Source organism: Polypterus senegalus, chromosome 10 (assembly GCF_016835505.1).
Source record: "Polypterus senegalus isolate Bchr_013 chromosome 10, ASM1683550v1, whole genome shotgun sequence".
In the NCBI taxonomy this organism is placed as follows: domain Eukaryota; kingdom Metazoa; phylum Chordata; class Cladistia; order Polypteriformes; family Polypteridae; genus Polypterus; species Polypterus senegalus.
The window spans coordinates 165,748,243-165,809,954 of record NC_053163.1 but is presented as its reverse complement, the minus strand read 5'-3'; the positions used below and the strand labels follow the sequence as shown (position 1 = coordinate 165,809,954).

Sequence of the window (61,712 nt, the reverse complement as noted above, 5' to 3'; positions counted from 1 at the left end):
CAAAGCACCGTTCGTTGAAGAGAAAAGTTAAAAATAAAACATTTTAGAGAGATTTTCTTCCAGTCAGCAATGTGCCGTGAGCGGGATTCGAACCGAATCTCCTGCGGTAATTTCTGGTAGATCGTTTCTCAAAAATCGCAGCCATACCTCGACTAATGTGCGCAATCCTCTGGGGTTAGGATTGTGCGTAGGTCGAGTTGCCATCGAGGAATTTAGCACCCACCAGCGTGGTTCGGGAAAATATAGAAAATAATACTAAAATAAAAAAAAAAAAAATCAGCAATTATAGAATGTACTGCTGCGTATTAAAAAGTGGGCAGTTTACACCAGACTGCAACAACGGACCCGGGGTATCTATACAAAGTTGCAAACAAAGATATACTGTAAAGGATAAGAGAGGGGGAAATTGAAGGTTGCATCCATCCATCCATCCATTTTCAAAGTAAACCCGCTGAATCCGAATACAGGGTCACGGGGGTCTGCTGGAGCCAATCCCAGCCAACACAGGGCACAAGGCAGGAACCAATCCTGGGCAGGGTGCCAACCCACCGCAGGACACACACAAACACACCCACACACCAAGCACACACTAGGGCCAATTTAGAATCACCAATCCACCTAACCGGCATGTCTTTGGATTGTCGGAGGAAACCCACGCAGACACGGGGAGAACATGCAAACTCCACGCAGGGAGGACCCGGGAAGCGAACCTACAGGTCTCCTAACTGCGAGGCAGCAGCGCTACCACTGCGCCGCCCTGAAGGTTGCATGTTATTTGTTTTTGTTTGGATTGATTTGTGTGTTTTAGTTATGTTGTCAGCTGTTTTGCGGAGACGTAATATGAATTTCATTGTACTCTGTGCACACGAGTCCGTTTTTTTATATTTAAAGAAGTTGTCGTGGAAAGTCGAAGCATACTTATCAGCTAACAATACAGTAGTCGATAGATCTGCTCGTTATGTCAAAGTGCAGTTTAACGACGGTGTTTCGTGGACTGCCGTTACACGTTGTCACCACGCGAGGTCGCTGTCGGCTCATTTTTCTGAAAGAGTTTCGAGCCAGAAGGGCTGACAGAAACCTGAGTGGCTTCCTCTAGTCATGTTACGCATCCATCCAACCCGCTTTATTCTGAGCAGGGAAGCGGATAAAGGTGAAGCCTAAACCAGCAATCATCAGGAACCACCGCTGGACTGGGCACTAGATAGCGCCTCGTGAACACACATAAACAAACTGGGACTAAAGTAACACCACCAATCCCACTATCTATCTCTATTTCACATCTAGCTATCTATGTTATAGTGCCTTACACTCCTATCTATCTCTATTTTATATAGTGCTTTTCATATCTTATTATATAGTGCCTTTCACAGCCATTCATCCAACTATTATACATTGCCTTTCACACCTATCTGTCTGTGTTATAGCGTCCTATCTAATCTATCTATCTGTTATATAGTGCCTTTCATATCTATCTATATTTTATATAGTGCTTTTCATATATTTTATTATAGTGTCTCTCCTATCTATCTTACAGTAACTTTCACAACCATCTGTGTATATTAATATAGTTCCTTTCACATTTTTCTTTGTATACTTGTTATATAATGCATTTTTTCATTAAAGTAGTGTAGAAAGTGGAATCTTATAGCAAGCGTTATGGAGCGCCTGGCAGAAATCCTTCCTGGACGGGACGTCAGTTCTTCTGATGTTTCGGAAGGAATAGCTAAGTGAAATCAAACCGGGCGCCACCTAATGGAAGACAATTTCAAATATAATGTATTTAAAGTAAGCTGCACCATTTCGCCGCCTAAAAAACACAAATTGCATTAAACACACAGCAGAACTGAACGATTTTAACAGCTCAGTGCACACAACGGTGATTTGAAGACAACGCCCTGCTGGTGTTCTCAGCTGTCGCTGTCCGCAACTGCAAGTGAACGGCGGGGATCAGAAGGGAAATCCCGCAGGAGAGGCGGGGAACGCCGGGCTCGGCCTGCAAAACTCTACAAAGAATCTAAACAGACGTCACGCGATGCTCGCCAAAAGCACCTGCTTTTCCGTTGTGTTCCGCGCACGTTAAGCTCTGGGATTCCCTGCCCCATTGAACTTCTGCTTTCGTGTGGGCGCTGGACGGTGTGGTGTGAGAGAGCAGCTGCGACTTCAGCGAGCGACAGGCAGCCTTTCAGCCATCCATCTACCTGAGCAGAGTCGAAACTGGAGCCCATCCTGGCAGGAGCAGACTCAGTCCGTCACAGGATGGCAGTCAGTCAATCAATCAATCAAATCAATCAGTCTTGACTTTTATGTAGCGCTTTCTACAGGACTCGAGCTCGAAAAGCAAGAAAACAACGAGAGAAAAAATAAAATAAAAATGGAGAGGAAAACACAAGTGGAAAAATAGTGTTTATTAAAATGTTGAGCACATTTCACATTGTTTGGCAATCGAAAACTTAAAAACGGCCCGTCAGAGTCCTGCCTTGTGGTCCGCTGCTGCCAGAGAAGCCCGTTAGAAAAGGGAAGGTGAGGTGATGGATGGGAGGTTCATTAAGGCGGCTCTGTCTGAGTGTTGTGTTGCGCCCTTCACGTCTGTCTGTTCCTGTTTATAGTGCCTTTCATGCCTATCTATCATTTATATAGTCCCTCTCCTATCTGTCAGTATGTTATATAGTGCCTTTCATATCTACCTCTGTTACTTAATGCCTTTCACAACTATCTGTTCATTGTATAGTTTCTTTCACATCTGTCTATCTTTGCCATATACAGTATATAATGCCTTTCACATCTGTTATATAATGATTTTCACATCAGTTTGTTTTATAGCTCCTCTTTTCTGTTTAACATATAGCGCCTTTCATGTCGATCTGTGTTATATAGTGCCTTTCATATCTCTGTCTGGTGTTATATAGTGCCTTTCACATGTCCCTGTATGTGCCTATGTGTTATATAGTGCCTTCCACATGTCTCTGTATGTGCCTATGTGTTATATAGTACCTTTCACATGTGTCTCTATGTGTCATGTTATATAGTGCCTTTCATATCTCTGTCTGGTGTTATATAGTGCCTTTCACGTCTCTCCATCCTTCACGTCTTGTTTCAGGGTCTATTTATCTTCCGCTCTATTTATTGTTTTTTTTCCTGGGTGGAGTCCACTGCCACTGTGCTGGTTTGAGACGTCCACAGTCGTCCATCTCTCTTCTTTCCCTTTGGGCTCATTAGAGACGACTTAACTCGGCTCAGCCGCCTTCTGCTCTCCTCGTCCCCTTCTCACAGACTCATCGCCGCGTACATGCCGGGCGTCCTCGGGAATACAAGCGGTGCCACATTGCTGGGTGCTCTGGTGCCATCTGGCCTCCCCGTGCCACCCCTTTCAATGGTGTCTTTATTGTGCCCGCTTCGCTGACAATGCTCATTCACAAAGGCTGAGCCCGCGTCGAGTGGCACCCTGTGGCGCGGCGTTTCTTTCAGTCTTCACACAATGGACAAAAGGGGGGCGAGCTGCCAGGTTTATTTTATGGTTTTTCTTTTTATAGCTCCGGGCTGACCCCGCAGAAGACCTTTTAAGATGACAGCCACTTGCCCAGAGCAGAAACCCACAGGAAGGCCTTAATGGTCCAACGGAAATGCCGGGGTTCTGGGCTCGCTGGCAGCATCACCTCTAGAGGGACTGTGGGCCACTTAAGGTGGGCTGATAGCCCCCTGTGAGCCTCGACTTCAGCAGCGGGTACAAAATTCCAAGTGCAACAGAGACAAGTGCAGACACACAGATGACAGGGACGAGGATTTCTGCTCGGTAAGGTGGGCTTTTCTGTCCTTCGACTCTGGGCTCTGAAAAACAAGAGCGCAGCATTAATGTAATTATAGCTTAGGACAGGCAGCTTGCCATCGGCCTCCTTTCTGCTCCCGTTAGTTTGACTTCCTGGGAGGTCGGGAGCCTGCCATGTGAGCGGGACAGTCGGACGGGCTAAAGTCATAGGCCCAAAAAAGCCTGCCCTTCGAGTTTGGGGCCAGGCTGCCAGGGGTGATTCCCATTTCTGTGGCAGACTCTGTAAACTCCTGGCCTGGCGTCTGTGGCATTATGAGGCCTGCACCCCCTCTTTGCCAGTTTTTGTGTTGCCATATCACAACTTGTGGCCAAATAAAAACTCGCCCACAGACACGAGGAGAGCATACAGAGCTCACGCCGACAGAGTAGCAGTTCAAAAAATGAAACCCGGCGCTGCCTACTGTACCTACCGACTGTGATGTTGAATGTCTGGACCTCGTACCCCACGTCATTGGTGATGTTCATCTCGTACAGCCCGGTGTCGTCCTCTGTCAGGAAGTACAGCTCGAAGGTGCCGTTGCTGGAGCAGTAGGAGGTGCTGTTCCCCATCTTCTTCAAGGTCATCGTTGGCCGTGGGTAGCCAATGGTGTGGCAGGAGATGGTGATGTTCTCTCCTTCCTCCACCTCGGCGGATGGAAGAACCAGAATAGTCGTGTTTCTGGGTGGGACTGTGAAAAAGGCAACAGAGTGACCATTTAGTGATGGAAGCTGCTCTCGAGTGTGTGGCAAAGGCGCTATATTGGCGGCTACCCGACACAGGCTGACAACAGAGGCACAGGTGAAAGTAAACTAAAAGGTTGATTGTTTGTCTTCTTGGGATCAACAGTACAGAGTAATGAGGAGTGTGAAGAGAGGTGATGAAGAGAGTGCAGAGTGATTTGTGACAGACGGGTACGGGTAGAGTGACAGGGAAGGTCTACAGGACCAGCTATGTGGTATGGAGAGAGACGGTGGCACAGGAGACAGAGCTGGAGGTGGCAGAGTTAAAGATGCTAAGATTGGCATTGGGTGTGACGAGGATGGACAGAATTAGAAATGAGGACATTAGAGAGTCAGCTCAGGTTGGACAGTTGGGAGACAAAGTCAGAGAGGCGAGATTGTGTTGGTTTGGACATGTGCAGAGGGGAGATGATGAATATAATGAGCAACGGGTGCTAAGGACAGAGCTGCCAGGGAAGAGGAGAAGAGGAAGGCCAAAGAGGTTTATGGAGGTGGCGAGAGAGGACATGCAGGTGATGGGTGTGACAGAGCAAGATGACGAGGGCAGGAAGATATGGAAGAAGATGATCTGCTGTGGTGACCCCTAACTGGAGCAGCCGAAAGACGTTCTTCAGCTGTGGGTGTCCCACAAGCCCTACACAGTCCCCAAAACACACACAAAAGAAAACGCCCAAAAACCGCACTCTTCATCCTCCTCCTCCTCCCCGTCCCGACTCTGGCGCCCTCAGTGGTGGCTGCAGCCTCCTATTATAGCCCACCCAGAAGTGCTCCAGGTGGTAATTGGCCTAATCAGGCTGCACTTCTGGGTGTGGCTGCGTCACAGTCTAGATGGGCTCAGGACGCCGTGCAGCTCCCCCTAGTGGTGCCCACGGAGCCCAACAGGGATGAGCTCTGGTGTAACCCAGTTGTGGCCCCGATGCAACCTTTACCACCAAGTGTTCCGGGGGACGTGGTGTGCATCCCATGGCTGCTCCCCCGGATCCAGTGTCAAAGGGGCGTCCACCACAAGTGACAAGTGGGGAATTTAGGAGTCTGGTCTGGTGACTGATGCCAAGGCCACCGTCGCACACGGGGGTCTAGTCCGGCTAATCACACACACTAATAACCTCTTCACCCTCCTTGCAGACCCAATCCTCCTCCTCCTCCTCTTCCTCCCCTTCGACTACAAACCCCACCCGCTGTGCTCTGCACTTCAGTCCTGTTTTGTGACTCGGTCTTTCATGATAACTCGGTGGAGCGTCGCTCATCTTTTCTGTTGTAGTGACACTCGACAACATATGGGGTGGACCCCCACCTTTATCGCTGTTCTTTGCTTTCTTTAAGCCACCCTCATCTCTGTAACCCTCATTCCGGTGTCGGTGAATGTGAGACCACCCAAAGAATAAACTTTTGTAGTGGACTCCATAGAAGGGCACATGGCAAGTGCAGCTTCTTGGAGGAACCCACCACCCCGTTAAATTTATTCTTTTGAAATGCCGCTATAGTCGTTGGAGAACCACAGCGTCCTGAAACGGTGAGCCCGCAGTCTAACCTCTGTGCCACCAGGCCGTCCCCTTTCAGTTCTGAACATTAGACCCCTGCACGGGTCTGCGGCTCTCCTCTCTTGTTTTCTGATTGGCTGTTTCTAGAAGTGCCCCTCCAGTCCTGTGACCTTGTCTTCTACAACATGGCTCTCTTCGTGTTTTTTTATTGAGTTTGGGGTCCGCTCTAAAGTGGCCCCTTTTGAATCCACAAACCTTTCACGCTCTTTGTGCTAAATGAGACCACCACTGCCCACCCTGAACAAGACATTATAGACACTGACCTTGAACAGAAATCTTGATGTCGACGGTGCTATTGCCAAATCTGTTGATGGCTTCACACTCGTAGACCCCCGCGTCTTCCAACTGGACACTTTCCAGTGTATAAGAAGCTGCTTTGGCCGCCAGCGGCTCTCGACCTCCACTTTCTGGTTTTCTCCACAGGCTGATGGCCGCCTTTGGGTTGCTGCGGGTGGCGCAAGTGATGGTCAGCATGTCCCCTTCCTTGAGGATGTGGCTGGGTGAAACGAAGATGGAGGTGTTCTTAGGTGGCACTGCATAACGATGACATGAGAGGGAGGGGAGAGAAGATGGCACAGGTAAGAGCCGAGCGACATGGACAGGGTGGAATGAGAAGGTACAACCTGAAATTAGGACAAACCTTTTTAAAACTTGGAAATCACTAAAGCTTGCAATGGAATGGCACCACATGTGGGGGCATTCCCCTGGTGCGTCCAAGTCCAGTTTCTTATTGTTGTCACCATGAAGTAATGGGGGGTAGTTAGGACCCAGGAGTACCCCCAGTGCCAGGGAAGAGCCTGATGGAAGCACGTCTAGGCCATTGGAAGTTCCAGAAAGTAGGACTTGTGCATCCCTCTGGCTCCCCCTGGTGGCCCCCACAGAATCTAACACGGCTGTTCCCCAGGACCACAAACTCCAGCATGCCTTGCTAACATCCAAATGGGAAACCTAAACCAGGAATGCTGCCACCTGGTGAATTAGGGAAAAAGTTGTCCCGAATGTTTTATCTTCCCAGGTTTGCCAGGTAAGGATCCCAGTTCTAGTCCCTGCGTGCCATCTGTCACTGTGCCTTCCTCTGCTTATTTCTCTGGTTATTAAATCTCTGCAAGTGAACTTCTGACCCAAGTTTTAGTGTTTTCGGTCGGACATCTCCATCTTTCTTTTTAGACCTTTTGATAATAAACGTAGTCTTGTTTATTTATTTATTTTTTTGTGATGCCCTTTTCATCTCCTGATTGCCACCTTCTCCTCCGGGTGCCACAATGCTTGGCTAGTTCAACCAGTGGTGGTTCTTGTTTTTTATGGACTTCTGTTGAAGACCCCGAGTTAGGGGTGCTGATGCTCATGATGAAGACCCCAGGTTAGGGGGGCTGACGCTCATGATGAAGACCCCCAAGTTAGGGGGGCTGATGCTCATGATGAAAACTCCCGAGTTAGGGGGGCTGACGCTCATGATGAAGACCCCCGAGTTAGGGGGTCTGATGCTCATTTTGACTTTTGTTTTTATGTCTCTGGTGTTGACTTTAGTTTTTGCTCTTTGTGTTCTGCATTTTACTCTGCAGTTCACTCATTTTAGTTTTTTTTTCTTTGTATTTCTGTTATTTAGATCTTCAGGCCGTACATCGTCAGATTTGTAATAAATGGACTCAGCGTTTAGTTTGTTTTGGCTCAATAATCTTTTATGAATTTGTTTTTAAGTGTTGGAGAGTTTTCAAGTTTATTAAAGGATCGTGTCCTCCCCATCTGCGCAGAGCACAACAGGAAGGTCGCCAGCCATAGAGGGGGCTTGTGGTCCTCCAATAGGAGCAAAGGCCACCACTGAACTGCAGGGAAGAATAACAGAAGAAATCGCAGGGACCCGACGTTGAATAAAACCGCCAGCTGAAGGTCAGAGTCGCACAGGAAAGAAAAAGTCAAAGAAGTGGGAGCCCCGAACATTTACGGACGGGGGGACGGGGGTAGGGGGTTTGTGGGCGACACAAACTAATGGTAAGCCAAACCACACAAGACGGAAATGTCAGATAAAGATTGTTTCCTGTGGTTGAATGGTGAAGAAACCAAAGGCCCTTTAGAGTATAGCAGTGACTGAGCTGGGCCGGGACTCGCCGGTAAGGCCATACTGGCAACTCTTTGAGTACCCGCACCTCGCTTTAGTGCGGTGGTGAGCACCGGAATCTCTTTGTGAATCTTCACAGGGGAACGCGACCGTCGATTAAATGCTGATGCATCTCGGAGCGCGAAGCGTTACCCCTGCCCCTCCCCTGCTCTTCAATTGACTCTCCCCACCTTGCCTTTCTCATTACCTGTACCTGTTTTCTGTTTTTAGTGTAATGATGAGCACCAGAACCACTTTGTGCATCTTCACTGTGGAAAACTATCATCAGTTCAATGTTGATGTATCCCGAAGTGCAGAACTTCACCTTCCCGCTCTTTGATTGATTTTACTGCCTTGCAACTACCAGCATTTCATGTTGCCTGTACCTGTTTTATGCTTTTAGCGTAATGATGAGCACCGGATCCTCTTTGTGAATCTTCACAGAGGAAAGCGATTATCGATTGAATGCTGATATATATATGTTGGAGCACGAAGCTTCACCTTCCCGCTCTTCAGTTGATTGCATGGCCTTGCAAATACCGATGTTTCACGTTACCCATACCCGTTTTTTGTTTTTAGTATATCGGCGAACACCGGAGCCTCTTTGTGAAGCTTGGTGGGGGAAAACGATCATCAATTCAATGCTGACGTATCCCGAAGCACAGAGCTTCACCTTCCCGCTCTTCAATTGATTGCATGGCCTTGCAAATACCGACGTTTCACGTTACCTGCACCCGTTATCTGTTTTTAGTGTATCGGCGAACACCGGAACCTCTTTGCAGATCTTCACAGGGCAACGCGACCGTCACTTGAATGTCTCTCGGAGCTCGAAGAGTCACCCCCTGCCCCCCTCCCACTCCTCGATTGACTCTCGCCGCCTCGCGTTTCACCGTACTCGCTCCTGCTTTCTGTTTGTAGTGTACCAGTGAGCAACGGACCCTCTACACAATAAAAAGTGGCCATTGAGTTAAAACGTGACCAATGCTGTGCTCTGTTGTTCACCGCCATTTGTGAGATTCGCTGTGGGCCCACTAAAGCAGTTCGCCGTAGACCGTCGCTCGCTGGAAAAAACCCGTGCAATGACTGGCTAATTTGATTGCATTCTTTGCATGCATGAGGATATGGACAATAGGAATTGTGGGTAATGATTTGCATTTAAAGATAATCATTATACCCCCGTTTCATTGAATTCTATAATTAAGCTTTTCAATTTATTTTACTCATTTAAACGACGTGTACTGTATGTGTCACGGTGCGGCTAGAATGTCATCGTCATTGTGAGGCACATGTTTGGCTGGAGGTTTAAGCAGAGAACTACAAGGCTAAAAATTTGAACCTCTGCCACATTATGATTGAGAATGTCGAGGGGATTACGTACAGCAAAGAGATGAAAAATGCACAAAGTGTGACTTCCAGGTATCCAAAAGACCCCCCCACTCCTCTGTCCCCGGGTTTCAGTGCACAGGTCTGGCATTGATGCTTCAACTCAAGCTGAATGGCGTGGCGGGGGTGCCATTTTACAACTTCACCTAGGGCAACAAAACAAATGCTCGAGGTGGCACCCACCGCCAGACCTGAGTGGTCGAGAAGGACCTGACCCCCTCGGTGCCGACCCGCTGCCCACTCTGTAGGCGAGTGTTAAGGTTTTGAACTTCATACTTGGCACTGCAGCGGGGAGCCGAGTGACGTGTGCCCGGCTCGGCTGCTTACGTTTTGAATCGGCGGTTTAAGACAATTTTCAGCTTTGTCGTCTCCAGTTTTGAAATTATCTATAATATGCTTAACGCAGTTACTTCACTAGAAAAGTCCCGCTGCTTGGAGTCTGTGAAACTGACTTCATGTCGGGTGCAGTTGGCCTGCGTCTGGCTGAGGGGCCGACCGATTGGCCCTGCAGTGTTCTCTGTACCCTTGGCAGTTTGTGAGGCCTGTCTGACCTGAACTGTCCGACTAAGTGACGGAGTCTGAAGGTCATCGCCCGTATTAAAATGAGGACCACCTGTTGTTGTTGTTGTTGTTGTTTGGTTTTTTATTTTTTTTGGTAATCGCACATTCCAGCAAAGACTTAGGAGAACTCCAGCGCGGTTTGCCTCCTTGAAGGTAACGACCGTAATTTGAAGAGAAGAGTAAAGTCGGATCAGTATCAGGGATGCCTTGTTGAGGAAGACCTGACGCTGCATCTTGATTCTCACCCACTGCTTGGGGGGACGGAGGGCTTGCTGCGATGTTGCGCTAAATTTGAAAAAGCAGCCAAGGAAGCCTGGGTGAGTCCCGGTTGCTTAGTGCAGAGGACTGATGCTCCCATTTCTTACAGTCCTGCTTTAACTGGGTGGTTTAGTGGTTTGCTGGCTGCTTGGTGGTCGGTGCTGCCATGTGCAGCGTGTTGTCGTCGGTGTCCCCACTGTGTCCCCGTGACTTGTTCTCTTACACCACAAGGTGGTTTGATTCTAAACTTGACGTGTTGTAGATGTACCTGATCAGCGGCTGCTCACGGGGCTCTCGCTTTACTTCACGTTTCAACCTCTGAGGCTGCATTTTGTCAGATGATGGCATTGTCAGAGGGTATCGCGATGAACAGATGCCAGTCGAGACACACCGGGCACCCATTGTCCGATTGATTTATGTGACGTGAAAGGTGTGAGAACTTGGAAAATGGGAACACATACGATGAGTTTGGTACTGTCAGGTCTTATTAACAGTGGAGAGGTCTGCACTTATGGCCCTGTTCAAGTCAAAAATGCCACTGGCTAAAACTGGAATGAACGGGGAAACCTCCAGCATGGCTGCTACTCGCTACTGATGTCACAAAGAGAAGGCACTTACAGGGCACACTTAAAGGAAAGCTGCTGCTGATGCAGTTCTGGGCGTCTTCTCCGTGAAGTCCCTCCATCACCAAAGTGGCCTTGCAAATGAAGCTCCGCTCATCGTCCTCCTCCACCGGCACAACGGTCAGCGAGGACCTCACGGTGCGCACCTCCCCATCGAGGGGCTCCTCGTCCTCCTTCACGACACGCCCTCCTTCCAGCCACTGGATTGTGATGGCGTCGGGGCCGTACACGTCAGTCACCTCACAGGTGAGCTTCACTTCTTGACCCACTGCAAGAGGACCCTCGACTTTAATCTCAGGCTGCTCAGGGAGAGCTGGGGAGGCAGAAAACACAAAGGTCAGCCGGGTGCCAAAGGGGGGAAGAACTGGGAGGGCCGAGGAGGACCAGCTGGGTAGGAAAACCAGTTAAGCACACGTCACTTATTTTAGATCAACGAAAAGAAAGAGACCTCATCTCAAATGTAATAAAGTCACACAGGCCGAGACGTTTTTATCAAAGCACGCCAGGCTCTGTCTGTATAAATTGGGAAAAGCGCACAGTCAGTCAAAACAGCTGCACCAACACGGCCCGCCACGAAGAACGAGAAGGCGTTCAATTCTAGAACTTCATCTCATCGAATAAAATACACAAACCAGCTGACCGGAGGCCCTCACTTTCTGTCTGTATGCTCAACGTCCCTGAAACTTTCTGGAAAGACCCTGACAAACACTGAATAAGGCGAATACTGAAATGACTAATCGTAGACAGACGGACGGGAAAGGCACTATATAACAATATAGATAGATATGAAAAGCACGCTCTGCTGTACTGGATGGGCCGTTATCTATCAGTTATATAGCGCCTTATATATCTATTGTCATTTATACTCTTTAAATACCTAGCTATGAATTATATAGTGCCTTACATATCTCATGTATCTGTTTATCTATTATATACTGTTTAAATACCTATATAGGAATTTTATAGCATCTTCCATATCTATGGTCATATATACTGTTTAAATACCTATATATCAATGATATAGTGCCTTACATATTTTCTTATATACTGTTTTAATATCTATATATGAGTTATATAGTGTCTTATGTATCTATTGTCTTATATACTGTTTTAATATCTATAGTGTTTTATATATCTGTATATTACTGTTTTTAATATTCATTATACAGTGCCTTACATAGCTATTGTCTATGATATACTATTTTTATATATCTATCAATTATATAGTGTCTTAGATATGTATCAATTATATAGTGCCTTCTATATCTATTGTTATAATAATTATATAGTGTCTTACATATCTATTTTTTAAATATACAGTCTTAATACCTATATATCAATTATATCGTTTTTCACATATCCTTTGTCTATTATACATTTTAATATCTATGAATTATATAGTGTCTTACATAGCTGTATATTACTGTTTTTATATCTATTATACAGTACAGTGCCTTACATATCTATTGTCAATGATATACTATTTTAATATCTATATCTATCAATTATATAGTGCCTTACATATCTATGTGTCTATTCTATATTGTTTTAATATCTGTCTGTCAGTTTATATAGTGCCTTGTATATCTATTGTCATATACTGTTTTAATACAGCATCTATCTATTCTATCTATTTTGATAGCAAAACAGAAACCTACTTAGTCATCAGAAACATGATGGGCTCCTGGGGCCCCAGCCCGTGCCAGTTGTGCCCATACGTTATGACGGCCCTGGGAAGTTTGATGAGGATTCGCCCCTTGAGGGCTCGGCGGGTTAAAGCCCTGATATTCAAGCTAAAGTCACGACGATAATGCGGATCGGAGGCTCCGTTTGGAATGACGGGACGGTTGACTTACCGAAGACCACCAGCCTTGTGCTGCCCTGTCTGATGGTGGTCCCGCACTTCACCGTGCACACGTAGATGAAGCCGTCGTTCTCCACCGTCGGCGTGACGGTCACCCGGTTGCTATCCACTTTTCCCGGCAGCGAGTCGTCGCTCACGGTGGACCAGACGTACAGCGGAGAGCTGCAGTCGTGACTGCGGCACTCGAACTCGGTGGGGCGTCCCGCTCTGGTGACGATTTTGTTCGGGATGATCTCCTGTTCGTCACCTGCAAGTAAAATTAGAAAAGAACGGGAAAGTCGCAGAGCTGAGGGGCCACCTGAATTAGAGCAGAAGGCAGCAGAATGTGTGAAAAGATGGAGCTGCACGGACACCTCATGATAAGGTGAGAGAAAGAAATAACGAGCGAGGGCGACAAGCGGCCGAGAGAAGAGAAATGAGGGATAAATCAAATAAATAAAGCGCCTTACCTGCAATTACGTCACACAGCAAAATCACCCAGAGAGAGAACGTCAGTTTAAAAGCCATCTTTAGTAACCGTGAGAGCCCAGTGGAGCTGCCGGCGAAGAGCACGAAAGTCCGAGAAGAATGCGGGCTCTGCAGCTGGAGCGGTTGCCGTTTAATCCTCGTCTGCCTGCGCTTGTGCGTCTGCGACCGGCTGGTTGATGAAACGCCCTTTATAGAGCAAAAGAGGAAAGGAAATACCGACAGAAAACACGGGGACATCTCACACATAAAGTTCTTTGTACATGAAGTGAAATAAAATCCCCCGCTTACTACCTTACCGCATGAGTCACCCTATCGGTCACGGGGGTTATTGCAGTTTCTCCGAAAAGTCGGCGCTTAGAGGAGGCAACAGTTTCAAGTGAAAAGAAAATGAAATGATATGAAAAAAATTATAAAACAAATATCAACCAAGAAGCAGAAACACGACCCTAGACACGCCCGTTTACACATCCCGCGTACTGATTGTCGAAGCGAAACGGAAACTGACATGGCCGGGACGCTGCTGTGGGGAAAGAGACCCTCGCTGACGTCTCGACACTTAACTCGTATTTAGAGCCAGCGATTTGGGATTTAAATAATAATAATAATGTAATTAATGTGTTTCAGTGGTTGTGCAGCTGTCTTGGATCACGGAGGTCGTTGAGTGTAACAGAGTGTTCTCCTCGTGTTCGCGTGGGTTTCCTCTCACAGTCCGAAAGACGTGCTCGGTTGGATTATTTATGAAAAAATGTGTTGGGCAAACGCAAATACTGTACATAAATAAGAAAAAAATGTGTGGTGACATGAAGTGTTGGTATAAATAAATACTTTTATTTTTGTTATGTATGTATGTATTTTAATTATTTATTCATTTATTTATTTTAGTCATACCCCATACGCAACGAAATAAGCCCCGAAATGAAAACTGCCACTTTCACCCGTCGAAGGCGAGCGGTCGGGCTCTAGTGAGTCCTGTGTTTTGATTGGTGAATCGGCGGTAGAGCGGATGTAAACCATCGGGCATCAGGCGCCACGTTCGTAGCTGAAGACACTTCACAGGGACGGATCTGCTATCGGGGCATTCTGGGTGCCTGTGCTCAGGGGTCCATGACAGCGATGTGTCCTTCCCACCCCCACTTGATGAAACGATCGAGAACCTGCGAGTCGAAATGACCCGGGGGCGGGGCAATAAGCCGGTCAAGTCTCACATTGAAATCAAAAGCCCCAAAATCAAGAGTGAGGAATACAGCGCTGCGTTAAATGATCAGGTGTCGGTGCGCTGCATTGTTAACACTGTTAACGAGCTGAGTCACCCCAGGTGGGTCTGTGGGGGTCTTAGTTCAGCCTTGATACTACCTGGGGTGTGTGCAGAGGTGAAGTCAAGCCAAATGCATATGTCCACTCTGCGTATGATTCACCAATTATAACACAGTACTGCCTAGAGCCCGCCCTCTCAATGTTGATGAGTGAAAGTGACAGATTTCATTTCAGGGCCCAGTTCGTTCTGCTGGGAGACTTCAATGCCCACGAGGGCAATGACAGTGAGACCTGGAGGGGCGTGATTGGGAGGAATGGCCCCCCCGATCTGAACCCGAGCGGTGTTTTGTTATTGGACTTCTGTGCTCGTCATGGATTGTCCGTAACGAACACCATGTTCAGGCATTGGGGTGTTCATATGTGCACTTGGCACCAGGACACCCTAGGCCTCAGGTCGATGATCGACTTTGTGGTCGTGTCGTCATGCCTGCGGCCACATGTCTTGGACACTTGGGTGACGAGAGGGGCAGAGCTGTCAACCTGGTGGTGAGTTGGCTTCGATGGTAGGGGAGGATGCCGGTCAGGCCTGGTAGGCCCAAACGTGTTGTGAGGGTCTCCTGGGAACCTCTGGCAGAATCCCCTGTCAGAAGTAGCTTCAACTCCCGCCTCCAGCAGAACTTCAACCACGTCCCGAGGGAGGTGGGGGACATTGAGTCCGAATGGGCCATGTTCCGTGCCTCTATTGTTGAGGCGGCTGACTGGAGCTGTGGCCGTAAGGTGGTCGGTGCCTGTCGTGGCGGCAGTCCCCGAACCCATTGGTGGACACCGGCAGTGAGGGATGCCGTCAAGCTGAAGAAGGAGTCCTACCGGACCCTTTTGTCCTGTGGGACTCTGGAGGTGGCTGATAGGTACCGGCAGGCCAAGCGGAATGCAGCTTTGGTGGTTGCTGAGGCAAAAACTCGGGCATGGGAGGAGTTTGGAGAGGCCATGGAGAACGACTTTCGGACGGCTTCGAGGAGATTCTGGTCCACCGTCCGGCGTCTCAGGAGGGGGAAGCAGTGCAGTGTCAACACCGTATATGGTGGGGATGGTGTGCTGCTGACCTCGACTCGGGACGTTGTGGGTCGGTGGGAGGAGTACTTCGAAGACCTCCTCAATCCCACTAACATGCCTTCCAATGAGGAAGCAGAGCCTGGGGACTCTGAGGTGGGCTCCCCCATCTCTGGGGCTGAGGTCACCGAGGTGGTCAAAAAACTCCTGGGTGGCAGGACCCCGGGGGTTCCTCAAGGATCTGGATGTTGTAGGACTGTCTTGGTTGACGCGCCTCTGACCGTGGTGGCCAAAGACCTTTTGAAATTACCCCGTTGCCGAAGAAGGACTTCGTTTCCGCCATGCTCCTTGCCGATGTGTGACACTTTGCTCCATCTTGCTGGAAGAAAGCTTCCGTTAACTCACGATGATTCTGACATGGCTTAAACGGTTTGCACCGTGAAGACGCGCTGCTCAATACTGTACACCACCATCGTGATGAGAAGTCCAGTGACTGAGTGAAAGGGTATGGATGGTGTGCACCCAGAAGTTGCAAACGGAGGTGAGACGTCACGCCGGCTTTCCGGCGCCCACCTCATCGCTCTGACGCAGGGGCATCCCGGCTTGTTCTCCGCTCCATATACCGAGGAGCACGTTGTCTCGTTCAGATCGCTTCTTCCTAGCGAGAGTTATTACAGAATATCTGGGGTCTCTTTCGAGTGACTCTTGAGCCCTTCTGTCCATTTGCCTCTTGTTAGATCAGATGTGCACACAGTACTGTTCAACTCCCATCTGAGGACATGTTGCTGTGGTGTTTGGGTGCACAAAACACTCCGTAGTGCATCGTCATCAACTGGGATTTATTCCAATGGAGCAATCACAACAAAGGGTTTCTGCTTTTAAGTGTCTGCCAGCTCTCCCAGATTAGCGCTGTATAATTGATGCGAGTAGCCAGCCAAATAACTTCGGCCTCATTGTTGTTTTTTTTCCTTACAGTGTTTCAGATGACGAGTTGGATGCCATTATCTCGAACATTCAGACATGGGATACAAGATGATACTCGGCCATCTAAAGTCGCAAGGAGTACGAGTCCCAGGTATGTGGTAGATAAGACAGCACCCTGTTTGCCAGCTGATCAGAGCTGTAAAGTTGTTTGAAAAACTAGCAGCAAATATGAGCCTGACTTTAGACTCCTAAAACAAGGGGCAAGTATTACAGCTGTGCTTGAAAGTTTGGGAACCCTTTAGAGTTTTCTACATTTCTGCAGAAATATGACCTCAACCATCATCAGATTTCCACTCAAGTCCTAAAAGTAGATAAAGAGAAACCAGTTAAACAAATGAGACACAAATATTTTACTTGGTCATTTATTTATTGAGGAAAATGATCGAATATTACATATTAGTGAGTGGCAGACGTATGTGACCCTTTGCTTTCAGTATCTGCTGTGACCCCCTAAACGTTTCTGGTAACATCTGATCATTCCTGCACACCGGCTTGGAGGAATTTTTGCCTGTTTCTCCGTACAGAACAGCTTCAACTCTGGGATGTTGTTGGGTTTCCTCACATGAACTCCTCTCTTCAGGTCCTTCCACAACATTTCGACTGGATTAAGGTCAGGACTTTGACTTGGCCATTCCAGAACATTCACTTTATTCTTCTTTAACCTTCTTTGGTAGAACGACTTGTGTGCTGAGGGTCGTTGTCTTGCTGCATGACCCACCTTCTCTTGAGATTCAGTTCATGGACAGATGTCCTGACATTTTCCTTTAGAATTCTCTGATATAATTCAGAATTCATTGTTCCATCAGTGAAGGCAAGCCGTCCTGGCCCAGATACAGAAAAACAGGCCCAAACCATGATACTCCCACCACCATGTTTCACAGATGGGATGAGGTTCTTATGCTGGAATGCAGTGTTCTCCTTTCTCCAAACATAACGCTTTTCATTTAAACTAGAAAGTTCTATTTTGGTCTCATCCGTCCACAAAACGTTCTTCCAATAGTCTTCTGCTTTGTCCACGTGATCTTTAGCAAACTGCAGACGAGCAGCAATGTTTTTTTGGAGAGCAGTGGCTTTCTCCTTGCCACCCTGCCATGCACACCATTGTTGTTCAGTGTTCTCCTGATGGTGGACTCATGAACGTGAACATTAGCCAATGTGAGAGAGGCCTTCAGGTGCTTAGAAGTTACCCTGGGGTCCTTTGTGACCTCGCCGACTATTACACGTGTGCCTTGCTCTTGGAGTGATCTTTGTTGGTCGACCACTCCTGGGGAGGGTAACAATGGTCTTGAATTTCCTCCATTTGTACACAATCTGTCTGACTGTGGATTGGTGGAGTCCAAACTCTTCAGAGATGGTTTGGTAACCTTTTCCAGCCTGATGAGCATCAACAACTCTTTTTGTGAGGTCCTCAGAAATCTCCTTTGTTCATGCCATGATACACTTCCACAAACATGTTGTGAAGAGCAGACTTTGATAGATCCTGTTCTTTAATAACACAGGGTGCCCACTCACACCTGACTGGCATCCCATTGATTGACAACGGACTCGAATTTCACCTTCAGACTAACTGATCAACTGAGGTTCACATACGTCTGCCACTCACAGATATGTAATATTCAATCATTTTCCTCAATAAATAAATGACCAAGTATAATATTTGTGTCTCATTTGTTTAACTGGTTTCTCTTTATCTACTTTTAGGACTTGAGTGGAAAATCTGATGATGACGTTTGAGGTCGTATTTATGAGGAAATGTAGAAAATTCTGAAGGGTTCACAAACTTTCAAGCACAACTTCATCACGCTATATATATATAAATATTTAAAATATAAAATTGTGATGTCTGTCTTTTTGATAAAGCAAATAAATAACAGAATATGTGCTAACTTTCAAACCGGTTAACTAAGTCCCACCTGAATATTACACTCTGTGTACATTTCCCAACCTCTTAATATTAGAAACGTCTTGTTTTGACACAATTAAAATATTCGTTTCTGTTTTCGTCCTGCTGGAGTATAGAGATCATTACGCAGACATCACACAGTCGCAGTTCTGTTGCAGGTTTAGAGATTTCAAGATTCAGAATTCGGATTCAGGATGAACAGAGTGGTTTTCGTGGACCAGCTCTTCATCCTTAGCAGAGTCCTGGAGGGTGCATGGGAGTTTGCCCGACCGGTCTACATGTGTTTTGTGGACTTGGAAAAGGCGTTCGACCGTGTCCCTCGGGGAGTCCTGTGGGGGGTGCTCCAGGAGTATGGGGTACCGGACCCCCTGATAAGAGCTGTTCGGTCCCTGTACAACCGGTGTCAGAGCTTGGTCCGCATTGCCGGCAGTAAGTCGAGCCCGTTTCCAGTGAGAGTTGGACTCCACCAGGGCTGCCCTTTGTCACCGATTCTGTTCATAACTTTTATGGACAGAATTTCTAGGCACAGCCAGGGTGTTGAGGGGGTCCGGTTTGGTGGACTCAGGATTGGGTCACTGCTTTTTGCAGATGATGTTGTCCTGTTTGCTTCATCAGGCCGTGATCTTCAGCTCTCTCTGGATCGGTTCGCAGCTGAGAGTAAAGCGGCTGGGATGAGAATCAGCACCTCCAAATCCGAGAGCATGGTCCTCAGCCGGAAAAGGGTGGAGTGCCCTCTCAGGGTTGGGGGAGAGATCCTGCCACAAGTGGAGGAGTTCAAGTATCTCGGGGTCTGGTTGGAGTGTGCAGAGCGTGAGATCGACAGGCGAATCGGTGCGGCGTCCTCAGTGATGCGGGCTCTGCATCGGTCTGTCGTGGTGAAAAACGAGCTGAGCCGTAAGGCAAATCTCTCAATTTACCAGTCGATCTACGCTCCTACCCTCACCTGTGGTCATGAGCTATGGGTAGTGACCGAAAGAACGAGATCACGAATACAAGTGGCTGAAATGAGTTTCCTCCGCAGGGTGTCTGGGCTTTCCCTTAAAGATCGGGTGAGGAGCTCAGAGTAGAGCCGCTGCTCCTCCGCATCGAGAGAAGTCAGGTGAGGTGGCTCGGGCATCGGATCAGGATGCCTCCTGGACGCCTCCCTGGTGAGGTGTGTTCTGGGCACGTCTAACCAGGAGGAGGCCCCGGGGAAGACCCAGGACACGCTGGACAGACTATGTCTCCTGGCTGGCCTGGGAACACCTTGGGATTCTCCCGGAAGAGCTGGAAGAAGTGGCCGGGGAGAGGGAAGTCTGGGCCTCTCTGCTCAAGCTGCTGCCCCCGCGATCCGACCTCGGATAAGCGGAAGAGGATGGATGGATGGATGTTGTGCAGACCACTTTACGACCACAGAGAGTCGATATTTGCATTCCTGTTTATCGGATCTTAATCTTTCTGACTCAGACTCCTCTGTTTGGTTTTCAGTACAAAATCCTGTGCACAGTCCAGTGAAAGGGAACACTGCTGCAAAAATGGCACCACCCTCTGTCAGTCTCTGTGGTCATACAAGATCGCTGGGCATCTTTCATAAAGAGTGTCCTGATGCCCTGCTAAACGGCCCACCACAGCCTGGTCATTCTGGCGTCCTAATCATCCCCTGTCTCTAACTGGCTAACTGTCTCTCACCTCTTCACCACCTAATAGCTAACATGTGGCGAGCTTACTGACGCAAAAATGGCGGCTGCCACGTCGTCCAAGTGGGTGCTGCTCATTGGTGAAGGCTGAAGTGGCTCCCCAGTCTCAATGTAAAGCACTTTACGTATCTTGAAAAGTTCTACATAAGTGCCATGTCTTCTCTTTCTAAAGAGAAGGAAAAAGCAACATTAAAACAAGTCGATATGAAATAAAAATAAAAGAAAGAATGACTAGACCTTCATGAATTAGTATATAACACTGTTATCTATGAAGGGTGCTATATGAAATGAAAAAGACAGAAAGTAAGAAAGAAAGAAACGAGAGTAAAAGTAAATGATGAGGATGAACAACAAAAGGCAAAATTGCTATTGTGCTGCCCTCTTGTGGTCGATGTGTAGAACTGCAGCCCATAAATATTTTCTTTTGATGCGCCTGTCCGTCTCTCTCATTGACTTGGCGTACCAGTGACAGATTTTCGGTATTTTATGTACCTGGTATGGTTGTAGAAATGCAGTGTGGAAAAACTGTCATCTTTATTTCTACTGTTATTGTTTTAACTCAGTTCAAGTAGTGACTTCAACAGTAATTTAAAAAAATAGGCAAAGCAAGACGTCCTTGAAAAACACACTTTTATAGTTTCAGAATGCATAGACGAAGTAGAGTCAACATCAGGAGAAATCAAAAAGAAATTTGAAATAAGAGTTTATAAGTGCGGTGATCTTACTGCTTCCAAAGGGTAGCTAAAAAAAGGTCTGCTTGGTCCCCATACTTGCTGGCGTCCCCAACCAAACTGACGTTAACATCTTTGCCAGTTCAAAGTACTGCGATAAAAGCCGATCCCAGCTTGCATAGGGAACTGGACCATCACAGGGTAAGATGGGGGACCTAAAAGGCGAAACTGAAAAATTTGTGAAAGGACCCCAATTAAGATGCAGGGCCCCGCTTTACAGCTCGTGATCCACTCACCCTCGTCATTAAATAGAAAATAAACCACTCATCCAATATCTCATCAAAAATAACACGTCACAAAGAGTGACAACGCTAAAAGAAGATGGTCCTGGGGGTCCGCGTGAAGTGACTGCATCATCTAAATGGAGATCCGAATTAAGCCGCGCGGAGTCTTTTAGCGACTTTAGCTGAGGTCTGGTGGCGTAGAGGTTAGGGCTTTGACAGAACGAACCCCCGATAAAGAGCCGGCCCGGCAATGGAGCTCGAGTCGAAGGGGGTCCATGAGTATGATGGTAAGCATGACATTACTCCCTCTCTCTCTCTCTCTCTGTTTTATATTTGCAGCGTCAACAGACAGATTGGTTGTTAAAAGTGTGGCAGCTCCAGTGTAACGGGGGTCCAAGGTGCAGCTCTGCGCCAGACCACCAGCCAGGACCGAAGGGGAAGTGGGCTCATCTAGAGAAAAGCTGCTTTATTGGAAGAAAGAACAGACACCAGCTGCGTACTTTTAATATTTAAAAAGAAAACTGCTAGAAGCAAATGCTGACAATTACACAAATGTAATAATAGTAAGAATACATTTTATTTATAGAGTGCCGTTGCCATGCTCAAAGTCAGTGCTGGATTAACCAAGGGTAAAGGGGGCACCACGAAATTTTTTCATGGCCGAATTTATCACATAAATTAATTAAATTTATAGCTATTTTCAAAATGTAATGAAAACTGAATAATACCCCCCTATGCCGTCACTGTTCGTAGATGGCGCCTCACACAGCGCGTTCTGCATGCTGGTGCCATCTACGATGGGGAATTCCCGTCTCATGGTGATTCCCTTAAACGCCATGTTATGTCAAAATGTTGTGAAAATACTTCGATTCAAAACAATATGTTTTTATATTTTTAGATAGTAGTTCATAGTTGATTAAAAATTATTATCACGTAATTGTGTTTCGTGAATTATCTGTTATTTAACTTAAAATAAATTTCTCGTGCGTAGAAAGCGCTATTTTCTATTTTAAACAAACAATCGTCTCAGTTTGAGGAAAAAATATTCTGGTAAGTCTATTTAATTCTATTCTTGGATATTTTTAAATTCATTTACAGTACGTGAAAGTGAAAATCGTACAGCTGATTACTATTGGATACAATTGTTTATAACTTTTTTACTAATAAAGATTTATTAACAAAAGTTTCACAAAATATTTTTCAAATCTTGTACTAAGAATATGTGTAAATAGATTTGCTAAATTGACACAAAAGCCATAAATGAATTAAATAATAAATGGTAAATCTACGGTTTTCATGTCACAATGTTTTGTTTAATTTCGAATTTTCGATAATAAAATTTTATTTTCTAGTTTGTTTTTGTTTTAATATTTTGAATTACTAGTGTAAGGGGCACAAAACTACTTAGTGCTTTAGGGCATCTAAGGGTCTTAATCCGGCCCTGAGCGAAGTACTTTACAAAATAAACAACGTCGATGGGATACAAAACAATATCCACACAAATCATGAATAAAACATAAATATAAGAAACACAAATATGAACAATTCATTAAAGAACGCCCAGCCTACTAGTCCTCGATCAGCTCATTCTTATTTACTAAACTAGGCTGACCCGACTTTTAAGTTGACCACTTCTTAAGGCAATTCAATATGTAGATCAATCTGATATTTTATACAAACTCATTCATTTGGTTATATTGCATTTGAGCGGTATTGCTTTAATACTCGTAGTTTGTTATTTTTGTGATGAAATGTAAACTTTTTTTCCATACTGAGGTCGCCCTTCTGAACCCCCCTGATATTTACTACGCGGTGAGGCATTTGTACTCCATTAACATGAATTATTTCCAGAGACATAATTTTGTCTATTTTTCCAGCGCATCGCGCACAAAAGCAAGGGAACGATGGGAGCACCAGAACTCTGCTCACATCATGTCGCTTCGTACCGCAAGCTGCAAGTAGTAAGTCTGTGATAAGCGGAATACTGCTACGCTTTCCACTCACGGGACGGAAGGACAATCCCGACCGCTTTTATATAGTAAGAAAGAAGAAGAAGATATCGCACAGTCTGGAGTAGAAAATCATCTTTTACCTGGAAAAACGAAACTACAAATCCCATCGTGCATTGCAAAATGGACGGGGCGTGTGAAACTCCGCGCCTGCGTAGCACTCACGGGACGGAAGGACAATCCCGACCGCTTTCATATAGAAGGATTATTTTTATTTACTTCACTCCTTCAACCAAAGCGAGATACAAGGGGCTCATACAGCCTCAAGGATGGGATATCAAGGTGGGGCTCCGAAAGCACGGCACCACATCGGGCGTATTATTAGTCCTTATCTGGCTGACCCCTTTATCCAAGGCGACTTTTACAGACCCCTTTATAAAGCAAAACGCTAGGATTTGAAAATTGTTTACCTCGGTCTGCTGTTGCTGTTCTCTTTACAGGAGCAGACCCCTTGAGTCGTCCGGTGTCGCACATCACTTGGGAGTCGTTAAGGTTAACAAATGTCGGTGAATAGCTCAGGAGGATAAGCGCTCCTTTCTACAGAGAAGACCCGGGTTCAAGAACCAATACCTGCCATATAGGATTTACTTTAAATTGTTTAATTGCCAGTTTACACGCGGTGTCCTCCATCTTCCAATAACATAGGGTGTTCCAGATCTAATTTTCATTACGCTATAACTTATTAGGCTTATTACATTGAAAATCACCCAAAAAATCCCGGACCATCGAGAAGAGTGCGAACTGACGACATGAAGAATCGTCTTCGCGCCGAACTGGAATCGTCCCACCATAAATCAAAGTCATCCAGACGATCTGGGTCTGCATAATTAGATCTGGACCCTCTGTATTAAAGACTTCTTGTACTTCACAGCAGAGCAACAGCTCACCCCGATAAGCAGGCCAATTCAACCACCCGGCGCAATGCGCGCCTGTCCTGTCGCAGTACGAAACTCCTTTATTTATGGGGCCAGCTGGTCTAAAGCGCCACTGGCCGCCAAGGGTGTTAAATCTGCAGCGGTAGACCACTGGTATACAGTAAATCGACCAGTACATGCAATGGGCGAGCTCGAGTCCCGCTGTGAGGAGTTTTGGAATATTTGGTGAGGTTGGCGATTAAAAAAAATAATGTATGGACAACACCGCTAACGGAGCCGGCCACTCCTGTCAAAGGGGCAGACTGAAGGCCATGAGCTCAAGCCCGCTCTCCACCCCATAGGATTCACCTCACTTAACATGTCAAATATCCGTTTTATGTCAGCTCCCTCAATTCTGTCAATGATATGAAGTGGAGGAGTAGCTCATCGAGATAGACGAGCCGATTCAGTCCTCCTAGTTAAGGACAGCGGTGCTGGGTTCGAGCCCTGACCTCTCCAGCCCATTACTTTAAGAGACCCACAGACCCGTCGCTAACATTAAATACGTCTGGTCAGGTAAGCAAACAGGCAGACACGGTAGCTCAACCGGGTGGACCACTCATGTTGCGAAGACGAGCCCGGGTTCGAGTCTGCCACCGAATCATAAGAGCGCCCAAAATTGAAATTAGCCTCTTTATTTGCCGTGGCCGATGACGAATTAACAGTATAAATGATTTCTATACCAGTCTTCAAAAGGGGATCCCCATGGTGGCACAGCGGAACAAACAGACGCCCCTGCAGCCAAAGTCGAGTCGGCCCCGCGATCGAGACCGACCACCGACACGCAAGACCGAGTCGGCCCCAGAACAGAGAGTGGCCGAAGAGCTGTAGGTGGTCCAGATGAATGACGATCTTTCTCTTTTACTTGACATGTCAATGGAGAGACCAGTTGTTAAAAGCGCTAAAGCTCGACGGCACAAAGGATTCAGAAGGTAGCTCAGCAGGATAAAGACTTCCAAACCCACCACCCAACATACAATAGGCGGTGGGTTCGAATCCTCCTCTTACCAGGATCAGAAGAAAACATGACCTGGAAGGGAAAACAGAAATCAATACTCACTTTTAATAATCATAAATAAGCAAATGGAGCATTATGCATTTTTAAAGTGAGGTAAATACTTAGATCTACTAAAATAGAATTACAAGAGTACATTTTAATTATAGTGCGCCTTTCCCATGCTCAAAGAGCATTACAGGAATTCGGAAAAAGCAACAGGGAATATACAATATTGGGTACAAAATCATATCCACATAAAACACTAAATAAAGATAAATACTGGAAAACAAGCCATTAGCTAAACAAACGCGCTTGAGTTGAGTGTTCTCCTCTCGATGTCAACATTTCTTGTTCTTATCTTCTATATAATTAATTAACAAAACAGAAGATCCAGCTCGCTACTTCTCAGTCAGCTCCTCCTTATTTTATTACTCATTACAATTGTTTTTGTAAAACGAACATCAACAGCAGGCCGATTAAAAACATTTTTTCAAATCCTAGCGTTTCACTCTTTTTCGCAAGTGGTTCGGTGGCGGCAGTCCGCGTTTGACGGACAACCAAAAGAGGCGGAGCAGAAACGCAAATTAGTCCAACGTCCAATAGAATGTAGAAGCGGACAAAAAGAAACGCCCACTACTCGAATCTCCAATAGGCTTCGAAGATGGAACTGGTTAGGGGTCTCCAACTACCGGTAGCTCGCCAAAGGGTTAATGAATCCTACATAAATTGGAAAACTTGATTAGACAAATTAGGGGTGGGCGATCTTTCCAAAAAAATCACATCACGTTCCTTTTAACACAAAATCACGATCCAAAATCTTAATTGCAATCTGTCTTTTCAATGTGGCAGAAACTTAGGAGACTATCTGGACTAGACCTAAATAACACTTTATTTTAAATATCAAACAAAGTTGAATTCAGTTGTTCTCTCGTCTGGCTAAGCGGAATTAAGGCACACACCCCAAAGCTGGCGAGTGAGTGAGGCCCCTTCTCTCGGCCCGTTACGTGGATCTCAAATTCACACGAAGAAATCGGTACCGCAAGCGAACTCTGATACACAGCGAAATGGGAGAAGTCGCAAAATCAACCGGAATGTTCAAGCAAATTATAGAAAATCCGTTAAGATGTTCTCTCATGAAAAAGCGGACAGACAGGTAGACATCGGATTTTATAAATTATATATTAGTAAACCTTCAAAATAATATGCAGTTAAAGTCTCAACAGCATTCTCAGCATTTCTGGAGCTTAGCAGAGCCAGATAACTAGAAGAATCTTCACCCAGCAGCTCTGAAAATGTCTGCTTTGTTTGGGTCTCCATACCTCTTAAGAGTCTGACATGAATTGTCATGAAATCAAAGTTCAGAACAAGACTGACAGACGGACATTTAAATGACTCCACCAGAGTGAAGCTAAGGGGGCTCCACTCCACTATACACCTCAGTGCCAGTCATCTGTCAAACTAAAAAACACATCACACATGCAACTGGACATGTGAATACTCTCGTGAAGTGACACGGTGACAGGAAACAAAATGACAAACGAATAAGGAAAATCTGTTTATTTGTAATTGCATTGTTTTGTTTTGACAGCATTCGTGTTTTAATTCAATAGTGTGAGATCCACGAGGGTCTGGACTCGAACACACCGTGTGATCCGAGTGGAGTCTGCATGTTCCCCCGTAACTGCCTCACAAATCTAAAGTTAGTTCAATCGAGGAGTTAAAGTTAGTGGTGACTGACCTCCCCTTGTGACAATAAATGAACTACAGTTTTCAAGTCAGTACGTGACCTCGGCATCTGCCCTCGTATGCCAAATTGGGAAGCGTGGGTAGAAACCCACCTCCAGTGTCTCGTACAGCAGAACAGGGTTTACTAGAATCTGGGAAAATATCTTCAAAAACACAACTCGAGATCTAACAGCTCGACCTGTCCGCTGACACACCCCTGTCTTCTGGACCGCGCCGTCACTATGAGAACTCCCAATATAAGACCGCTACCACGGCTCTGTTACCAAAAAGAGGCTTTCCTAAGTAACACAACGAATACACAGATACCTCACTTCAAAACTAAACGACATGTCTGCCATGGACATCACATACGTCCAAGTAACTGAAACAAGGCGTGCCAGTCAGAAGACTCCACATTTGTCCAGTTTTCCATTTTTATGCTGGGGTGCAGCTCTGCATGGGCTGTCACCTGTCACCTTACCCTCTGTGTTGACAGCTCATTCGGATGAGCCGTTTCTTTTAGCTTCAACAACCACAGTAACACAGGCTATAATACAGAAATCCATCTGACTCACTTACTGTAATAATACAAATAATAACAATAATAATAGCAATTACCTGTCTCGCGTTGCTGACGTGACCCGAATTCTTCTTGCTTCTTGCTTAGGTTTAAAATTTAGGAAAGTAAGCAGGTCCCGTTCGCCTGACCTCACTTAACTTTAATTATCACGTAAACAACTAATGTTCATAACAAAAACATTAAAGAACGCCAAGCGTTTTGTTTGACCGGTTAGTGTGAATGGCCGTAGGTGAAGCCCCCCCGCACAGGTGAGCCCGTTTGCAACTAATTTTCAACTGAGTCTGACTGCAGCCAATGGGCAAAGAGAGTGCGGAGCTGCGCCGCCCACCACTGGAACCCGATAGGCTGCTACGACTATCCAATAGGATTTAGAGGAGGAGGAGGAAACGGCAGCCTGTTATCTGCAGTTGGGATTGTCAACGCTGTACGCACATGGGAAACTTGTTCAGAATCAGTTTTTCTTGATATCAAAATTCAAATTGCTGATATGTTTTTGAAATCTGATCGGGTTTTAAAAGTTAATGTTAAGTTTCCAAATTGTGATGTCAGCATTTTAAAATGTGACATCCGAACTGACAAGACAGCACAGTGGCGCAGTAGTTAAGATGGGGCCACACTGTAAGGAGTTTGCCTGTTCATCCCGTGTCTGCGTGGGTTTGCTCCGGGTGCTCCAGTTTCCTCCCAATGTCCAAAGACATGCAGGTTGGGTGAACTGGCGACAGTACGTTAGCCCCAGTGTGCGTTTGACGTGTACAGGTGCTGGTCATAAAATTAGAATATCATGACAAAGTTGATTTATTTCAGTAATTCCATTCAAAAAGTGAAACTTGTATATTAGATTTATTCATTACACACAGACTGATGTATTTCAAATGTTTATTTCTTTTAATTTTGATGATTATAACTGACAACTAATGAAAGTCCCAAATTCAGTATCTCGGAAAATTAAAATATCAATTAAGACCAATGCAAAAAAAGGATTTTTAGAAATGTTGGCCAACTGAAAGGTATGAACATGAAAAGTATGAGCATGTACAGCACTCAATATTTAGTTGGGGCTCCTTTGGCCTGGATTACTGCAGCAATGCGGCGTGGCATGGAGTCGATCAGTCTGTGGCACTGCTCAGGTGTTATGAGAGCCCATGTTGCTCTGATAGTGGCCTTCAGCTCTTCTGAATTGTTGGGTCTGGCGTATTGCATCTTCCTCTTCACAATACCCCATAGATTTTCTATGGGGTTAAGGTCAGGCGAGTTTGCTGGCCAATCAAGAACAGGGATACCATGGTCCTTAAACCAGGTACTGGTAGTTTTGGCACTGTGTGCAGGTGCCAGGTCCTGTTGGAAAATGAAATCTGCATCTCCATAAAGTTTGTCAGCAGCAGGAAGCATGAAGTGCTCTAAAACTTCCTGGTAGATGGCTGCGTTGACCTTGGACCTCAGAAAACACAATGGACCAACACCAGCAGATGACATGGCACCCCAAACCATCACTGACTGTGGAAACTTTACACTGGACCTCAAGCAACATGGATTCTGTGCCTCTCCTCTCTTCCTCCAGACTCTGGGACCTTGATTTCCAAAGGAAATGCAAAATTTACTTTCATCAGAGAACATAACTTTGGACCACTCAGCAGCAGTTTTGTCTTTAGCCCAGGTGAGACGCTTCTGACGCTGTCTCTTGTTCAAGAGTGGCTTGACACAAGGAATGCGACAGCTGAAACCCATGTCTTGCATACGTCTGTGTGTGGTGGTTCTTGAAGCACTGACTCCAGCTGCAGTCCACTCTTTGTGAATCTCCCCCACAGTTTTGTTTCACAATCCTCTCCAGGGTGCGGTTATCCCTATTGCTTGTACACTTTTTCTACCACATCTTGTCCTTCCCTTCGCCTCTCTATTAATGTGCTTGGACACAGAGCTCTGTGAACAGCCAGCCTCTTTAGCAATGACCTTTTGTGTCTTGCCCTCCTTGTGCAAGGTGTCAATGGTCGTCTTTTGGACAACTGTCAAGTCAGCAGTCTTCCCCATGATTGTGTAGCCTACAGAACTCGACTGAGAGACCATTTAAAGGCTTTTGAGTTCATTAGCTGATTAGAGTGTGGCACCAGGTGTCTTCAATATTGAACCTTTTCACAATATTCTAATTTTTCGAAATACTGAATTTGGGACTTTCATTAGTTGTCAGTTATAATCATCAAAATTAAAAGAAATAAACATTTGAAATACATCAGTCTGTGTGTAATGAATGAATCTAATATACAATTTTCACTTTTTGAATGGAATTACTGAAATAAATCAACTTTGTCATGATATTCTCTTTTATGACCAGCACCTGTATGTGCGTTAGCCATAAGAGCACAGCAATCCATGTCGTACGTCTGTGGTTAATAAACTACGTCAGCCTGCATCTGACCTGATCACTGCAGACGTGAAACATTCCCTCACTTTTTCTGTGATAAAATTATCCATCAATCCTCTGATTTTCTGTAGCGAATCTGGTCTGGGTTATTGGGGCAGCAGTGTAAGCAAACACGCCGAGACTTCTTTTTTCCCTGCCACCTGCTCCAAATCCTCCAGGGTGACTAATTCACAGCCAGCCTTGGTCTTCCCCGAGGTCCCCTCCCGGTTGGACATATCTGAAACGTCTCCCCGGGCTGGCGTCCAGAAGGCATCCTGTCAGATGTCTTAACCACCTCGTCTGCTCTCCACACCCCTTCTCGAAGGCTGAACTGATTCGTACCTGTGATGTAGTACTTCGGTCAATTCGCACACTTCATGGCCATAGGTGATGGTAGAAACTTCACCACGACTGACTTGGTATAACGTCCGCAGTCTGCGCCGATCCGCCAGTCGAGCCCTTCTCACTTGTGAACAAGACACTGAGATATTTATACTCCTCCGCGGATGATTTTACCTCAGTCTCACGTCCTCTGCTGTGACATTGCTAGCATACGACACTGGCCACCTGTCACTTACGGACTAGAAGAATGTTAACGCGCCGATCGAACGGGTCGCAACAAGGAGAAACACGTTGTGGTCGCTCGGCGCAAGCGCATTGCGGTGCGAGCTGCGCGGATGCGTCACGTGGTGAGTATAACCCGGGTTTAAGAAGACGGAGGAAGGATTTTATTCCAATGACGGTCAGTCAAAGCACGACGTTCTTTAGGAGGCTAAACCTGTGCAATAAACTTTAAGAAGCAAACTTGAATGGGGGGCTGGCAGCTGTGGGTGAGTAACTGTGGCCTGGCAGAAAGATCAAAATAATAAAGAAATTCATTAGCTAAAACATTAGCATTAGAACATTAGAAGACTATTGTTGAGCTGCAGCTTCCAAAAATCGTAACATAACCAACACTTTCATTTATTTTACTTGGCTTCTACACACAGAAAGAGCGAGCAAATGATGTACACAATTTGTCACGAATATTATTCTCTTTCTGTCAAACTGATATCTTTTTTTAAGTTATTGTTGCCCAGGATTTTCACAACAGTCCAGAACATGGGATCAGGTTAAAGTGAAGTACGAGAATATACTTCAAACTGGTAAATATTGGTATATAACTATTTAAAGAACTGTTGACATAAAGAATCATATATAATATAAAACACATTAATTTTAAAGCTAATAAGAAGGCAGACAAGCTAAAAACAGGTGGAGGTCCACGCGGTCCAGACCTAACCCCTGCAGAAGAGTTGGCTCTCCAGCAAAATGCCTATCGCCCTGTTTCTGATGGCATTTTTTTTGTTGGGTCAGTTGCAGTGAATGTCATATCCCTAGAACTTGTGTCTGACCAACGAGATATTGACGGAGGTCAAATATTTGATGAAGACACTGTGATTAGGCCTATTTATCAGGAGGAGAGGTGCATTTTCCAAATAATGTTGTATCAAACTCCACTCTGATCAGTCCCATGTGCCCCATCCTGGGTAATGAGAATCTTAGGCTGATCGTGAGATTCTTTATGGAGCTGTGGCTGTTTTTGCCTGTGTATTACCCACCTGCAATGGCATGAAACGCCTCTTTTATTGTCTGCACTCGCAGGTGTCTAGGAAACACTATGAAAACCCGAAGGAAATATTTCAGAGCCAAACAGACTTTACGAATTGCCTAGCAAACTGCACTTTTAGATAAGATTTTCCGCATAGCCTATAGTATATAAAAAAGTGCCGCTTGCAAAAAAACTCAAAGCAATGCCTACTGCCTGTGTGGGAGTGAGACCCCGACTTCACCGAGTCGGACTTCGAATATAAGGTGCTAATAAATCTTTTGAGGTACAATATTCCCTCTCGGCTAAAGCGGTATCTTTCGAAAATAATTTCATCCGGGAGCAATAAAAGGTCTTGCCGATCGCGCAAAACCCTCTCTAGATGAAATTCTCTTCTTATAATGTGCACACCGATATCAATTGGTTGCTCATTCATGAACGACAAAGCCATGACTGAATGAATTCCGTGCACGGACACTGATTGAGTGTGTCAGCTAATCCTGCTCCGAGCAGGTTTGAGGATTTGGATCTGCTGCTATGACAACACATCCAGCAAGAGTTTAAAAAAAACCCGACAGATCCAGGATCAGGTCAAATCGTCAACTATTACATACGGCTAACGAGTAATCCACGTACGAGTAAATACCCCCCAGTAAAGTAACTCTCACACAAATAATAACAATTCGTAAAGACGGCATAAAAATGGCGCCCACAAACGAAGCGATTAGTTCCTGTATTACATGTTCTGTGGTCATACGTATCAAACGCGAAAAGAATTATATATATATATATATATATATATATATATATATATATATATATATATATATATAGATGTGAAAGGCGCCATATTATAGATTAGTTTGAAAGGATTATTATAAATAGAGATAAAGGCGCTATATTACGGATTAATATGAAAAGATTATTATATAATAGGGAGAAAGGCGCTATATTATAAATAAGTTCAAGAGAAACATTACAAATCGAGAGGGACAACTCCGTGAATGTCGTCGAGCGGCTCAGCCACAGCCCGAACTCGAACTCCACTACACTTTTTGTGTGGCGGCCTTAAAACTTCTAACCACCAGTGGTCTCCGTCTAACCTGACGGTGTGTGAAGCTTGCCACGTCAATCCCAATAAGACTCGTGGCTGGCATGGCTGCCAAGGTGCCAACGGGAGGTTTCCGTTTGCTGTTTTGAATCCATCTGCAGTGATTTCGGACCTCATGCGCTCGCTTTGTCACTCTGAGCTGCTGAGGTTTGCTTGAAGACGGAAAAAAAATGAATTGAAATGATTTCAGCACAAGGCTGTGATAAAAGTGACAGGCCTGAAGCCTCTGCGATACAACAGATGCATTTACAAGGCGCTATACGTCATTTGCTTTTTTCATTCCCATCGCGGTAGGAAAACGGCCAACTTGTATTTTACGTTAAAAGCTCCTTCAGTAACGTCCATGTGGCACTCGCCTCGGCCGGTCGCCACACACAAACCGCGTCCTTACCTTCTTTTGATGCTTTTTCCAAATTCTGAGAGTCGCGCTCTTTAGATGCCAGTGTACCACACACGTCCAAAGAACAATTCAGAAATATCTTTCAAGCTCAAGTTTATTGTCCTTTGTCCATCAGTACAATTAAATTCTTTCTTGCATGTGTCCTCAGAATAGTGACAATGACAAAATACCAATAAAAGTCACACAAACAGGCATACACAGAATGCAACATATATAAATAAATACAATGACTCTGTACAGGATACACACGAGGACACGCCCATCGTTAGCTGTCTGTGCGAGTTGCAGCCCCCCAGCTTCCGTCCCATGATACGGACCCCCCTACAGGTCAAGGATTAAATAAGCACAATGCCCCAACACGTGGGACCCCTCCATCAATCGCTGCATTGAGCTGAAAGCCCCTGGAGTGTCCCGCTGCAGACTAAGCACCCGTCCCAAATGTTTCCCCCTTTTGCTCGTCGTTTTCGACTTTCCGCCTCACTTAAGGAAGACCCCCAGCATGTGCCCACCGACCGACAGACTGCCATGCGTCCATCAGGCTTCAGTGTATGTTGCTGTCACACTCCGCCTCGGGTGGGCACAGTGGTCTTGTTTTCAGTTTGTAATCCTGGTGTCGACTTCGCTTTTTAATATTCCAGAATTTCTTTCTGCATTTGGAATTTGTGCAATTGGAGTTAAGGAAACTGCCACCACACTGCATGTCTGCTGCAAAGCAATTCCGCAAGAAACCCTGTGATGGTGCACACCAGGAAAGGCGCTATATAAAATAACGATTGAATTGCTAAGTATTGCTCTAATCGACACAATGATTATTTTACTCCATTGTTGTGAATGATCGTATGTAAGCTTTCTTGAATATTTTTAAATGCTTTGTTTGTCACACGAGTCCAGATGGATGTTTGACGTCCTTATTTTTGTTTAAAGCTCTCCATAATGTAAAGCGTATGTGAGTAGCACAGGGCCACGTGATAAAGGGCGCCATATTGATGTGCCCAGCCATTCTTTTTATTCTAGCTTGCTTATCAGATTTACAGTTACAGGCAACCAGAACTTGGCACATTGAGGACCGAGTACCAACATGGATGGGTGCCAGTCCGAAGCAGGGCACACACACACGCACCTCTTTTCTTTAACTCCCTGGGTCCAAACCGTACACCTTAAACTATTCGGCCATCGCTTACACGTGAAGCCAGTACCGTTTTTGAAATGTCCGTTTAGAGGTGAAGCCACAAAATAAAAGCCGTGTCTGAGAAGGAGCCCCTCCGTCCCAAGTCTTCCTATTAAGACTTTCAGGACCACCACACCGTCCACAAAGCCCGGCGCTGAGGCGTCAGGTCGATGGGCCAGCAGTGCTGACCTCCCGCATCACCTCTACACTGCCATGGTCATCAGCTCGGTGACTTCATATGTCCCCTTGGTGCGTAGCTTCTTCATCAGCTTCGAAATGAAAAAAGACGCCAACGCCAGCGTCACCAAACACAGAGTGGGCACGATGATTTTTGCCATAAAAGGGGGAGACTGCAGGGGTTCAAGTCTGCGTTCTGCAAGAAACAAACAAATAAATAAATAAATAATTCAACCTTACGAAGGCTATGGAAGCAAGAGGAGTACAAGTCAGCGAGCCGTACCAACTGTAATCTCGATAACTTCAACCTCGTACCCCGCCTGGTTGGTGACATTCAGCTCATAGCGGCCCGAGTCTTTTAGTGTGAGGTTGTGAAGCGAGAAGTTCCCGTCGCTTGAAGAGTAGGTGGCGCTGTCCCCAACTTTCTTTAAGGTCATTGTCGAGGGGGGGTAGCTGATCGTTTGGCAGAAGATGGTGACGTCTTCTCCCTCTTGAATCTCAGTTAATGGATGGACCTGCACAGTCGTGTTCCTGGGTGGGACTGTTTTGAAAGAAAGGAAAAACGAAATGGGAGTGAGGAGTTTGTTCACGTGGTAAGTGGTCATTGTAGATTTGCTCTAATGGCTTATGAATGATTGCGAGTGTGAGTGGCTTGGCATCCCGTCCAGGTCTGGTCCCACTTTGTCCCCAGTGTTTAGATAACGAATTGATGGAATTTCAGATGGGACCCGAAATGCAGATTGAACAGTTTTACTTGATGAAGAATACAAATACAACTTTGCTTTTCGAGGGAGGCGGAGCGTCAACTTGCAGCACGGTGGCGCTGCACTTAATGCTGTCACCTCACAGTCCTAGACCCCTTTTTAAAAAACCCAGCAGTTTGTGTTGGTGTGGTTTTCCTTCAGGTTCGTCTTTTTGTTTCCCCCACAAAGACCTTCTTGTGCCCTGCAGGGCCCTGGGCTGCCACGATGCACCCCTGCAAACAGGAACTGGACCGTGCTGTGAATATCACGTAAATGGCTCCGGTTTTCCCAAGACCCTGCCCTTGATAAGGGGGTTAGAAAATAAAAACGAATGCACGCTGTACTTTATTTTTACACTAGAGGGCGCAGATTGACAATTCAAAATTTCATTCTCCAATATGCAGTAGTTTTTTTAGGTTGGGAGCATGCGCTGATGCACCCACCACCCGGATTGAGATCTGAGTGCAGCCCTGCAACTGGTGACACCTCAGCGCCACCCCGAAGAGTTTGAGGGTTTTTTTTGTTTTTTACAATGACCACCAACCCCCAGGTGTTCCTGCCAAGTTGGACTCTGAAGCCACTTGTTTCTGGGTCTACCAGGTATGTCATCAGGTTGGATTAACATCATAATCTGAAGTTGGACAAATGGGGCCAGGGGACCCGAAGTGTGACCCATGTAGATTACTTGTTACTGAAATATTATCATGAAATTCGGATAAATCCAGAAAGGTTTCACTCAGCACCCAAGCAGCAGACTCATTTCAAGAGCTTTTACACTCGTGTAGAAAACACAGAAGGGCCAAAAAATGAGAGCTGATGAGAAGTCGGGCTATTTGAATGTCCAGACACACGCGTCCAGGAGCACAAAGCTGCGACTCAAAGTATTCTGACCCCTTCACTATCTGAACATTTGATTCTGTTGTAGATTTAATTTTAAATGGAAACAGTTGCCATTGTCGGTGGCGCAGTGTGTAGCGCTGCTGCCTTGCAGTTAGGAGACCCGGGTCCTCCCTACGTGGAGTCTGCATGTTCTCCCCGTGTCTGCGTGGGTTTCCTCCCACAGTCCAAAGGCATGCAGGTTAGGTACATTGGGGGTCCTGAATTGTCCCTGGTGTGTGCTTGGTGTGTGTGCCCTGTGGTGGGCTGGCACCCTTCCTGGGGTTTGTTTCCTGCCTTGCGCCCTGTGCTGGCTGGGATTGGCTCCAGTAGACCTCCGTGACTCTGTAGGTAGGATATAACGGGTTGGATACTGACTGACAAATACCAATGTATCCCTCAATCTACACTCGATAACCCATAATGACAATGTGGCAGGTTTTCAGAAAGGTTTGTAAGTTTATTAAAAAAACAAAAAATGAAATCTTTCATTCCTTGAAGTAGTCTGACCCTTTGCCGTGCTCAGGTGCCTCCTGTTTCTTTTAATGATCTCTGAGATGTTTCTAGAACTTGACCGGTGTCCGCCTGTGGCACACTGAATGGCCTGGACCTTGTGTAGGAAGGCACACCTGTACCAGTACACAGAAGGTCCCACAAGTCACACTGCATGTCAGGACAAAAACCAAGCCATGAAGTCCAAGGGACTCTCTGTAGACCTCCATGATCAAATTATGGTGAGGCATGGAGCAGGGCAAGGGGATAAAACCATTTGTAAAGGTTTGAGCACAGAGGCCTCACAAATTGTAAAATTGAAGACATTTGAAGCCACCAGGAATCTTCCTAGAGTTGGCTTTCTGAGTAACTTGGCAGGAAGAGCCTTAGTCATGGAGGTGACCAAAAACCCAGTGGTCCCTTCTAACTGAGCTTCACAAGTCCTCCTCTGCTGAGATGGGGGAACTCAAAGGAAGGACGACCTTCTCAGCTGCACTACAGCAATCGGGCACTTGTGGTAGAGTGGCTAGATGGACGCCACTCTCGAGTAAGAGGCATCTGACAGCCCACTTGGAGTTTGACAAATGCCATTTTAAGGACTCTGGTCTGAGGAGAGCAAAACTGAACTCTCCGGGCAGAACTCCAAGCACTATGCCTGCCAAAGACCTGGCACTGCTCATCACATGGTGTTGGCAGCATCACGCTATGTGGGTGCAGGGACAAGGAGACTGAGCAGAACTTGGGAACAAAGTCATGCAGCCAAATTCAGAGCGGTCCTTGAAGGAAACCTGCTCCAGAGTGCGGGCGTCTTCAGACTGACTGAGGCGACACACAACAATGTCCTAAAGCACACATCCAAGAGTATGCTGGAGTGGCTTCAGAACGAGTCTCTCACTATCCCCTGGTTAAAACCGCCTATAACGTGAGTGGAGAGTCCAGAAGATGTCAGTTTACAGTCCCCTCCCATCCAGTCTAAAGGAGCCTGAGAGGAATAGCCAGGAAAAATGGGATCAACTGTCCAAACCCAGGTAGGCAAAATTTGTTGAGAAGGTGTAACTGCTGCTAAATGAGCTTCCAAGAATTAAGGGTCTGAATAATCTATGAGTGAGAGATTTAGTTTTTGATTTTAATACACTTCTGAAAACATGTTGTCACTTTGTCATTGTGGCTTATCGAGTGTAGATTGATGGCCATAAAGGACAAATGCATTCCTCCATCCATCCATTATCCAACCCGCTACATCCTAACTACAGGATCACGGGGGTCTGCTGGAGCCAATCCCAGCCAACACAGGGCGCAAGGCAGGAAACAAACCCCAGGCAGGGCGCCAGCCCACCGCAGGGCACACACAGACACCAAGCACACACCAGGGACAATGCATTCCTTTAAAAATGAAATCTGCACCACGATAAAGTGTGCAGCAAGTGAAGGGGTCTGAAGACTTGGCGAATCCACTGAACACCAGGTAACCCCCCAGGACTATTCACAAGGCACCTTGTCGGTTACTTACTGAACACATCGATGTCCGCCACAGCCAGTCTGCTTCTTTGCTCCTCTGGTATCCCGTCCACGTGCAGCACGGCTCTGCAGGACACTTGCTTCATGCTGTCCTCGGCTTTGGGGGCCCACTTATAGCAGGAGGTGACGTTCTGCACCACAGCACCTCTTCCTCTGTGGGACTCTAAAATTGTTTCTCCTTCCAGCCACTGGATCTCCATACTGCTGGCCGGGTACACATCTTGGATGGTGCAGGTGACAGTAGCTTCTTCTCCTTCCAGGAAGATACCGACAGATTCAATGACAGGATCCTGAGGAAAAGCTACAATGAAAGAAGGCCTGTCAGTTTTGGGGACATCTGGGCCAAACAATCACAATTTCTATCTCCTAAACAGATGATGTGTAAAATAACATCAGCAATTACAGTCGTGGCCAAAAGTGCTAAGAATGACGCAAGTGCTGGTTTTCACAAAGTTTGCTGCTTCAGATGATTCTATGGGATACGCAAGTAGAATTACAAGCAGTTCAGAAGTTTCAAAGGCTTTTATTGACAATTACCGTATCTCCTCACCTTTAAGTTCTCCCGCTGATAAGTCAGGGTCTTGACTTTACCGTATAATTTCCGGTATTTTATAATGTTGGTCATATAAGTCGAGGATGCAAGAAGATGTAAAATTAAGAAAAAATAAGTGTTGTATTTTTGAACGGGCGTATAAGTCGGGGTCTGATTTTATGATCAATTTTTTGGGTTTCAAGACTCGACTTTCACGCGAGTCTATACAGTACATTCAGTTTATGCGCAGAGTCGGTATTTGCAGTGTTGGCCCTTCTTTTCAAGAATGCACCTTGGCATGCTGTCCATCAACTTCTGGGCCCAATTGTGACTGATGGCAGCCCATTCTTGACATAATCAATGCTTGGAGTTTGTCAGAATTAGTGGGTTTTTGATCCACCTACCCCTTGACCACAAGTTCTCAATGGGATTAAAGGGTCTGGGGAGTTTCGTGGCCATGGACCCCAAATTTCGATATTTTGTTTCCCCGAGCCACTTCGTTCTCACTTTTGCCTTCTGGCTCGGTGCTCCATCATGTTGGTCACCAAACTGTTGTTGCACTGTTGGGAGAAGTTGCTCTCTGAGGATCTTTGGGTCTCATTCTTTATTCATCGTTGTGTTCTTAGGCACAATTGTGAGTGGCTGAGAAGCAACCCCATGTGACATGAATGGTCTCAGGATGCTTTAATGTTGGCATGACAAAGGACTGATGGTAGCGCCGCACACCCTTTCTTTTCTTCTTCTCCGGATTCCCCAAACAATCGGAAAGGCGATTCATCAGACAAAATGACTTACCGCCAGCAGCCCAATCCCAGAATATCAGTCTGTCCCTGATGTTTCTCTTGGCTTCTTTGTTGCCCTTCTTGACACCTACCAGGTCCTCTTCGCCTCACTCACACCTGCCTGCTGCCCTTCATGAGCAAGTTCTGCCCTGGTGGTGCCCGCAGCTGCATCCACTTTAGAAGACAGTTCTGGCGCTTGCTGGACTTTCTTGGGCGCCCTGAGGGCTTCTTCACAACAGCAGTGGCAATGGTGTTTTTTGGGATTAAGTTCATTATCGTGGCAAAGAGGGACTTTGCAATTAATTGCAATTCATCTGATCACTCTTCAGAACATTCTGGAGTCGATACAAACTGCCATCATAAAAACCGAGGCAGCAAACTTTGTGAAAATTAATATTTGTGTCATTCTCAAAACTTTTGGCCCTGACTGTAGAATAGGAAGGCAAAAAAAAAAACCAATCAGACAAGTGGGAACAATAACAGGACACTAATGTAATTTAGAAAGGGGACAAGAATGAGAAGGGGGTGGAAATAAGAATATCTAGAAGAACAAGAATGTGAAGGGAAAATACAATGGGAATGGAACATTCCAGAAATATGAAAAAAAAGAGAATAGGATCAGCAACCTGGGTGGGAGCGTAATGCTGCGTTCCATTTAATTTGAAAGTCAGATGTGTGATCTGGCAATTAAATCACACCCTAGCTGACAGCTTTCCAGTAAAACATTCAGAAAACTAATATAGACAGGAAAAAAAGTTGTTGTGCTTGCTTTTTGCTTAATAAATACCAGTTGATAACAACGCATTATGCGGTATTTTGCAGATCCAAGCAAAATGTCTACTGATAGAAGTTGGACAGTACTGTATGCATGGATAATTTAATGAGACACAAACTGAAGTGCTGCTAAACACCATAATATTACAGTTTTAATATTTTTTAATATTACAGTGGAGTAAGTCACCAGGGTGGATTGACATCATAATCTGAAGCTGGACAAACTGACTTGACACTCCAGGCCCGAGTTACTGAGTAGGAGATTTGACTTTTGCGGGTGTTCCAGTTAAAACTCGGAAATTCAGACTTCCCAGTTCAAATGGTCTGTACCATTATCCAACCCGCTATATCCTAACTACGGGGTCACGGGGGTCTGCTGGAGCCAATCGCAGCCAGCACAGGGCACAAGGCAGGAACAAATCCTGGGCAGGGCGCCAGCCCACTGCAGAAAAGTATGAAGTGAATACTGGAAAAGGAATTAGAGTGCAAATTGGAATGGGAACAGGGAAGGGAAGAGTAATGAGAGTGGGACTATATCAGAAAAAAAAATGGGAATAGAAATAAGAATATTACGAAGTACAGGAATGGGAACAGAACAGGAAAAATCAATGATAATAGAAATAGGAAGAGAGATTGCTACTTAGAAAGTTAATGGGAACTAACATGACAAGCAGAATGGGAACACAAATCAAATGGGGTCTGGCATTTCGACATTTTCCTCTCGCTGAATGATCTTGTTACCCAGTGTTTCTCAACCTTTGAGTATTTGCGGCCCGAGTTTTCATAACAGTTTTAATCGCGCCCCCCCTAACTATTTTTTGAAAGGAACCCACTAATACCAATTTGTTCTTTTTTAATTAATGATATATCATAGATGCATATTTTATTACACCTACATAACTTTTATCAACATTTATCTAACTCTATATTTATTTTTCTAGTATCAGAATGTAGTTTAAGTTCATTTGTTTTGGTTTCAATAGATGTATTTTTCATATTTTTGATTCTTGTTTTCTTTTTTTTACATCTTTGCGCCCCCTTTTTGTTACTTAGCACCCCGCTAGGGGGGCCCACCCCACAGTCTGAGAACCACTGTTGTTACCTGTCTGTGACCAAATGCTACCTTTTGTAGTGTGGGTTGTGAACACTCTTTATACAACAGAGGTTTATTCTACCGGCATTTCCCATTCATACTGGAGCTCACCTACCATAGACCGTGATCTGAATGCGACTGGATTTCCTCACAGATCCACACCTGACCTCACAGAGGTAAGCACCTCCATCCTCCACTCTGACGGCTGGGAATGAGAGCCGGGACTCCGGAGCCAGAGTACTGGCGTTTGAAGAGTTGTCCGTTTGTTTAGTCCAGTTAAAGTGTGGAGAAGAGCAACTATCGGCACAGCAAATCACATCCAGGGGGCTTCCTAGCATCACAGTGGTCTTGCCTTGCACAGGCCGGGTTTCAACTTCGAAAGAGGCAGCTGGTGAGTAAGAGAGAAAGAGAAACACATGAAGTAAATCGTGCTCATGTATTTCTAATGAGAAAATAAACTTTTAGAATTACAAGTGATATTTAAATGATGGTTGAAAAGATAATCAAATCACCTGGCTATTACTTTGTATTTTATTCTTACAAAAACCACAAAATAAAGCTACGGAATTCAGTCCCTCAGGCTTCTATTGGGCATTATGGTGATATTCACAGTGTCAGGCGCTATATTAATAGTAGGAACGGCTAAAAGGTTTGTTATACTGTACTGCAAAACAGTGCTGTGTTTAGGACTGCAGTCTCATATGTCCACAGACACGGACTCATCTCTTAATCCTTCTGTCACTTACAACTTTAGTCCTATGAAGATGTCCATCTTCACCACTAAACCTGTGTAGACCGGTGGCTCACCTTAAAACTACGGAGTCCAAGACCACCTTCAGAACAGGTTATCAGGTTCTCTGGTGTCCCCCCGGTCTGTCAGCTCTCCTACAGGACTCGAAGCTCTGCCTTCCACGATACCCTAATGCATTTCTCTTTCTATCCTCGTCTTTAATTCTTTCACAACTGATCCTTCAACGACGTCATTCACTGCTGCCGAATCTCTCCGTCAACCGACTACACTTTATATATAATGGCACTTTACTGGGCTGTGTGGTAGACCCGGGTTCGCTTCCCAGGTCCTCCCTGCGTGGAGTTTGCATGTTCTCCCCGTGTCTGCGTGGGTTTCCTCCCAGAGTCCAAAGACATGCAGGTTAGGTGCACTGGCGATTCTAAATTGTCCTTAGTGTGTGTGCGCCCTGCGGTGGGCTGGCACCCTGCCCGGGGTTTGTTTCCTACCTTGTGCCCTGTGTTGGCAAGGATTGGTTCCAGCAGACCCCCGTGACCATGTAGTTAGGATATAGCAGGTTGGATAATGGATGGATGGATGGATGGATGGATGGGCTGTGTGGTGCCATTGCTTGAAAAAGAACCACTTCATTTTGTGGAGAGTTGTCTGCACATCAAAGCGGATCTTTGGGGTTTGAAAAGGTCCCTAAAACAGAAATCTTTAATGAGGATTAGACTAGCAGAACACTGACAGATCAAGAAAAGCTGAGCTTAGAGTCTGTGTTACTGTCCATTAACAGTTAGGGCCGCATTGGTATTTTACAAATCTGTTAACATCTATTCATGGTCATTTATGGAACCTGTTACTGATCTAAAGGAGTAAGCATTCTTTCCGAAACCCTCATATGTGCAGATCTTTGGGGAACTAAAAACGGTTCCCCTATGGCACTGCTCTGAAGAACCAGTCTTAGTTCTAATTGGCACTTTAAGAATGTGCAGTGCCCATTTCTTTCAATCATTTTTGCATTCTGTTTTGGCACAAAGAGGGTCTTCTAGCCACAGTATTAAGACTTATCTATGACTTCTACCCCATTAGTTGGGAATGCTACCTTCAACATGTGTGTCTGTTTGGTGGTTATGGCTCTGTCATTACAAAACATTTTGAAATATAAAATGCATTGCACTTTCCACTCCAACAGATGGTGCATCATAAATATTAACACTGCGAATCCCCTAACAGAGGCATTTGTATTGCTTTTGACATTCCAACAGATGGTGCATCACAAATATTTGCAGCAATGCATTTTATTACTGCACACATTAACCCTGATGCCTGCGTTGAATACTGAGATTTCAACCCGTCTTAGAAGGGTGGCACAGCTAGTGTAGCTATAACATTTTAAATGTGCCTTGCATTAGAGAATTGTGTGAAGTAAGCTATAATAAACGATTGATTTATCTGAATGACCATGTATTTGGATTATTATCCCCCGTAGTGCATGCTTTAGGGAGTTCTATCTGTGAAAGGTGCAATATAAATGAGTGTTGGGTGCTTTGCATTCACGTTTCTGGTTGCGTTGTGCTGGTGCTCGGATGCACAGGCATGCTTGATTTTAGCTCCCAATCCTTAGGTTGCATAAACTTGCACTCTTGTTCTCTTTTAAAGTACCCTGTGGTTCAAAACTTATCCATTGTCTGAACCGGCTTAACTCATTCTGGATGTTGTGACGAAGCTGAACTTCTGAAAACCAAGTTGGAGCCAACTGTCACACGGCCTATCCTGAATGTCTTTGGGAAATGGGAAGAAAACCAAGACAAATAAAAGAAGCTTAAAACAAAACATAGTCAGGCTGACTATAAATTACCCTTACTGGTGCCCTGCCTGGTTTTGCCGACTAATCACATTTTTCTTTTTGTAAGTGTCAAAGGAGTAAAAGGTGGCAGACACAACTCATAAATCTCGCTCCCTGTTTTTGCTGCATTTACACACAGAACTGAAAAACCTGCCACTGAAAATGAACGATCTGAGATTTTGCAAATGGAATCAGCCAAGTTCTAGCAGCTGTTTTATGAAAAGACTAGAGTCGCACCTGGTGCTGCCTGTGTATGTAACTTGAAGGCAGAACCCAACTTCTATAAATGATGTTCCATAAAGTGTACCTCCCAGAGACAAATTAAATTAGTTTCAGGGCTGCAAATTCCAGGAAAAGGCACTATCTTAAAACTTCACTGTGGTATAAAAGACCCAGCACCAAAATCAAAGGCATCCCCAGTGTTTTGAGTGCCACAGCAGTCTAGTGTCTTTCCTGACAAAGTACGACATGTGTGCCAAATTTTGTTGAGATTGGACCAAGGGTGTGAAAATGTACAAAGAATAAACACACCAACACATACACATCAAAAAGATAACAAGACTTCACAACCTACCATGTTGTTCCTAAATATACAATACTAACAAAACTTACACATATTAAATGACATATGAAAAGTTTATTGCATATTGCGGAGATTTTCAAACTATAACGAAAGTTAAAAAAAAAAACACACAGAAAAAAAAACGGCCATCAAACAAATCACAACGAGAAAATGCCGCAAATTCGCTCTTCACGTAACAGCCAGAAAGAGAGAGACAGAGTGGGTGGCGCGTTTGGAGCATGCGCTGATAGCGCTTTGCCGCACCCGCCACACGACGAACTACCTGGATTGGGACCCGGATGACACCTCAGCACCACACTGGAACTGGGTGAGGCTTTTACGGTGGCTGGGGTGCCAATCCAGCCACCAACACCCAAGATGCCCCTGTAGTTCGGAGGACCTGCTTGCAGATTAACGTCATGCCCAGGACGAAGCAATTCCAGGTTAATGGCCTCGCTCAGGGGCTCAAAGGGGTAAAGTTACCATGACCAAAAATACACGAGGAAATAAACAACAATACAGAAATCACAATTATTAAAATGCTGCAAACCATTGAACAGAATTTAAAAATATCTTTTGGGAAACGTATTTTTAAATCAGGAGGCGCAACTACATATAAGCAACAACTGGGAAATCCAGCAAATCCCAGTAAAGGACAAATACTGGAAATAGAAAAACTGTGAAGTAGCGACAGGCGTGGAGTTAAAAAGGTTGGGAATGCAACAACTGAACGAATCGAACGTACAGGAATGGAAAGGAGAAGAGTAAAGAACACCTGAAAAGACTACAAAAGTGAACATTACCTAAAAAACTGTGTACTCCGCCAGACCCGCGACAGGAGCACGTGGAGGGCGGCGTGCCGAAAAGCAGACTCCGTGCAAGCGTAGAACAAAAGAGTAAGCACATCAAAAAAGATACAATTTAAACGCGCAAAACGGCAGTTTTCAAAATAATGCAGTATAAACGCCGCATGTGTTATTCAAAACCCTTAACCCGAAAATGCCTCTGAAGCTGAAAAATGAAAGGTACACACCGGATGTGCATAACCACCACGCTACAGTATCCAATCAGAAAACAGAGAAACCGGAAGCGCGGGATTATTTGCAGAACCCGGCGTGGACTTGGAGGCGGGAGACTGCAGCGTTGACCATGGAGAAGGTAGGATGGCGGGTAAAGTGCGTGTAATATGATAAAAAATGATGGACGGTTTCTAATCATAATATTTCGTGCTATATACATGTATGCTTCTGGTCTTTTAAGTGTATTTTTAAAACAAAGATTGATATATGTGTCATCGCGTGGTGGTTCATTAATCTGTTTGACATATCCTGTTTTACAGAATCCAGCTCCCATGCCGCTCGAGATCCTTTTAAAAAGTGATTATTATTATCATTCAAAGTGATGTTTGGCTCACCTTCAACAGTGACGCTGATGTTAGCCGAGCTGCTCCCGTACACACTGAAAGCCTCGCACCGGTACGTCCCGCCGTGAGTCTGCAGCGCCTCATCGATCAGCAACACGGCGTCATCGGAGACTTTTTCAAACTGCCCGTTGGCGAGTCTTCGGCTCCATCGTATCTGAGGTGGCCATCTGCTGTCGGCAGCACAGCTGAGGTTCACCATGTCGCCTTCTCTCACGGTGCTGTCCGGAGACACTGAGATGCGAACCTGCGACGGAGCATCTGCAAGGAACAAACAGAGGGAAATCACATTACTGTGGGCAGCAAGTGTCGTGGGGTTGGGGTTAGGAGTAGTTGACGGATCTGCATTTCTTCGAAGTGGCGAAATATCAGATAAATAAAATCATTTAATTTTATATTTGATCACTTGACATAACATGGATGGGATCAGTTTCACTAATTGAGTACAAGGATATGGGCCAGGATGCCAGTCCACTGCAGGGCACATTTTGGAGTTGCTAAATAAACATGTCGTTGGGACTTGAGGGGAGAACCAAAATACACAACAGTGTACAGTGCCAATCAAAGCCCATATGGGGTCCTAGGCGTTGGTGAATGGGGTTATGGGTCCTGAGGTCACCCTCGGTGTCTGGAGCACGTGCCACCCTACATACATAAAAGGCACCCAGGCCGTTGGCTATAATGGATTGCCGGAGACTGCTTAAAAATAACGGTGCCAGACTGGGTCTTCAGAGCGATGCCATAAGGGATCAATTTTTGCTTCCCAAAAGCACCATCCACAGAACCTTTTATTTAGATCAGGGTCCATGATCTTAAAAGGACTCCTGCATGCAACAACAGAGGCTAAATTCAGGTTTTCTTGATGTTCATATCCTGCCTTCTATATAGTAAACATTCCTGTTTTGCTCACATACAAGGAACATTTTTAAAGCCGACGGATCCAATTATGTATTCGTTCCATCAAATGGTTCTTTTTCGAATAACAACCACACGACCCAGTAAAACGCCATTAAAGAACTAGACTTTTTAAGAATGTAGGAGAAAAGCTTGAGCACCTGTAAAAATAACCCTGTAAGGTTAACATCCAACCATCCATCCATTATCCAACCGCTATATCCTAAGGGTCACGGGGGTATGCTGGAGCCAATACCAGCCAACACAGAGCGCAAGGCAGGAATATATCCCGGGCAGGGCGCCAGCCCACCACAGGACACACACACACACCAAGCACAATTTAGGATCGCCAATACACCTAACCTGCATGTCTTTGGACTGTGGGAGGAAACCGGAGCACAGGGTGGAAACCCACGCACGGGGAGAACATGCGAGGCAGCAGCACTACCCACTGCGCCACCGTGCCGCCCTAAGGTTAACAATGTCCTACGTTGAAGTGCATTTTTACGAACATTCTCGTTTACTGTTTGCTCTTCGTGTTAATTGGCGAATTCCTTCAGTGTATCAAAATGGAGCACTTACACAGGTCACTTAGTGATATGCTGCTTGATTTAGTTATTTGTTGGTCGTTGTCATCGTCGCCAACAAGTATTGTCACTTTGCAGACAATGTAACCCTCTCCATTCTTTGGGGACACCATGTATTCCGACGTGTATTCAGATGTCACAGCGGAATCGTGAAATTCCTTCAGTAAACTGTCCCCGTGCAGCCACTGGATTGTCACTCCTCTCTTTGAGTACACGCCGTCCACGCTGCACGTGAGAGTCACAGCCGCCGAGCCGTCCTCCGTGCCGTCTTTAGCTTGAATCACAGGCGGTGAAGGGAGAGCTGCAAAGGCAGAAAAGATCAGGTCAGCACATCCGGAATGAAACCTGTGCATCAGTATACATTTTAATATCCCCACCCGACTCCGTTTTTACTGTATGTTTAGGCCAAACTGAATTTAAGGGGTCCTGAGGCACAAGACCATATGAACAAACAACATGCAGTAGGAACAGCAGATTAAATTGAATGCAAAAATGTATCAAAGTAAGGCTGGACTGCGCACCAATCACTAAGATGACGCCTTCTAGTGTCATTTGTGACATTTATGTCATTTTAAAATAAGAAATTAACGTTAATGTACGCGTTTTGCCTGATTTTGAAGAGCCCAGAATACCATTTGAAACCCCGGAAAATCTGCAAGAGCGACAAAGGAAAAGAGCGAGCAGCATGAAATACAGCGACACGACAAAGCCAACCCGAAACCGTCAACTCGGACTATTAAAAGGACGAACTCATATTGCGATAAACAGCCGTCTGTCCAGCTCCTTCCCAACATCCAGCAGTGCAATGGGAACCGGGGTTACAAGTCCAGCTGCTGTGGAGTCAGGCAGCGGCCACACAAACGACACAACTACACAGCAGCATTCAGATGACAGATTTAATAACCCAATACTCCGCACTCCTGGACTCACCGAACACCGTCAGTTTCGTCCGTTTCTGTTTTGTTTCGCGTCCACACTTCACATTGCACACATAAAGGTAGCCATCGTGCTCCACTTTAGGGGTAATGTTAACCCGGTTATTTTCAGATGACCCCGGCATGGGAATGTCTTCTACTGTGGACCACGAATAATCTGGAGAGTCGCACCCTGCGCTCCGGCACTTGATCATAGTGAGGGTCCCCACTTCGGCAATTGTCTCGCTCGGTATGATCACCTCATATTTACCTATTGCAAAAAGAAAAGTACAAAAAAAAATCAATGAAATTAAAGCAACTCGATTATAACGAAAATCAGCGTCACAAACCTGTCCACGAGATACGAGAGGTAAACTCGGAAGAAAATGCAGATATCTAACATGACGAACGTCAAGATGCATTTTTTACAAACATTCCCCTTACTGTGACACGCTATTTCTATACATGTTAACTTGCGAATTGTTTCAGTTTGATACTTACACAGATCACTTGGTAAAATGCTGCTTGATTTGGTTATTGTTTTCTTGTCATCGTCGTCGCCAACAAGTACTGTCACTCTGCAGACAATGTCAACTTCTGTGTTCTGTGGGGACATCCTGTATTCCGATGTGACAGCGGAATCACCAAATTCTTCCTCCTTCAGTACTCTGTCCCCGTGAAGCCACTGGATTGTCGCTCCTGTCTGCGAGTACACGCCGTCTACACTGCACGTCAGAGTCACCGCCGGCACGCCGTCCTCCATGCAGTTTTTAACTTGAATCGCAGGTGAAGGGAGCGCTAAGAAGGAAGAAACGTTTAGGTCAGCACATTAGGAATTAAACCTGAGCAGCAGTAAGCATTTTAATTTCCACAGCAACTCCACTTTTACCATCTACTGTTTTTTGAACCTATCGAGCAGTGTTTGAAGTGGGCCGGTATACTCACTGGTACGCAGTATTGGTAACTCTTTCAGTTTCTACCTATCATTCTTAAAAATTACGATTCTTTAATGGCACAATTTAGTTCTTGTTGTGCGGTTCCGCTTAACTCCATTGCCCGACAAAGCACATTTCATTCTGGGTCGGGTTCTTTGCATATGAAGTTGGCTCTTAGTGCTTTGAAAAACTGCTTAATATATAAAAGAAAACTAAAATCTTTAATGTATGGCAGCTAGCAGGATAGTAACAGATTAAGAAAAGCTAAACTTAGCCTGTTTTACTGGACATATACAGCGAGAGTCCGGACCCATTGATATTTCACAGATCTGTCACCAGTCATGCTGGTTATTCACTGTTACAGATCTAAATAAATGAGCCCTTAACTGACGGATTACTTGAACTCTGTGGTAATAACCCAATCCTCCGCTCTTCTGGACTTACCGAACACGATCAGCTTCGTCTGTTTTTGTTTTATTTCGTTTCCGCACTTCGCATTGCACACGTAAAGGTAGCCATCGTCCTCCACTTTGGGGGTAACGTTGATCCGGTTGTTTTCGGGTGACCCCGGCATGGGAATGTCTTGCACTGTGGACCACCAGTACTCTGGAGCGTCACACCCTGAGCTCTGACACTCGATCACAGTGAGGGTCCCCACTTCGGCAATTGTTTTCCCCGCTATGATCACCAGATGCTCACCTGTTGTAGAAAATAAATGAATAAATAAATAACAGTTCGATTATATACGATGTGCAGGTTAAGGCACGTGAAGAATTGACGTTGATTTCCTGTAATGAGAGCACCTTACACTCTTAAAAATGAAGCGCTTCTTCAGTGCGATGCCATATAGAGGAGCAAATTTTGGTTCCCAAAAGGACCATCAGGTTCCAGAAAGAATCTTTAGATCCATAACAGGGTCCATAAATAATCATGAATAGATAACAGATTTCTGAAATTTAAATGAGCTCATGGTTTTAAAAGGAGAATAACATTCAGGTTAAATTATTAAAGTGTCATATATAATTAAAGTGTCAGCGGCGGGATTTGAACCTACAGCCTTAGGGCTGGAAGTCCAAAGCCTTATAAAGCCCAAATAACACATTTTATACACAAATAAGCTTCTCCAAAAATAAATGGTCCTTTGTAGCGTTATGGTTTAGCGGGAAACCACACAGCCCGGTAAAATACCACTACAGAACCATTATTTTAAGAGTGTGCAATTTATATCGCTTCAAATCATATGCATTACACAGAGAGGCTCACTGCCAAGTCCTACTCATTTTGTGGAGGATGCCAATCAGCAGACCTTTAAAATAATAAACCCAAAATACCTCTTATTAAGGTCACGAATGTGACCATAGCGACGATTATCAAATGCATTGCCATCGTTCCGTCTTCTTCTTCTGCCTGTCTGCGCTACGACGCTGGCTGAGCCGTGAGCGCACGTATTTATAGGAAGGGGACTGGAAATTCCAAGAGAAAGTCTCGGTGCCAGCAGATCTGCATGCTGGGCAATCTCATGAGACACACACACACACACACACACACACACACACTTACAGCTGAGCATGCTCTGTGAAAGTCTCTACTCCCCGCACGACCACGATTATAGATTAAACAGGATCAGTAAGTGAAACGGTAAACATTCGGTTTAATAAACTCCTGCACCGTTCCACCCAGTAGTCGAGAGAGCGGTTTTGCTGAGCCTTTTGTTTCAGTTCTTGTCACAGGGATCCGATCGTCAGGTAGCAGTGCGATGTCTGACGGAGCAAACCCCGGGCGGGACGGCAGCCTATTGGTCCAAAGTGCGCGGCAACTTACACGAGCATCCAATCAGTCTCCGATGCGCACCTGCACTGTAGGAAGAAACACAAAAAAGAACTTGCCAACCACACACAGATGGCACTCAGAGGAGAATCTGAAGAGTCAGAACTATCAGCTGCCTCACTGCTGGTTTAATAAGAGAAGCTTCTATTTATTTATTATATAGTGCCTTTTACATCTATCTATTATATTGTGCTTTCTGTCTTTGTTATATAGTGCATTTTTATCCGTCTGTCTATTAGGAAATATGGCAGCCTTTAATGTCATTGTACCAGTATAATGAAATTGTAACAGATACATCTGTAAATGGTGCAACTACAACAAATAATATAAAACAAATAATATAAACAATAATACAAACAAATAATATAAAAACACACATCCTATGACAAATAAATAAATAATAAGGGGCATAAATTATTATCTACTAAAATAATCATTATACAAACAGGATAAAAAAATTACATGTGCTTTCTCAAACTATATGTTATATAATATCTGTCTATGTGGTATAGCAGTGCTTCCCAAACTCGGTCCTGGGGACCCATTGTGGCTGCAGGGCTTTGTTCCAACCAGCTTCTGTTTTAATTGGACTCCAATCGGGCTAATTAAGTGAAATGTTATTTCCCCAAGTACAGTGTTTTGGGAACAATGCAGAAATTAGAAAACTAAATTTGGTGAATTTTATTATATATAAATAAATACATATATATTTTTAAAAATATATACATATTAAAATGTACCAAACAGTTGTATGGTAATAATGTATTTTTTTTTTCTTTTTCACAATATTTTCATCTTGATTTTCATGCTACTCTTCTAGGTGTTCTAATTGTTTAATTAATCCATTATTTACTAATTAGCGGCAATGCTAAAGTAGTTGTAGCCTTTGATTTTCGGTGTTTTTTTGCTCTGCTCGTTTTTAATTCTCATGAATAAGATATGAAGGGGGAAAACTGCACAGAGAAAGGGCAAAATATAATGAAATAAAAAAAGACAGTTAGGCATTTAACTCTATAGCAAAAGAAGAAATATTTATAAATGTCTTATAAATGTAAAAATCATGCTGCTGGGCTTTTGTGAATGTAGGATAAGAGAAAAAAATACCAGCTAATTAAATGAGATCAGTGCTATCAGGTGTTGTCACTGATTAGGAAGCTGGTTGGAACAAAAACCTGCAGTCACAGGGGGGCACAGGACTGAGTTTGGGAAGCACTGTGGTATATAGTGCCTTTCACATCTATCTATCTAACTATTATATAATGCCTTTCACATCTATCTATTATATAGTGCCTTTCACATCTATCTATCTATCTATCTATCTACTGTATCCATCTATCTATCATATAGTGCCATTCCTATCTATCAGTCATATAGTGCCTTTCCTATCTCTATATATCTATTATATAGTACCTTTCTATCTATATATCTATCATATAGTGCCTTTACCTATTTGTCTATTTGCAGTGGTTTCATAAAGCCTTGTGACTCCTTCCATTTCAGCACACTTTATTGGGTTGTAGATTTTATTATAAATGAATAAATCTGCCATTTTTTAATTAATCTACACTCAGTAACCCATAATGATAAACTGAATACATGTTTACAGAAGTTTTAAGACCCTTTCCTGTAAATTTTACTCGGCTGCTTCCTGTTTGCTTTAATTTTCCTTGAGATGTTTCTAGAACGGGCAGCACGGTGGCGCAGTGGTATCGCTGCTGCCTCGCAGTTAGGAGACCCAGGTTCGCTTCCCGGGTCCTCCCTGTGTGGAGTTTGCATGTTCTCCCCGTGTCTGCGTGGGTTTCCTCCGGGCGCTCCGGTTTCCTCCCACAGTCCAAAGACATGCAGGTTAGGTGGATTGGCAACTCTAAATTGGCCTTGGTGTGTGCTTGGTTTGTGTGTGTCCTGTGGTGGGTTGGCACCCTGCCCATGATTAGTTCCTGCCTTGTACCCTGTGTTGGCTGGGATTGGCTCCAGCAGACCCCCGTGACCCTGTGTTCGGATTCAGCGGGTTGGATAATGGATGGATGGATGTTTCTAGAACTTGAGCAGAGTCCACCTGTGGTCATTTGAAGTGACTGGACATCATTAGAACACTCTAGACTAGAACAGGCCATTCAGCTCACCAAAGCTCGCCAGTCCTGTCCACTTATTTCTTCCAAATAAATATCAAGATGAGTTTTGAAAGTCCCTAAGGTCTTGCTGTCTACCTCACTACTTGGTCACTTATTCCAAGTGTCTATCATTCTTTGTGTAAAGAACATTTTGAAAAATTTAGTAAAGCACAAACTTGTACTTGATAGAAGGTCCCACAATTCATACCACATGTCAGGACCAAAACCAAGCCGTGAAGTCCAAAGGAGTCTGTGTAGACCCCCTTGATCAAACCGTGGTGAGGCACACATCAGACCAAAGGGATAAAAACACGTCTCAGGCTTTGAGTGTTCCCAGGGGCCAAGTGGCCTCAATCAGTGTTGAAACAGAAGAAGTTTGGAACCACCAGGACTCTCCCTAGAGTTGGCCATCTGTCCAAACTGAGTAACCGGGCTAGAAGGGCAAGATCTCAGTGGTCAGTTTAACAGACCTTCAGAAGTGCTCTGCTAAGATGGGAGAACATGCTGGAAGGACAAACATCTCAGCAGTACTCCATCAGTGAGGCATTTATGGTGCAGTGACAAAATGGACGCCATCCTTGAGTGAAAGGCATATGGTAGCCCACTTATACTCTGAAAGTATGAGGAGAAAGAGCCTCTGGTCTAAAGAGACAGAAACTGAACTCTTTGGGCTGATCTCCAAGAACTGTGTCTGAAGAAGACCAGGCACTGCTCATCACCTGCCTAACACCATCCAGACTGCTCAGAATTGAATGAAAGATGAATGCAGCAATATGCAGAGAGGTGCTTGATGAAAACCTGCTCCAGAGGGCACACCACCCCAGACTGGGGTGACGGCTCAAAGACTCAACGTCTACAGCCAAGACAACACTGAGGTGGCTTCAGGACAAGTCTCTGAGTGTCCTTGAGTGGCCCAACCAAAGCCCAGACTTAAACTCCATTGAAGTTTTGTGGAGAAACCTGAAGATGGCAGTTTGCAGTCACTTCCCATTCAGTTTAATGAGGCAAGGTCAGAATGGGACAAACTGCCCAAATCCAAGTGTGCAAAGCTTGGAGAGACAAACCCAAGATGACCCAAAGCTGGAATTGCTGCCAAAGGGGTCTGAGTGCTTCTAGCAATGAGAAATGTCTGGTTTTGATTTTTAATAAATCTACCAGCCTTTCTGAAAACAGGTTGTCGCTTTGTCATTGTGAGTTACTAACTGTAGATTTATGGGCCAACCTGGCAAATTTACCCATTTAAAGCAAAATCTACAACACAATAAAGTGTGCGGGAAGTGAAAGGGAATGCAGACTTTCTAAATACATTGGAAAAAAAAAATATCTGGATGGATGATGGATGGCACGATACTTGTATTGTGCAGATAATGGACCAGACTGGCGTGGACTGGACTGGCATGGCTTTGAGACTTGACAGGTGTTGGAATTGGAGCTCAAGCCTGCCTCTTACATCCAAAGACCCCTAGCATCAGTTAAGCCTGACAAATGCAGCCCCAGATTAGATCAGTTTCCTTCCTAACATTAATTTGTACAGGTTGGAGGTGTCATTAACTCTTATCAGTGGGCAGATTCTGGAGAATCGTCAGCTTTTGTTTGAACTTTCACTTTCTTGTAATACTTCTTTGGAAAGGGAGGGGGGGGGGGTAATTCTTTTAAAGCTATTGAATTTGTGACCTTTTGTTCTTGCCAGAGCAGTGGAGCGGATGCTAGCCAGGGGATTGCCAGCTACAACTTTCAATTATGGCCAGTCTGCTGGTGGGATGTTTTTTTTGGGCCTGCTCACCGGCTCATTCTGAATGCTAAACATGACGCAGTGGAGCCCAGACAATCGTAGGTGGCACACAAGCCTGGCAAATACAGAGTTTACAAAATGCAAAATAGATAAATACATAAACCCTGGAAGAGGTCAACTCAGTTAGGAGTCCTACACCGGAAAACCGTCAGGTGAAAAAGTCACACACCTCAAGCATTTTCCCTTGAAAATTCTTTTTTTAGCTTCCTTTGGAGTTTTATTTGGGAAAGTACCGTATTCATGGAAAACTTCCCAAGAAATGTCCCAGTTTACAGAATGAAGGGTGTGATTTAGGAAGGCCATGTCTGTCACCATTCCTCGTACGCACCTCATTAGTTGACATGTGTGTGGCTCTGTTCAAACTGAGTTTGATGCAAGAAGGAAAGATGAAGGAGTCCCGTCACTACAGGTCCCTTTAACTTTCAACATATATACAGTAGAGGTGTGCACTGACCCGCCTGCAGGGGGCGCACATCTGTTTGATTCGTCCTTCCACGCTACACAGAAAACTAACTGTTGAGATCTGCCTGTGGGTCAGTCGCTGCGTGGCCATCTAAGACCACATACACCAGCGAGCACTGACCGTCCCGTTAGGGGGTTGACCTCCATTCTATCATAATCAAATTCCTCTTTGGCAGCCCAATTACCACACTGACCCACCTTCAGAGGGCCATATGTTATGTCCTGGTGGCGTCTTAGGGTGACCCTATTTTCTCTTTCAAGTAAAGTCAGCATTGAAGGTGATTGTTTACAAGTAGGAGCTGCAGTTTTGTATTGTCTTTTCACATGACCTTCAGGAGTCAGTTGTACAGGGGCTGCCCCAGAAGCAATTTGCAGGTTAAGGACCCAACGGAGTAGGATCCCTTCTGGCAGTAACAGGTTTTGAACCAGCAAGCTTCCAGATAGCAGATCCGTAGTCTCAGAGCTTCCACTTTAAGTTTGTCCTTATTTAGGTGGTGCTACTAGGGCTGGAAACCTTTCTGTACATATCTCAGAGTCACAAGCGTTTCGCCCCCTTACCCTGAACGCCTCACCTGAGCTGGGTAGTGAAGAATATGTTAGCCAACATCTGCAGGAGGGTACCAATAATGGGCTTTTGTCAGCCATCACGGCCTTGAGCTGGTCTCAGCCTTGGTGGCAATCCCTTGAGTGGCTTTCTTCAAATGTTTGGGTCCCCAACTCAATCCTCTGTAGAAAAAGAACACACTTTGTTGGGGATTAATGCTGCGTGCCATCCTTTGACGAGAGCCTCCTCGGTCCACTCCCGATCCTTGGCTTTTTATAAGCTGGTGAGATGTAGCCAGCCTGTCTTCCCAGGGAGCCGTGCGTTTGGTTGCCAGGATGGTTTTTGTGTTCCTGGACAGTTGAATCAAATCTGCTCAGAGTATGGTTAACTTCCACCTATTCCGGAAAGACGAGTTTTCACTTGCAGCTGCCAATCAGAAGCACAAAGCAATATGGAGAGGAGGTTCTGGGCAGTTCTCTTGCACTACGGCCAGTGGTGCACTGCTGACAAGATGGCCTCCTTGACCCAGATCTTGGGGAGTTTGGGGTTGGCAAGAGGTGAGTGACACAGAATACAGTACAGCTGTCATGATCAGGGCTGAAGGTTGCAACCTTTTACTGTTATGGAAGCCATTTTATGTACCGTTGTGAGGGCCGCATCCCACGTTTCTAGGGGTGTGGTCTCTGGGGTTATGACCTCAAATTAATCAGCAGATGGGAAAAAAGGTCAGCGTTTGCACCGAGTTTTATCCGATCTGTAAAACTTTCTGCCTAAACCCTTTTTGAATTCTCTTTGGGATTGATTTTCAGGTCTTGGCTGATTATTGACTGTGATTTTTGCCTCTTGCCTGAGTTTCGGGCGCTTTGCTTTATTTTATTTTTGTTTGTTTTGCCCTTTGCACACATTTCCTGGCTTATATGTATTCCTGCCGAGTCCAGACAATAGGAGAAAGTTCAACTTTCCCAGGTCAATACACAAGAGCTCCTTCTCGGATAATGAGTGTGCAGGTCCCTGGTCCCACAACGTCCTCTGAGAAGCCACTGCTTTCATACCAAGATCTTATTCCACCAGAACTCTAACTCTCTTTGTCATGAGCTACTGGCCAGTAAATAGGGGGGCTCATCAGAAACCCAGACTAGACATAAAAAGGGCCTGTTGGAATCATTCTAAAGTACTAGCTGTGTAAGCCCGTGCTGTGAAAAGGATGGGGTCCTAGAAACTATTGAACTCGTCCAAATAAAAACTGATATGTCGCCTAGGAGGATTCGTTTTGCTGACGTGCTGGCCTCACTTGTGTATTTAGCGGCTAAGCGAGTTTTTGTTTTCTCGGAGGTGAAGCCCTCACCCCGACTCCACCTATCACTTCTGGGCCGTACACACAGGCACCTACACTTCCATGTGTAAATGTTTATATATATATATATATATATATATATATATATATATATATTACGGCCAAAACCCAAAATCGACCAAAGTGGGAAATGGCCAATGTCACTGTAAATTGACCGGCCAATGTCCGATCTTTTCCTCGATTTCAGGATTTGGCCAGCCAGTTTGCAAAATGGCATGGGGTGATCGGCCAAAGTCGGAAGAAAAAAGGCATTTGCAGCGATTTGTTGTGCACTCAGTAGTGCGATTGCATCGAGTGTAGCCTTGGCTCTTGTTCAGAAAGCGGACGCCACTTGGTTGTTTCAGAATACTTAAGATTAGGTACAGTATATAAGTAGGTTTCACATTTCTGTTATCATTGTAGCCCTAAAATAGTGACTTAACATCAGGGACCTATTTTATTGACCTTAAGGTTAGTGTTCGGGCGAGGGGAAGGCCGTCTCACGTGGCGTCTGCTTTCTGAACAAGACCCGCCTCGAGCAGAATGGAAAACTCCCTTCTGAATCTGCATCTGAAAGTTTTTAAGCATCTTCGCACCTCGAGAGGACAGTCTTACATCAGCACATCGGATTTTGGCCAGGGAGTTCTCGCCACTTCGCGAAATGGCTGGCCAAAGTAGCATATACGCTGGTCATTTCTAGCAATTCGGACATTGACCACACCTTGCAGTCAAAATGCAAAACGGCTGGCCAATTCGGGAACTGGCTGAACTTTGGGTTTTGGCCGTAACATACATATACATACATATATATATATATATCTCTATTACAAAAAAATCATGTGGCATGAATGACTAGTTGACGATACATGATCTTCACATTAAGATCAAGAAAGACAAATAAAAGAACCGCGAGACGAAAGAGAAAAGTAGTGTAAAGGGAAGAAACAAACACAGATACAGGTGTCTCAGTGCACATCATTCAATGCACAAAACGTAGATTTACTGTACACAATAATGGAACATACACTATGAGAATCTGTGGACCCGCAACAGTTAAAGCAATGACGAGTTTAATTTGAAAGAAAAAAACAATTAGGTCAGGTGTATATTTCTGATGACAGAGAAGCGATCACAACGCGAGCAGCAGAGACACAAAATAGGAAAAAGGACAGCGGCTGTAAAGGCTTTAAAAAGATTGAAGGGCAGCGTGACAGCAGCCCCAATTCCCCCACACACACAGCACGCAAGCAGCGTTATACGTCCAGTAAGAAAGAATTTAACCACTCCCGAGGTCGTAAATAAAAGACAAGTATTGTTTTTACAACGTCACGCGAGACAAGGCAGTGAGCCTTCATTTAAAAGCAAGTCCACAGACATCTAACCTCGCAGTTGTTGGATTGCGTCTGTCAGACAAGCATCATGTGCTCCCAGCTCTTAAAACAACGACAAGAGACAAGCAGAACGTGCAGCTCGCCAGCAGCAGGATGACAGCAGATGATGTGACGGCATATCCTTAGCATGCGTTCAGCCGCCCCTCCTCTTCGCAACGCGAGCAGCGAGGAAGAGATATAACCACGCACTGGGCCGAAAATAAAGGACAAGTATTGTTTTTACAAGTTTTTAAAGTAAAAGTAAAAATAATGCATATGTAACAATTCCCATGAAAATAACAATCTCTTTAAATTGTATATTGCCTGCCTAAGGTAAAGTCATCCCTGATGGAGGAGCGCAGGAATTGTGGGAAAGAGAGGTCCCTTCATCGGATTAGCGCTATTTCAGATGTGGAATGGCAAAATGGGGGAGGCAGCTTGATGAATGGGGTCTCCAGGACTCTATACAAATCCAAATAATATTATGTGATATCATCTAATGTGAAATTCAACTCCGCACTTCTAGAATTTTTATTTGTATACTGTATTGAGGATTTATTATGTTCTATGCATTGTACTGTGTTGTATTTACCCCCTTCTTCTTGACACCCAGTGCACACCCAACCTACCTGGAAAGCGGTCTCTCTTTGAACTGCCTTGCCCAAGGTTTCTTCGATTTTTTCCCTACAAGGGTATTTTTTGGGAATTTTTTCTGGTATTCTTAGAGGGTCAATGCTGGGGGGCTGTCAGGAGGCAGGGTCTGTTAAAGCCCATTGCGGCACTCCTGGTGTGATTTTGGGCTAAACAAAAATAAATTGTATTGTATATCCGGTAAACCAAACACGGGGGTGGGCAAGCGAAGTGAGCAGGGGGCAGAGCCCCTAGTGTGTATATATATATATATATATATATATATCTATATATATATCTATCTATCTATCTATCTATCTATCTATCTATCTATCTATATATATATATATCTATATATCTATATATATCTCTATATATATATATATATATATATATATATATATATATATACAGGTATATATCTATCTATCTATGTGTATATATATATATATATATATCTATATATATATATATATCTATATATATATATATATATATATATATATATATGAATGAAAAGAGTCATTCTTCACAAAAAAATGTTCTCCGATAACAATGAAGCAGAGAGAACAAGACAAAATGGAATGTCCTGTAACAAGAAAGCAATCAAATGTAAGTCTCAATACAGATTCCAGTAGGACAGTCAAAACACGGAGCAGAAGGTGAGAAAAATCCAGAAAGTCACAAAGCGCATTCAGTTTACAAAAAGCACAAGAACTCACCACTCCTAAGCGGTTGGGCTGCTCTTGGTGGTGATTGGCAGGTGGCCCCGCCTCTTGGGGAACCACACAGAAAACACATGGGACATGACACAGGCAGCTTGTATACACAGACAAATGAAAAATAAAGAACAATACACATAAACAACTTAAATCAAAGAACCAAAAATGAACAAAAGAGATGTGAAACTCCAGCAGAAGGGAGGAACCCCGACTGAGACATGACACTCTCGATTTGGGGTGGTATTACATATAAAGTAAAGCCTCCTCCATTATGAGGGATGGTACACGTCCTGCCCATGAACTGTTTGCCCCTTCCAGCTTACAGGCAAGTACCACCAGACTGGAGAGCAGCTTTTTCCTGGATGCCATTAGACTAACGAATACATCATCACTAAATCTGACTGCACATTCTGTGTGACTTAGACTACACTTTGCATTTTGTTTCAGTAATCTCATTTATTAAACTATTTACTGCTTTAACTTGCTGCTAATTACAGGGCATACTGCAAAAAGATCACCTTTAGCTATAGTCATCATATTAGGTATAAATGTTATTTCATTCTATTTTATTGTGCTTATCTGTGATACCTTTATTATGAAGCGTTGGGGGTTAAGGGGCTACTTATGGGGTACTTTTTATTATGAAGTTTGTTTTATGGGGTTATGGTGGGTACTGTTTACTTACCAGGACCTGAGTGCCAAATTTCGTTTTTGCATAAAGATCCTTGGTCCTTGATATAAAATTAAAACCCTGAAGATATCACCTATGCATAAATTCTATGTATGCGTGTGTGTACGTGTATATATATAAAACTGCTCAAAAAAATTAAAGGAACACTTTGAAAACACATCAGATCTCAATGGGAAAAAGAAATCCTCCTGGATATCTATACTGATATAGACTGGGTAATGTGTTAGGAACGAAAGGATGCCACATCGTTTGATGGAAATGAAAATGATCAACCTACAGAGCCCTGAATTCAAAGACGCCCCAAAAATCAGAGTGAAAAAATGATGTGGCAGGCTAGTCCATTTTGCCCAAATTTAATTGCAGCAACTCCAAATTGTACGCAGCACTTTGTATGGCCCCTGTGTTCTTGTATACATGCCTGACAACATCGGTGCATGCTTCTAATGAGATGACAGATGGTGTTGTGGGGGATCTCCTCCCAGATCTGGACCAGGGCATCACTGAGCTCCTGGACGGTCTGAGGTGCAACCTGGTGGCATTGGATGGACCAAAACATAATGTCCCAGAGGTGTTCTATTGGATTTAGGTCAGGAAAGTGTGGTGGCCAGTCAATGGTATCAATTCCTTCATCCTCCAGGAACTGCCTGCATACTCTCACCACATGAGGCCAGGAATTGTCGTGCACCAGGAGCCACTGTACCAGCATAGGGTCTGACAATGGGTCCAAGGATTTCATCCTGATACCTAATGGCAGCCAAGGTGCCTTTGTCAAGCCTGTAGCGGTCTGTGTGACCCTCCATGGATATGCCTCCCCAGACAATCATTAACCCACCACCAAACTGCTCATGCTGAATGATGTTACAGGCAGCATAATGTTCTCCATGGCTTCTCCAGACCCTTTCACTTCTGTCACGTGCTCAGGGTGAACCTGCTCTCATCTGTAGAAAGCACAGGGCACCAGTGGTGCATCTGCCAATTCTGGTATTCTATGGCGAATGCCAATCGAGCTGCATGCTGCTGGGCAGTGAGCTCAGGGCCCATTAGAGGACATGGGGCCCTTGGGTCACCCTCATGAAGTCTTTCTGGTTGTTTGGTCAGAGACATTCACACCAGTGGCCTGCTGGAGGTCATTTTGTAGGGCTCTGGCAGTGCTCATCCTGTTCCTCCTTGCCCAAAGGAGCAGATACTGGTCCTGCTGATGGGTTATGGACCTTCTATGGCCCTCTCCAGCTCTCCTAGAGTAACTGCTTGTCTCCTAGAATCTCCTCCATGCCCTTGAGACTGTGCAGGGAGACACAGCAAACCTT

At 44.9% G+C, this 61,712-nt stretch overlaps 1 protein-coding gene across 1 annotated transcript; it reads right to left on the bottom strand.

Moving 5' to 3' along the window:
* Positions 1-2,402: 2,402 nt before the first annotated feature.
* vcam1b (vascular cell adhesion molecule 1b) lies at positions 2,403-50,357 on the bottom strand. The gene is made up of 17 exons (XM_039767759.1): positions 50,255-50,357; positions 49,368-49,622; positions 48,490-48,786; positions 48,005-48,259; positions 47,070-47,375; positions 45,588-45,854; positions 41,148-41,420; positions 37,844-38,152; positions 34,506-34,763; positions 34,253-34,418; positions 20,234-20,369; positions 13,318-13,588; positions 12,861-13,115; positions 11,000-11,317; positions 6,348-6,617; positions 4,234-4,491; positions 2,403-3,825 (listed from the first exon to the last, which is right to left on the bottom strand). Exons 1-17 carry the CDS (start codon positions 50,307-50,309, stop codon positions 3,656-3,658), a joined length of 4,119 nt encoding a protein of 1,372 aa, XP_039623693.1. The 5' UTR covers positions 50,310-50,357; the 3' UTR covers positions 2,403-3,655.
* Between the last annotated feature and the right edge of the window lie 11,355 nt (positions 50,358-61,712).

Bases quoted from the DNA above. Each gene is read 5' to 3' on its own strand.
- vcam1b (XM_039767759.1), bottom strand. From the start codon at position 50,309: ATGGCAATGCATTTGATAATCGTCGCTATGGTCACATTCGTGACCTTA. The intron at 47,376-48,004 runs GTGAGTCCAGGA...CTGCCTTTGCAG, and splicing joins GACGAAACTGACGGTGTTCG to CTCTCCCTTCACCGCCTGTG. The intron at 38,153-41,147 runs GTAGGTGAGCTC...CTTTCATTGTAG, and splicing joins CATTCAGATCACGGTCTATG to CTTTTCCTCAGGATCCTGTC.